General features: G+C 34.0%; 1 protein-coding gene across 3 annotated transcripts; it reads right to left on the bottom strand.

The window, feature by feature from the left end:
- Window positions 1-38,733: 38,733 nt before the first annotated feature.
- On the bottom strand, window positions 38,734-48,815 carry LOC133036712 (uncharacterized). Of its 3 annotated transcripts, none has more exons than XM_061113415.1 (12): window positions 48,631-48,815; window positions 48,451-48,550; window positions 48,260-48,347; window positions 47,935-48,084; window positions 47,547-47,678; window positions 46,929-47,067; window positions 46,803-46,841; window positions 46,654-46,728; window positions 42,435-42,494; window positions 40,345-40,409; window positions 39,460-39,550; window positions 38,734-39,141 (listed from the first exon to the last, which is right to left on the bottom strand). In XM_061113415.1, exons 1-12 carry the CDS (start codon window positions 48,706-48,708, stop codon window positions 39,091-39,093), a joined length of 1,068 nt encoding a protein of 355 aa, XP_060969398.1. In that variant the 5' UTR covers window positions 48,709-48,815; the 3' UTR covers window positions 38,734-39,090. The 3 variants fall into 3 exon arrangements, with proteins under 3 accessions (XP_060969398.1, XP_060969397.1, XP_060969399.1); XM_061113414.1 differs by having other exon boundaries at window positions 48,451-48,553; window positions 48,631-48,796; XM_061113416.1 differs by lacking the exon at window positions 48,631-48,815 and having other exon boundaries at window positions 47,935-48,037.
- Window positions 48,816-72,089: the final 23,274 nt, after the last annotated feature.

Raw genomic sequence — 72,089 nt, 5'->3', positions numbered from 1 at the left:
TTTAGCTTACTTTCGAAATATTCCAGATCAGTTACTTGTTATGGTTTGTATTGTTTGATTATATTATTATGTATTCAAATTTTTTTTCAAACTTATTATTTATTTGATCTAAATTGCTATGATTAACTTGTTGACAGATCCAATGATCTCATTTTAATCATAGTCCAATTGTCAATAGATCTTATAAATAATTTGTAACAGGTAATTTTTGCTATTTCTTTCATCTGTGTAAACCTAGTAACATGATAGGGCCCATCCAAATCATTTCACCTATGCGAGTCTGTTGGGTTTTATGCCCTAAATAAAACTCATTTCAATATAATCAGATTTACTTATTAATATAGATCAGAAATAACATTTAATGTTGCATGGTTCACATGATTTATTTCATGATTACATGTACATAATGTATGAATTCTATTTAAGTCCAGAACATATCAATTTGTTAATGATTATAATGTTGTCAACACATTGAAATGTAATCTTAATTATATGTTCGAAAGTTTATTCCCTGATTTGTTAGAACACTGGATTTAGACTGACATGGTATAATCAGCGATAGGTATTCTTACACCTTGGATAAGTGTTATGTCCTTTCCAGGACATTGGCAAAGTTTACCAGCATCGGATGTATGGAGTATACATCGGAAGGGACCGATATTGAACTTTGATTAGATATATTAGAATTTACCGTGATATCTATTCAATTCAATATCACCTATTGATCCTAGATCAAATGATCTTAATCCAGATATGATTAGGGTCAATCTTAAGAGTGTTATTCGTGTTCTTTGATTTGTTAGTTAAGCCTACTTTTAGGTCAGGGTGATACGTACATTTTGGGAACATGGTAGTGCAATTGAGAGGGAGCGCTAACATAAATATGAAATCTATAGCTTCTATCTGGTGAATAGAAAGTAAAGGATGATTTCCTTCGAGCTTAACCAAACGAAAATAAATGGTGGAGATCTCATTTCACTTAGCTGAAATATCATTTATACAGGGTTAAGTGTTTTAAGGATAAAATACATTGTAGTTGTTGGAAATTATTTTACCAAGATCTTAGATCTACTCACAAGTATGTTGATTAACACCCTAAATATGAACTTTCTAAAACGATGAAATAAACACATATAAAGTTTAGTAAACCTTACATTGGGTGCAGCGGAATTAAATGTCACCTTTCGTTCAGATATCTAGCCCTTGATTCCTTTCTGTAGGAGAGCAATATCAATATCTGAACCTGGATCTCTTTCTCTGATTCTTTAGTGCTGAAACTCCTTCTTGTTGAATGTCTTCACGATCTTCCTCACTGTGATTGAGGTATCACTTGCTGTGTGTGGGCACTACTCTAATCAGTAAGAGGTTCGAAATTTCAAGGAAGAAGAAAGAGAAGAAGGTTGGCGGCTAGGTATAGAGAGAGAAGGCTCAGGTTTTTCTCTGAAGGAAAAAGTAGAAAGTTAAGTGTAAATTTCCTGAAGCCTTCACTATCTATTTATAGCATTCCACTAGGGTTAGGTTTGAATTATTTGGCATTAAAATAATGAAATCATCAGAGGTAAAACCCTACAAAAGTGGCCGGCCCTATACAGTATGGATTTGGGCCTCACTTTTTGCAATTTTGCAGTTTTATCTTTTATGCATATGATTTTCTCAAAAACGCCAATTTTCTAATTCAACCATTTAAATGCCAATTCTAACTATTTAATAACTATAAATAATTATTAAATAATATTGTCATTTATCATATTTATTAATTGAACCATACAAAGTATCATAATTAACAAATATGCCCTTAAAACTCTTTTCTTTACAATTTCGCCCTTACTTAGTGAAAAAATTCACAAATAGACATAGTCTAATTTGAGACTTATAATTGATTAATCAAAACCAATTATATGAGTCTTACAAGAAATATTATCTCAACTAGTGGGGAGACCATGAGTCTATATAACCGAGCTTCCAATAAGCAGATCAAGAATTTATTACCTAAATTCACTGACTTATTAATTCTTCGTTGAATCCACGCATAGAACTTAGAATTGCACTCTCAGTATATAGAATGTTCTATATGTTCCACCATATAGACACATCATTAGTTATCCATTGTTATAATCCTAATTTGATCAATGATCCTCTATATGAATGATCTACACTGTAAAGGGATTAGATTACCGTTACACCCTACAATGTATTTAATCCTTAAAACACTTAACCTCGAATAAGTGATATTTCAGCTTATATGTGAAATGAGTACTCCACCATTTATTTTTGTTTGGTCAAGCTCGAAGGAGATCATCCTTTACTTACTATTCGCCAGATAGAAGCTATAGATTCCATGTTTATGTTAGCGCTCCCACTCAGTTGCACTACCGTGTTCCCAAAATGTACGTATCACCCTAACCCAAAAGTAGGCTTAACTAACAAATCAAAGAACACGAATAGCCTCTTGAGATTGAACCTAATCATAGCAGGATTAAGATCATTTGATCTAGGATCAACTAGGCGATATTAACTTGAATAGATATTACGGTAAGTTTAATAAATCTAAGTCAAAGTTCAATATCGGTCCCTTCCGATGCATACTCCATGCATCCAACCTGAGCTTTACTTTAACCAATGCTCTGGAAAGAACATAGCATTTCTCCAAATGCAAGTAAACTCTGTTGTAGATTATCATATCAGTAAAACCCTGTGTCTGATAAATCTAAGAAACTTTATTCACATAGTCATGTTTACTTTCCAAAGTGTTGACAACACAATAAACAGGATCAAGTATGGAAAAGGGTTTCAGATGAATTCATACATTATGTACATATAATCATGAAATAAATCATGTGAACCATGCAACATTAAATGTTATTTCTGATCTATATTAATAAGTAAATCTGATTATATTGAAATGAGTTTTATTTAGGGCATAAAACCCAACAAACTCCCACTTGCACTAATATAAAACAAAAAGTGCATTTCAAATAATCTCAACACCTTGATATACAAATCAAGTGTAGTAGTAGTAAACTCCTCGTAATAGGATATGAAAGGTTGAATTAAACACAACCTTTTCTCCACCATTACTCTTCCTTTAATCACAAAATAATTGATAATGTTAAATTCCTCTCTATATGTCTACTCTTTTTGGGATACTGGATTTTATAGCTTTTGCAACTACTTTTGGTTAATCAGGAAATAACACTAGTAGTTTAGGCAATTTGGAATAGTGCCAAAAATGTATAGGACTTTCCTTAGACTGAATAAGTACCTTTCCTGCAACTTTAACATTCAGTCCTTTTCTGGTAGACCTAGAGACTTCAGATAGGTTTTTACACTTCTCCAAAATCACTATTCTACCCCCAGAGTAATCACCATCTTATCAGAAAAATTTTCTAGCACAAAGGAAAATTTTGAAATCTGATAAGGTGTGGTCTAAGAGTTTTAAATACACCCTTATTGACTAACATATAGTTCCTCTTCTTAATCTTAAGATTTACTTGATTGTCTTCCAATGTTCTTTTCCTGGATTAATCTGATACCTACTCATTACTCCTACTCAACAGCAGGTGTCTGGTCTAAGGCATAAAAAAGCATATCTAAGACCTCTCACTTTTAATTTAAGAAATTCTTTCATGGCTTTATCTTTTCTGGAATAGTTGAGACTTTTCCTTAGATAAATAAAATCTATGCCTAGAAGTCGAGAAGCTTCTATAGATTGCCATTAGAAAGAAAATGCTTCAGCATCTTACTAAAGTAAGTTGATTGCATTAGAGTAAGTAATTTCCAGGTATACCTCAAGCCATAGGTTTAGATAAACTGAAACCTATAATACTAGGAACAGGAAGTTTTGTTAAGTCCATTGAATAGACTTATTAACAAAAATTTCCTTTTATGTCCTTGTAATAGAAAACTTTAGGTTACTCCATGTGAATGGATTAAACCATAGTTCTATTGGCTTTTCTTCTTAGTTTCTTATCTTGACAATCCATTACTTGTTTAAACTCACAATGGATTTTCATCACTAGTGTCTTCCAAGTCATAAGAAGGTGAGTTCCTAGAAACTCTCCCACTACGACAAGGTACCGTGAATTATGTCTAAGAAAACTAAATGGTATTGACCTCTTCGGATGTGACAAGACAACAGAAGCAGTGGGATGATCATATGTCAAATAAGATGATAGAACACTTTTGGAATCAAGAAATAAATATCTCCTTTATTTGCTACTTTATTTTTCAGACTTAGTCATTTTCTTAGAAAGTAGTATTTGTTTAAACAAACACTTTCTTATCTATTGACTATGGGATGGTCCACCCCCAATCACTTAGAATAGCTAACAAACATGCAAACCATGGTTAACAGTTCTAGATTTTCTTAAGATTTTGATTAGGTCATCCATGAATGTAGTAATGATTTACATTAAGTATACAACCATTACATCATTCTGAAATTATATTACCATTGAAGGATTTAGGCAACGACGAGTAACTAATCATCAATATGCAAATCGAAATTTCTGGGGAGGTAAGTTTGGATATAATTCAAAAATCAATTTAATGATCTTTGAACTGCATATCTACTAACTATTTCTCCACCCCTATCAGTTCGCAAGATCTTTAACCACTTACCTTAATGGTTTTAACCATTGCTAGAAATTTATGAAATTTTTCAAACATTTCAAATTTCTTTGCATAAGGTATAATCTAGAGTTATCGTTTTAAGAATACAACGAAAAACTCATATCCACCCCTGAATGTACATCCATCTGCGAATGAGATGAACTTACTTTCAGTGGATATAGGCATATTAACTCTTTGCAGAGGTTTATCTTGTCAATACCACTATGATCAAGATACAAATGCCATAGAAAAAAAATGTGGTTGTGTCTTTTTGATGACTTCGGTGTAGTTACATCAAAGAGTTCTTAGAATAGTGCAAGTGGATCCTGGTCACAGAATACTAAACTCATATTCCATACTTTAATATACAGTTTTGAATCCATTAATAGAAGATGGATATTAAAACACTTATGAAAGTGTAACTGTATTGTATTCTGGAATTAGAAATATAAGAAAATTTCTATTTGGATTCTAAAATTAAAGACTTAATTTATACCAAATAAAATGAGTAATTCTTTCTTGGACCACCACTACTAATTTAAACTCTAAGTCAGATTTGCCATACAAATAGGAGATTTCTAAGATTGAGGACTTATATAATTGTGGAATAGAATTTCGAGTTATAATCATATGTCATTTAATTTTTTTAAGAGAAAATAGAATGACATGAAATGATTTATAGACCATTCATCCAATGATATTGTAAAGACCGCTTAGTTTAATTTGGAAATTAGCAGTTAATCATGTTTAATTATGAAATTATTCATAGCTATTTAAATTATTATTTATACTGTTATTGTTGAATTCTGAAATGCATTTTATGTCATTTAGTAGTTTTCATAATTTTGCATTTCCGGTGCCCGGTAACATGGAACTGGGTGTTTGGCTAAGTAAAATCACAACTTAGTATGTTAGTAGTTTGGGACAGTTTATTAGACATTGGGAATGTCGGGAATGGCCGAGAATTAGAATTTCTCAAAAATACCCCTTTAGTGTAATTTATGTGATTTTAGTGTGAAGGGGCAAAATGGTCATTTTGCCCCATTGTTAGTTTGTTTTTTTGTGGCTTAATAATTGAAAAATATATGTTTATTTAGTTATTATTTTGGCTGAAGTAAAATGAGTTAAGTAGCATTTAAATTTCTTTTTTTTTTCTTTAAAAACTTAGAAAAAAATAGAAAAAATTTCAAAACTCTCTCTCTTTTCCTCTCTCTTTTTCGGCCATTTGAGGCAGCAAGAAAAGTGGATTTTCCTCTTCAATTTCAAGTGATTTTCAGCAAGTTAGAGTGATTCTAGTTGAGGTAATTCTTGTCTAGCTTCTTTACTTTTGTCTTCTTGAAAAATGATGAAAAAAATGAGTAATGCATGGATGATTTTGATGATGTTGCTGCTGCTAGTTGTTGTTGTTGTTTCTATGTTTAAAATGTTGAATTAAATATGTTTAGTTAGGTTGAAATGCATGCTAGTTGTTCTTGCTTTAGTTGGATAATTTTCTTGTTAAAAAGCTATGGTATTCAAAGTGAAAATTGAGGTTTTGGTGGCTGTAGTTATTGCCTGAATTAGGGTTTGTTTTCTGCAGTGTTTTTATGCTTGATTATGTAGTTTTAAGCTAGTTTTGAGGCTTGTAAGTGAGCTTTAGCCAAGTTTGAGTTTGAACTCAAAGCTTGGAGCTCACATGGTGATTTTCAATTCTGTGCTTTCTGGGCTGTGTTGATGCTTTAGAATTGTTCTATAGGATGTTTAGAACAGGTCTGGAAGTTTTGGGATTGTTTGGATTTGATTTGGTTGAGTTATGAATTTTTGAATTTCTGCCTGCGAGGAACCGGAATTCCGGTTGTGCATCCGGAATTCTGGATGGGTTTTGAAAATTCCCAAAACCGAAATTCCGGTTGGACAACCGGTCTGCCGGTTGGGTGATTTTCTGAAACCCTAGTTTTCCTCGTTTTTATGTTATTTGGGGTATTGCCATGCTTTTTATCGATAGGGAAACTTTTAGTTCCTAGTTTAAGTCCTCGGGAAGTGATTTAGCGTATCACTTATAGTGTTGTAATTTTTATGGTTTAGGAGCCTGTAATCCGCCGCGCAGATAGCTCTAGTCAGGTTGACCGGCACACCTGAATTCGGAATTGAGGTAAGATTAGTATAACAGTAAGCATATGTAGATTACATGTTTAGCGTGCATGTTAGGAAGCCTGTTAGATTACATTGGATATGTATGTTGGCTTCGAACCATCTGACTATGTCACATCGGTATAGGCTAGAGTATGACTAGCAACTGGAGTATGACCAGTATGACCGAGTATAGGCTGACACTGTATCACATCGGCACAGGCTAGAGTATGACTAGCAGCTGGAGTATGACCAATGTGTCGAGTATAGGCTGATACTTAGATTGGTGGTTCCGTACTATTTGACGTATCACATCGGTACAGGCTAGAGTATGACTAGCAGCTGGAGTATGACCACTTCGACCGAGTATAGGCTGATACTGTAGCACATCGGTACAGGCTAGAGTATGACCAGCAGCTGGAGTATGACCAGTTCGACCGAGTATAGACTGTTACTTGTCAATAGTACCGTCCCTATGAACGTTGAGGACTCAGTATCATGTTGGACACGGCAGTTAGGGTTATGGTCAGGGATATGGGCGTCTGATCATGACCGGGATTTATATATGATTATTATTATGCTTTTCTTACTAAGTCTGTCGACTCACAGTGCTATGTTTATGTGTAGGTAAGGGCAAGGCTAGGGCTGATGGACCGTGAGCGAGCCGGTGAAGATTGTACATGTCGGGGCGGTTAGGCCTGGAGCGTACGATCATCGGGACAGCAAGGCTTTTTTTGTAATTAGTCGCTAGACGACAAGTATTTTGTATAGACAGTAAACTTTTGTAAATGGTTTTGTAATCGGGATCCCGAGTATTTTGTATAAATATTTTACAAGTTTAATTAAACAACAAAAATTTTAATTAATCACATTTTCCATAAACCTCGTTGATTAGCAACGAGCTGCACAGTATGTTTAAAAATCACGTAATACGCCTATGCTAGTTAGGGTGTTACAATTTGGTATCAGAGCCGCCAGGTTGTCTTCCGAAGATCGTCACGACATGTACAATCATCATCAGCAGTTAGCTCGTTCTACGGTTCAGTAAGCTTTTATTGCTTTAGTAGTTTATTTAATTTTTATGAATTAAGAAAAGCCTGATAGGAAGCATGTTAGTAGCCTGATAGTAGAATAGGCGCATATTTCGTTTTTAATTTCCAAATTAAGCGGCATTAGTAAGCTCTCCTTGAACACGACCTGATATGCCAACTCTCAGGCAGTTCCGACTAGATGGACACCAGGCGGACTACCAGGAGCCAGGGCAATTCAGTAGGGTCGAATTAGGGACAGGGAGCTCAGTTTCCCCCGCCAGCTAGGGGCCGAGGTAGAGGTTCCAGGGGCAGAGCTCGTGGTCGGGGTGATGAGAACCCGCCACAGGCTGCCCAGGCTGCCCAAGCCAATCAGGGAGCCCAGAATTGGGAAGTTAGGTTTGCTGAAATGCAAGCCAGAATAGAGGAACAAGACTTAGAGATTTAGAGATTGAGGCAGCAGGGGGCTCCTGCAGTGCCTGTGCCAGTAATTCCAGTGGCACCCGCCCCTGCTGCTCAGACCGAATTGGTAGTAGCGGCTAAAAGAATGGAACCTTTGTATGAAAGGTTTCGGAAGCAAGCACGTCCGATTTTTCTGGGAGGTCCAGATGTGATGAAGGTCGAACAGTGGCTAACGGTGATCACCAAAATTCTGAACTTTATGGGTGTCACCGATAATGACAGGGTGGTGTGTGCCACCTTCCAGTTCCAGGAAGACGCTCTTGTCTGGTGGGACATGGTGTCTCAGATTCACGACGTCACAACCATGACTTGGGAAAGGTTCCAGGAACTCTTCAACGCCAAGTATTATAACGAGGCGGTCAGAAGCACCAAAAGGAAAGAGTTCACTCACCTGACCCAGCGGGAAAATATGAGCGTGACAGAGTATACTACTCAGTTTGACCGGTTGGCGAGGTTAGCCTCGGGAATAGTGCCAACCGATTTCAGCAAGAAGGAGAAGTACCTGGACGGGTTAAACGTGAAGATCAAACACGACTTGATGATCACCACTGACGACAAGACCACCTATGCTGAGATGGTGGAGAAGGAACTGCGAGCTGAGGGCGCAATTGGATGCATGTCGGAGTCTGCTAGTACTCCAGCGAGTGGCGGGGCTCCTACCCCTCCTGCATCAGGCTTTAGCAGGGGGAGTAGTGGTTCGGTCATGGACCAGAGGAGGAGAACATCCACTGCATCCGGTGGCTCGAGTCAGAACAAGAGGTTCTGGGGGAACCAGAGTAGAGGCAACCGTCAGGGTGGTGCAGAGACCCAGTTTTCTTATCCTGAGTGCCCCAGCTGCAAGAGGCACCATCGGGGTGAATGCAAAGGTCAGGGATGCTTTCACTGTGGCATGCTTGGACACTTCAAGAGGGACTGTCCCCAGCTCCGATCAGAGGCACCGAGGGCTCCGGCGATACCCACTCCAGCTAGGGTGTTCACCATCGCTCAGGCTGATGCAGATGCCAGCCCTTCAGTTGTAACAGGTCAGCTTTCAGTTAACAACTCGTATTACTCAGTGTTGTTTGATTCTGGGGATACACATTCTTATGTGGCAGCCAGAGTCTTTAGTAAATTTGATAGACCGTATAATAGATATGAATCAGGGTTTGGAACCCTATTACCTGGCGGAGAGTTAGTTATCTCCAAAAGGTGGATTAGGTCTATGCCGATCAGAATAGATGGTAGAGAGTTAAGTGCTGACTTGATAGAGATGAGCTTAGTAGAGTTCGATATTATTTTAGGAATGGATTTCCTATCGAAATATTCGGCTAGTATTGATTGCAAGAGGAAGATGGTGATCTTCCAACCGGAAAGTGAAGAACCATTTGTGTTTGTTGGTTCAGTCCGGGGATCTCGAATCCTGCTGATTTTGGCCATGTCAGCTAGGGAATTATTGCATGGTGGATGCTTAGGGTTTCTGGCCGTGGTGATGGACACCACTCGGCCAGATACCATTCGGCCAGAGGACATCAAGGTGGTTCGGAAATTTTTAGATGTTTTTCCCGAAGAACTTCCAGGGTTACCACCTTAGCGGGAGATTGACTTCGTGATAGATTTTGCACCAGGGGTGGAACCGGTTTCCAAAGCCCCATATAGAATGGCTCCAGCTGAACTTAAGGAATTAAAGATTCAGCTCCAGGGGTGGCTAACGGTGATCACCTGAATTTAGAACTTTATTGGTGTCACCGGTAATGACAGGGTGGTGTGTGCCACCTTCCAGTTCCAGGAAGACGCTCTTGTCTGGTGGGACATGGTGTCTCAGATTCACGACGTCACCACCATGACCTGGGAAAGGTTCTAGGAACTCTTCAACGCCAAGTATTATAACGAGGCGGTCAGAAGCGCCAAAAGGAAAGAGTTCACTCACCTGACCCAGCGGGAAAATATGAGCGTGACAGAGTACACTACTCAGTTTGACCGGTTGGCGAGGTTAGCCTCGGGAATAGTGCCAATCGATTTGAGCAAGAAGGAGAAGTACCTGGACGGGTTAAACGTGAAGATCAAACACGACTTGATGATCACCACTGACGACAAGACCACCTATGCTGAGATGGTGGAGAAGGCACTGCGAGCTGAGGGCGCAGTTGGATGCATGTCGGAGTCTGCTAGTACTCCAGCGAGTGGCGGGGCTCCTACCCCTCCTGCATCAGGCTTTAGCAGGGGGAGTAGTGGTTCGGTCATGGACCAGAGGAGGAGAACATCCACTGCATCCGGTGGCTCGAGTCAGAACAAGAGGTTCCGGGGGAACCAGAGTAGAGGCAACCGTCAGGGTGGTGCAGAGATCCGGTTTTCTTATCCTGAGTGCCCCAGCTGTAAGAGGCACCATCGGGGTGAATGCAAAGGTCAGGGATGCTTTCACTGTGGCATGCTTGGACACTTCAAGAGGGACTGTCCCCTGCTCCGATCAGAGGCACCGAGGGCTCCGGCGATACCCACTCCAGCTAGGGTGTTCGCCATCACTCAGGCTGATGCAGATGCCAGCCCTTCATTTGTAACAGGTCAGCTTTCAGTTAACAACTCGTATTACTCAGTGCTGTTTGATTCTGGGGCTACACATTCTTATGTGGCAGCCAGAGTCTTTAGTAAATTGGATAGACCGTATGATAGATATGAATCAGGGTTTGGAACCCTATTACCTGGCGGAGAGTTAATTATCTCCAAAAGGTGGATTAGGTCTATGCCGATAAGAATAGATGGTAGAGAGTTAAGTGCTGACTTGATAGAGATGAGCTTAGTAGAGTTCGATATTATATTAGGAATGGATTTCCTATCGAAATATTCGGCTAGTATTGATTGCAAGAGGAAGATGGTGATCTTCCAACCGGAAAGTGAAGAACCATTTGTGTTTGTTGGTTCAGTCCGGGGATCTCGAATCCCGGTGATTTTGGCCATGTCAGCTAGGGAATTATTGCATGGTGGATGCTTAGGGTTTCTGGCCGTGGTGATGGACACCACTCGGCCAGATACCATTCGGCCAGAGGACATCAAGGTTGTTCAGGAATTTTTAGATGTTTTTCCCGAAGAACTTCCAGGGTTACCACCTCAGCAGGAGATTGACTTCGTGATAGATTTGGCACCAGGGGCGGAACCGGTTTCCAAAGCCCCATATAGAATGGCTCCAGCTGAACTTAAGGAATTAAAGATTCAGCTCCGGGGGTTGCTTGACATAGGGTTTATCCGGCCTAGTGTGTCACCCTGGGGAGCCCCGATTTTATTCGTCAAGAAGAAGGATGGAACTATGAGGATGTGCATCGATTACAAAGAATTGAACAAGTTAACAGTGAAGAATAAATATCCATTACCTAGGATCGATGATCTGTTCGATCAACTTCAGGGGAAGACGGTCTTTTCCAAGATTGATCTCTGCTCGGGTTATCATCAGTTGAAAATCCGAGAGGAGGACATTCCGAAGACGGCTTTCCGTACTAGGTATGGACATTATAAATTTCTGGTTATGTCGTTTGGACTAACCAATGCTCGTGCAACATTCATGGATTTGATTAATAGAGTATTCAAGGATTTCCTCGATATCTGTGTCATTGTGTTTATCGACGACATCATTGTGTACTCTCAGTCAGAAGAGGAGCATGAATTACATCTTCAAATGGTATTGCAAAGGCTTCGGGAACACAAGCTTTATGCCAAGTTCAAGAAATGTGAATTTTGGCTATCTCAGGTGTCCTTCTTAGGGCACATTGTCAGTAAAGATGGGATCAAGGTGGATCCCGAGAAGATAGAATCCGTCAGAGATTGGCTGAGACCGAAGACAGTGACAGAGATTAGAAGCTTCTTGGGTTTAGCTGGGTACTATCGTAGGTTCGTGGAAGGGTTTTCAAAAATTTCAACACCCTTAACCGAACTTACAAAGAAGAATCAGCGGTTTGTCTGGTCAGACAAGTGCGAAGCTAGTTTTCAGGAGCTGAAGCAAAGGTTGATTACCGCTCTAGTGCTAGCTTTGCCTTTAGACAACGAGAAATTCGTAGTTTACTGCGATGCATCCAGACAGGGTCTGGGGTGCGTGCTGATGCAAGCCGATCGGGTCATCGCTTATGCCTACCGTCAGTTAAAGGATTATGAACAGCGATACCCGACTCATAATCTAGAGTTGGCCGCGGTGGTTTTTGCATTGAAGATTTGGCGGCATTACCTTTATCGAGAAAGGTGTGAAATCTATACCGACCATAAAAGTCTCAAGTATTTCTTTACTCAGGAAGATTTGAACATGAGACAGAGACGTTGGTTGGAATTAGTCAAAGATTACGACTGTGAGATTCTCTATCACCCTGGGAAGGCCAATGTAGTGACCGATGCCCTGAGCAGTTAGGGTCCCGGGCAGGTAGCTAGCATGGTTCAGATCTCACCTCAGCTAGCAGAGGACATGGTTAGATCCAGCATTGAGTTTGTGGTAGGTCAGCTTCACAACTTAACGCTGCAATCTGATCTGTTGGAAAGAGTTAAAGCCGCTCAGATGACCGATCCAGAGTTAATGAAGATCAGAGATGAGGTTTTGGCTGGTCAAGCCAGGGATTTCTCAGTGTCAGACAACGGGATGCTTCTGTATAAAGCTAGGGTTTGTGTTCCGAATAGTGTGGAACTCAGGAACGAGATCTTCGAGGAGGCTCATTCTACCCCTTATTCTCTGCATCCCAGCACCACTAAGATGTACCAAGACCTTAAACCGTACTTCTGATGGAGCGGTATGAAGAAGAATTTGGTAGAATTCGTATCGAGATGCCTCACTTGTCAGCAGATTAAGGCTGAACACCAGAGACCAGCAGGGTTGTTGCAGCCTCTAACCCTACCTGAATGGAAGTGGGAAAATATCACGATGGATTTTGTAGTTGGGTTACCTAGAACCACGGGTTTGTTTGATTCCATCTGGGTAGTGGTGGATCGATTCACGAAATCTGCTCATTTTCTGCCTGTTAGAACAACATTTACAGTGGATCAGTTGGCAGAATTGTATGTTAGAGAGATTGTAAGACTTCACGGGGTACCGAAGTCTATAGTTTCGGATAGGGATCCGTAGTTCACCTCCAAGTTTTGGCAGAGTTTGCAACGAGCAATGGGTACAAAATTGAAATTTAGTACAGCATTCCATCCTCAGACAGATGGTCAGTCCGAAAGGACAATTCAGATATTGGAGGACATGTTACGAGCATGTGTTATGGATTTTGAAGGCTCTTGGAATAAATATCTACCGTTGATAGAATTTTCTTATAACAACAGTTATCAGAGTACGATAGGGATGGCTCCCTATGAACTATTATACGGTAGGAAATGTAGATCTCCCATCCACTGGGATGAGATAGGGGAGAGGAAGTACTTAGGTCCGGAGTCAGTGCAGCGGACTAATGAGGCAATAGAAAAGATAAAAGCTAGAATGCTTGCCTAACAAAGTAGACAGAAAAGTTACGCAGATCCGAAACGCAGAGATGTTGAGTTCCAAGTAGGGGACCATGTGTTTTTGTGAGTGTCTCCAATGAAGGGGATCAAACGTTTCGGGAAAAGAGGCAAGTTATGCCCTAGATTTACAGGACCTTTTGAGATTCTCGAGAAGATAGGTCAAGTGGCATACCCGTTAGCATTGCCTCCAGCTTTATCAGAAGTTCACAACGTATTCCATGTCTCGATTTTGAGAAAATACGTTTCAGATCCCTCTCATATACTCAGCTATGAGAGCTTAGAACTACAGCCAGATATGACTTACGAAGAACAGCCAGTGTAGATCCTGGATAGAAAGGATAAAGTCCTTCGGAATAAGACCATAGCATTGGTCAAAGTTCTCTGGAGAAACAGCAAGGTGGAGGAAGCCACCTGGGAATTAGAGTTAGATATGACAGCTCAATATCCAGAGTTATTCAGGTTAGATTTCGGGGACGAAATCCTTTGAAGGGGGGAATAGTTGTAAAGACCGCATAGTTTAATTTGGAAATTAGCAGTTAATCATGTTTAATTATGAAATTATTTATAGCTATTTAAATAATTATTTATACTGTTACTGTTGAATTCTGAAATGCATTTTATGTCATTTAGTAGTTTTTATAATTTTGCATTTCCGGTGCCCGGTAACATGGAACTCAGTGTTTGGCTCAGTAAAATCACAACTTAGTATGTTAGTAGTTTGGGACGATTTATTAGACATTGGGAATATCCGGAATAGCCGGGAATTTAGAATTTCCCAAAAATACCCCTTTAGTGTAATTTATGTGATTTCAGTGTGAAGGGGCAAAATGACCATTTTGCCCCATTGTTAGTTTGTTTTTTTGTGGCTTAATAATTGAAAAATATATGTTTATTTAGTTATTATTTTGGGTGAAGTAAAATGAGTTAAGTAGCATTTAAATTTCTTTTTTTTTCTTTTCAAACTTAGAAAAAAATAGAAAAAATTTAAAAACTCTCTCTCTTTTCCTCTCTCTTTTTCGGCCATTTGAGGCAGCAAGAAAAGTGGATTTTCCTCTTCAATTTCAAGTGATTTTCAGCAAGTTAGAGTGATTCTAGTTGAGGTAATTCTTGTCTAGCTTCTTTACTTTTGTCTTCTTGAAAAATGATGAAAAAAATGAGTAATGCATGGATGATTTTGATGATGTTGCTGCTGCTAGTTGTTGTTGTTGTTTCTATGTTTAAAATGTTGAATTAAATATGTTTAGTTAGGTTGAAATGCATGCTAGTTGTTCTTGCTTTAGTTGGATAATTTTCTTGTTAAAAAGCTATGGTTTTCAAAGTAAAAATTGAGGTTTTGGTGGCTGTAGTTATTGCATGAATTAGGGTTTGTTTTCTGCAGTGTTTTTATGCTTGATTATGTAGTTTTAAGCTAGTTTTGAGGCTTGTAAGTGAGCTTTAGCCAAGTTTGAGTTTGAACTCAAAGCTTGGAGCTCACATGGTGATTTTCAATTCTGTGCTTTCTGGGCTGTGTTGATGCTTTAGAATTGTTCTATAGGATGTTTAGAACAGGTCTGGAAGTTTTGGGATTGTTTGGATTTGATTTGGTTGAGTTATGAATTTTTGAATTTCTGCCTGCGAGGAACCAAAATTCCGGTTGTGCATCCGGAATTCCGGATGGGTTTTGAAAATTCCCAGAACCGGAATTCCGGTTGGACAACCGGTCTGCCGGTTGGGTGATTTTCTGAAACCCTAGTTTTCCTCGTTTTTATGTTATTTGGGGTATTGACATGATTTTTATCGATAGGGAAACTTTTAGTTCCTAGTTTAAGTCCCCGGGAAGTGATTTAGCGTATCACTTATAGTGTTGTGATTTTTATGGTTTGGGAGCCTGTAATCCGCCGCGCATATAGTTCCAGTCAGGTTGACCAGCACACCTGAATTCGGAATTGAGGTAAGATTAGTATAACAGTATGCATATGTAGATTACATGTTTAGCGTGCATGTTAGGAAGCCTGTTAGATTACATTAGATGTGTATGTTGGCTTCGAACCATCCGACTGTGTCACATCGGTATAGGCTAGAGTATGACTAGCAGCTGGAGTATGACCAGTATGACCGAGTATAGGCTGACACTGTATCACATCGGCACAGGCTAGAGTTTGACTAGCAGCTGGAGTATGACCAGTGTGCCGAGTATAGGCTGATACTTAGGTTGGTGGTTCCGTACTATTTGACGTACCACATCTGTACAGGCTAGAGTATGACCAGCAGCTAGAGTATGACCAGTTCGACCGAGTATAGGCTGTTACTTGTCAATAGTACCGTCCCTATGAACGTTCAAGACTCAATATCATGTTGGACACGGCAGTTAGGGTTATGGTCAGGGGTATGGGCGTCTGATCATGACCGGGATTTATATATGATTATTATTATGCTTTTCTTACTGAGTCTGTCGACTCACAGTGCTATGTTTATGTGTAGGTAAGGGCAAGGCTGGGGCTGATGGACCGTGAGCGAGCCGGTGAAGATTGTACATGTCGGGGCGATTAGGCCTGGAGCGTACGATCATCGGGACAGCAAGGCTTTTTTTGTAATTAGTCCCTAGGCGACAAGTATTTTGTATAGACAGTAAACTTTTGTAAATGGTTTTGTAATCGGGATCCCGAGTATTTTGTATAAATATTTTTCAAGTTTAATTAAAAAGCAAAAAATTTAATTAATCACGTTTTCCATAAACCTCGTTGATTAGAAACGAGCTGCACAGTATGTTTAAAAATCACGTAAACGCCTATGCTAGTTAGGGTGTTACAGATATGTTATTGAGCTAATTCGAAATGAATAGGCTAGGAGGAATTAGGATAATTTCGTTTATAAATAAAAATCCAACGATGCTTCGATTAGCGACAGTCAAAGTAATCTTATTTATACAATCTTCTTGTTTCATATTGTAAAAATACTAGTCTAAGGTGTCATCAATTGATGAACAGCTAGATGTTGCATATACAATATTTATCTTTCGAGATCTAACACTATTATGTATGTCTAATGGTGAAAATCCACTAGGGATTTATCTCATTAGATAAACAAACCAAGTTAGACCAACAATGAAGATTCGAAATTAAACTACAACTTAATAACAGAAAATAATATGGTTCAATATAAATTCATGCACAGTTCAGAAATTATTAAACATATAGCAAGTAGGAATGACAAGTGAAAATACTAAAACATACAATCCTAAATAATTTCCAAGGTTTTCAACAAACTGATATCAGTGTCCCGTTTAGGCGAGATTCAAAGCTACCATCCATTGAATAGAGTTGTCAGCTCATCTAAAATGTTAAATATTCTAGCAACCTTTTATTCGATCAAGATTTGAATTCAGCGTTGTCCCATTTAGGCGAGAGTCAAGGCAATTCTATCTTATGAGCTTCCACTATTGTTTCATAATTTGCAAGTCAAATATGGTCGCCACCATTAGGGTGATCCATACCATATAAAACACTTACAAACTACTTATCTTTCGAGATTAAACGGTGCGAAATTGCTAATGAACGTTCCTCCATTAGGGAGGATTACTCACTAAAACAAACGCGATGTAAAACCAACAATGGAGATCGAATATCTTAATAATAAAGCTCATTATTTAAATTGTATTTTCATTATTATTTATAATAAAATATATTCATTAAATATCGAATTTAGAATTAAAATTCTAAATTAAAATTTAATTTAATATTTATAAAATTATACTTAGATGGTAAAAAAAATTGAATTATTTCCATCTCACTAGTAATTTTGATATATAAATATTAAGAAAATTATTTAAGTTGTATTAATTTAAATTAATTTGCAACTCAAAATAAATTTTTATGCGAATATATATTTATTGTATTTTGAAAGAGAAAGTATAAAAACTTTATATTTTCGAAATACTTAAATAATAATTACTTAGAAAAATACTTCAAGCAAAAATATCACCTATCTAGATTTTCCTTTCACTAATTAATTCAATTTCTAATAATATACTTTAACTCATTTATTTTAAATTAATCAATAAATGAAAAAATTATTGATTAAAGTTGGTCCAAGAATTAATTAAAATAAATAATTAATTTACAACTTAATCAATTTTTCAAGATAAATTCAAAATCATCTTCCATTATGAAATGCAATTTCGAAAATTGATTAATAAAATAAAAAATATATATATATTTTGAAAATTATTTAAATTTAGTTGAAAAAATAAATTTCAACTAAAAATAACTTTCTATTTAATTAAGTGTCATGAAAAAGAAATATTTAAGTATCATAATGAAAATCAACTTAGATATTTAATTTTCAATTTAATTAAATGTATTAAATTCAAGAAATAAATAATTAAGTGTAAAGAAGGCTTCATTATTAATCTCTAGTTTAATACTAGGAAAAAATATACTTAAAATAAATTGCACCAAAATTAATTATTTAAATAATTAATTTCACAATGTATAATATTTTCCTATTTAAAATTAGAAATAATAAGTAGTCTAGAAATAACTATCTAGAAAATATCTTATTTGACTAAGTATTTTTTCCACAAAATTTGAAAAAATATCTAATTTAAGTTGTATTAGAAAAAATCTAGAACTTAAATATTTTCAAATTTAAATTTAATTAAATATCAAAAAATTAAGTTGTAACCACTTAATTTGAAGATATTCCATTTTAAGTTAATATTTGAAAAAATTAACTTAAAAAAATATCTAAAGAATCTTAATAACCAATTCCTAAAATTCCTCAACTTAATTTTGAAATTTGAAATTCAAAAGATATTCAGATTTAAGTTGATTAGTTAGAGAAAACTAATTTTTAACTTAAATAGGAATATTTAATGAAAAATTCAAATTAAGCTTGAGAAAGAATCTAGATGGTTATAATTCTATATTTAATTAAATACAAGAAAATACATATAGTTTAGCTTAGTATAAAATTCTTTAAACTATGGTTTTCTTAAATTAATTTCAAAATAAATAAAATTAATTATGTTGCTAATCAATTTTATTAGATTAAACTAATTTAATTAACCTAGTACAGTTATTCAAATCAGGCAAATGGGCCTTCACAATTGGGGTGGTTCATGTGAGGGGGTGTTGGGTTCAGTATGTCGTACCCACTTCTATGGCTCCCAACTCTCACACAAGGCCCAAAAGAGAGGAATTTAACCTTAAAATGAACAACTGTTATTAATTGAATAGGCCCAAAGCTAAATGGGCCTAAATAAAATCTATCAAAAAACTATGATATTTTATTTAGCAACAACAACCTATATGCATCTACAACAAAAATTAAACATATAGGCTCACACAGACACACAATTTGGATGGATCCTATCATGTTGCTAGGTCATACACAGATGAAAGAAGAATGTGAAAATTACCTGTTACAAATTATTTACTTGACCATGGGAGCCATGAGTTAAATTCAGATCATTGGATCTGTCAACAAGTTAACCATGGCTATTTGCAATCAAGCAATAATAGGTTTTAAAAACATACAAACAAGCTAAAATACATACTTCTGCAACAAGGTTAGCTGGATAGTTGGATATAGGATTTATTTAATTTTAAATAACTAAATTTCGAAAAAATAATTAAATAAAAAAATATTTATTTTCGAAAAAAAATAATAATATAATATAATTTAAATATTTTCGAAATTAATAAAATAAATTTAAAATTAAACCTACAATTTTGAAAAATTAGGTTTCAACTAACCTAAATATCATTTCAAAATTTGCTAACTACCTTTTAAAAATTTAATGTTATTTTATAAATTAAATATTCAATAAAAATAAAAAAGATAAATAAATATCTTTTTCAGATTTTATGATTTAATTTAAATAAATAAAATAAAAAAATTTAAAAGTTAGCAAAATATCTTACATCTATTTAAAATATCATGATTATAGTTATCTTATTTTAAATTTAAATAAGGTCAAATTATTTAAAAAAATATTTAATTTAAAAAATTTAATATATGACCTTAAATTTAAAAATAAGATAAGATATAATCAAATTTAAAAATAAGATAGATAATTAAGCAAAAAAGATAGATATTTACTATTTTCAAATTCAAATTACACTAATATCATGGATTAAATTAAAAAAAATATTAATTAATTTAATTATGATATTTAGAATTGAATTAGGAATAGTATATGTTTAAATACAAAACTATACAAAAAATCGGAACTTAAATCCATGAAATAGCATGAAAAATCGAAGAAAAACGAAAAAAATGCGAGTTGTACGGACGCTCTAAGGGTTGCATGGGTGAGAAAACACGGCGTAAGGGGAGGCTGCATGATTTCCGCACGCGCGTGGTGCAGTGACACCACCCTAATATTTTCGAAACTTCAAAAAATCATAACTAATTCAAATTAAATCGAAATTGAGTTCTGTAAAAAAGTAAATTGCTTAATTTTTTTCATACTATCCCATAAAAATAATTCCAGAAACAGATATTCAATTATTTTTCACGAAAATTTACAAACATCAATCAATCATCATATAACACTCAATACAACATGATACCATCCAAAACATCAAACAATCGTTTTAAGTCCAAAATTTCTTGCAAGAAAATCAATTAACCTGGCTCTGACGCCAGTTGTTAGAAATTATTTTGCCATGATCTTACATCTACTCACAAGTATGTTGATTAACACCCTAAATATGAACTTTCTAAAACGATGAAATAAACACATATAAAGTTTAGTAAACCTTACATTGGGTGCAGCGGAATTAAATGTCTCTTTCCGTTCAGATTCCTTTCTGTAGCAGAGCATTATCAATATCTCAACTTGGATCTCTTTCTCTGATTCTTTAGTGCTGAAACTCCTTCTTGTTGAATGTCTTTCTTCACGATCTTCCTCACTATGATTGAGGTATCACTTGCTGTGTGTGGGCACTACTCTAATCACTAAGAGGTTCGAAATTTCAAGGAAGAAGAAAGAGAAGAAGGTGGCGGCTAGGTATAGAGAGAGAAGGCTCACTTGCTGTGTGTGGGCACTACTCTAATCACTAAGAGGTTCGAAATTTCAAGGAAGAAGAAAGAGAAGAAGGTGGCGGCTAGGTATAGAGAGAGAAGGCTCAGGTTTTTCTCTGAAGGAAAAAGTAGAAAGTTAAGTGTAAATTTCCTGAAGCCTTCACTATCTATTTATAGCATTCCACTAGGGTTAGGTTTGAATTATTTGGCATTAAAATAATGAAAATATCAGAGGTAAAACCCTACAAAAGTAGTCGGCCCTATACAGTATTGATTTGGGCCTCACTTTTTTCTATTTTGCAGTTTTATCTTTTCTGATTTTGATTTTCTCAAAAACGTCAATTTTCTAATTCAACCATTTAAATGCCAATTCTAACTATTTAATAACTATAAATAATTATTAAATAATATTATCATTTATAATATTTATTAATTGAACCATACAAAGTATCATAATTAACAAATATGCCCCTAAAAGTCTTTTCTTTACAATTTCGCCCTTGCTTAGTGAAAATTCACAAAGTAGACATAGTCTAACTTTAGAATTATAATTGATTAATCAAAATCAATTTCTATGCGTGGATTCAACGAAGAATTAATAAGTCAGTGAATTTAAGATATAAATTCTTGATCTATTTATTGGAAGCTCGGATATATATAGACCCATGGTCCCCATACTAGTTGAGACCATACTGCTTGTAAGACTCAGTTAATTGATTTTGATTAATCAATTATAATTCTAAAGTTAAACTATGTCTACTTTGTGAATTTTCACTAAGCAAGGGCGAAATTGTAAAGAAAAGAGATTCTAGGTTTATTTATTAATTAAGAGACTTTATATGTCTAGAAACCCTCCCACTACGACAAGGTACCGTGAATTATATCTAAGAAAACTAAATGGTATTAACCTCTTCGGTTGTGTCAAGACAACAGAGGCAATGGGATCATCATATGTAGAATAAGATGATTGAACACTTTTGGAATCAAGAAAAAAAATATCTCCTTTATTTGCTACTTTATTTTCAGACTTAGTCATTTTCTTAGAAAAATGGTATTTGTTTAAACAAACACTTTCTTATCTATTGACTATGGGATGTAGACATAGTCTCTTAGACATATAAAGTCTCTTAATTAATAAATAAACCTAGAATCTCTTTCTTTACAATTTCGCCCTTACTTAGTGAAAAAATTCACAAATAGACATAGTCTAATTTGAGAATTATAATTGATTAATCAAAACCAATTATATGAGTCTTACAAGCAATATTATCTAAACTAGTGGGGGGACCATGGGTCTATATAACCGAGCTTCCAATAAGCAGATCAAGAATTTGTATCCTAAATTCACTGACTTATTAATTCTTCGTTGAATCCACGCATAGAACTTAGAATTGCACTCTCAGTATATAGAATGCTCTATATGTTCCACGATATAGACACATCATTAGTTATCGATTGTTATAACCCTAATGTAATCAATGATCCTCTATATAGATGATTTACACTGTAAAGGAATTAAATTACTGTAACACGCTACAATGTATTTTATCCTTAAAACACTTAACCCTGTATAAATGATATTTCAGCTAAGTGAAATGTGATCTCCACCATTTATTTTCGTTTGGTTAAGCTCGAAGGAAATCATCCTTTACTTTTTATTCGCCAGATAGAAGCTATAGATTCCATATTTATGTTAGCGCTCCCACTCAATTGCACTACCGTGTTCCCAAAATGTACGTATCACCCTGACCCAAAAGTAGGCTTAACTAACAAATCAAAGAACACGAATAACACATTTGAGATTGAACCTAATCATATCAAGATTAAGATCATTTGATCTAGGATCAACTAGGCGATATTGACTTGAATAGATATTACGGTAAGTTTAATAAATCTAAGTCAAAGTTCAATATCGGTCCCTTCCGATGTATACTCCATACATCCGATGCTGGTAAACTTTGCCAATGTCCTGGAAAGGACATAACACTTATTCAAGGTGTAAGAATACCTACCGCTGATTATACCATGTCAGTCTAAATCCAGTGTTCTGACAAATCAGGGAATAAACTTTCTAACATATAATTAAGATTATATTCCACTGTGTTGACAACACTATAATCATTAACAAACTGATATGTTCTGGACTTAAATAGAATTCATACATTATGTACATATAATCATGAAATAAATCATGTGAACCATGCAACATTAAATGTTATTTCTGATCTATATTAATAAGTAAATCTGATTATATTGAAATGAGTTTTATTAGGGCATAAAACCCAACAAACTCCCACTTGCACTAATATAAAACAAAATGTGCATTTCAAATAATCTCAACACCTTGATATACAAATCAAGTGTAGTAGTAGTAAACTCCTCGTAATAGGATCTGAAAGGTTGAATTAAACACAACCTTTTCTCCACCATTACTCTTCCTTAATCACAAAATTATTGATAATGTGAAATTCCTTTCTATATGTCTACTCTTTTGGGATACTGGATTCTATACCTTTGGCAACTACTTTTGGTAATCAGGAAATTAACACTAGTAGTTAAGGCTGGTTGGAACTGTGCCACAATTGTATTGAACTTTCCTTAGACTGAATAAGTACCGTTCCTGCAACTTTAACATTCAGTCTCTTTCTGGTAGACCTAGAGACTTCAGATAGGTTTTTACACTTCTCCAAAATCACTATTCCACCCCCAGAGTAATCACCATCTTATCAGCAGACTTTCTAACACAAAGGCAAGTCTTGAAATCTGATGTGGTGTAGTCTAAGAGTTTTAAACACACCCTTATCGACTAACATATAGTTCCTCTTCTTAATCTTAAGATTTACTTGATTGTCTTCCAATGTTCTTCTCCTGGATTAATCTGATACCTACTCATTACTACCACTCAACAACAGGTGTCTGGTCTAAGGCATACAAAAGCATATCTAAGACCTCTCACTGTTGATTTAAGAAATTCTTTCATGGCTTTATCTTTTCTGGAATAGTTGAGACTTTTCCTTAGATAAATAAAATCTATGCCTAGAAGTCGAGAAGCTTCTATAGATTGCCATTAGAAAGAGAATGCTTCAGCATCTTACTAAAGTAAGTTGCTTGCACTAGAGTAAGTAATTACCAAGTATACCACAAGCCATAGGTTTAGATAAACTCAAACCTATAATACTAGGAACAGGAAGTTTTGTTAAGTCCATTGAATAGACTTACTAACGAAAATTTCCTTTTATGTCCTTGTAATAGAAAACTTTAGGTTACTCCATGTGAATGGATTAAACCATAGGTCTATTGGCTTTTCTTCTTAGTTTCTTATCTTGACAATCCATTACTTGTTTAAACTCACAATGGATTTTAATCACTAGTGTCTTCCAAGTCATAAGAAGGTGAGTTCCTAGAAACTCTCCCACTACGTCAAGGTACCGTGAATTATGTCTAAGAAAACTAAATGGTATGGACCTCTTCGGTTATGACAAGACAACAGAGGTAGTGGGATCATTATATGTCAAATACGATGATAGAACACTTATGGAATCAAGAAAAAGATATCTCCTTTCTTTGCTACTTTTCGGACTTAGGCATTTTCTTAGAAAAGTTGTATTTGTTTAAACAAACACTTTCTTATCTATTGACTATGGGATGGTCCACCGCTAATTACTTAGAATAGCTAACAAACCATGGTTAACAGTTCTAGCTCTTCTTAAGATTTTGATTAGGTCATCCATGAATCTAGTAATGATTTACATTAAGTATACAACCATTACATCATTCTGAAATTGTATTACCATAGAAGGATTTAGGCAACAACTAGTAACTAATCATCAATATGCAAATCGAAATTTTTGGGGAGGTAAGTTTGGATATAATTCAAAAATCAATTTAATGATCTTTGAACTGCATATCTACTAACTATTTCTCCACCCCTATCAGTTCGCAAGATCTTTAACCACTTACCTTAATGGTTTTCACCATTGCTAGAAATTCAAAATTTTTCAAACATTTCAAATTTATTTGCATAAGGTATAATCTAGAGTTATCGTTTTAAGAATACAACAAAAAACTCATATCCACCCCTGAATGTACATCCATCTCGGAATGAGATGAACTTACTTTCAGTGGATATAGCATATTAACTCTTCGGTTGTGTCTTTTTGATGACTTAGGTTTAGTTACATCAAAGAGTTCTTAGAATAGTGCAAGTGGATCCTGTCACAGAATACTAAACTCATATTCCATACAGTTTGAATCCATTGATAGAAAATTATTTTTAAACACTTGTGAAAGTGTAACTGTATTGTATTCTGGAATTTGAAATATAAGAAAATTTCTGTTTGGATTCTAAAATTAAAGTCAAAGACTTAAATTTATACCAAATATAATGAGTAATTCTTTCTTGGACCACCGCTACTAATTTAAATTCTAAGGCATATTTGCCCATACAAGTAGGAGATTTCTAAGATTGAGGATTTATATCATTTTGGAATAGAATTTCGGGATTATAATCATATGCGTCATTTAATTTCTGAAGAGAAAAAATAGAATGACACGAAATGATTTAAAGATTATTCATCCAATGATATGTTATTGAGTTAATTCGAAATGAATAAGCTAAGAGGAATTAGGATAATTTCGTTTATAAATAAGAATCCAACGATGCTTCGATTAGCGAGAGTCAAAGTAATCTTATTTATACAATCTTCTTGTTTCATATTGTAAAAATACTAGTCTAAGGTGTCATCAATTGATGAACAGCTAGATGTTGCATATACAATATTTATCTTTCGAGATCTAACACTATTATGTATGTCTAATGGTGAAAATCCATTAGGGATTTATCTCATTACAAAAACCAACCAAGTTAGACCAACAATGAAGATTCGAAATTAAACTACAATTTAATAACAGAAAATAACATGGTTCAATATAAATTCATACACAATTCAGAAATTATTAAACATATAGCAAGTAGGAATGACAGGTGAAAATACTAAAACATGCAATCCTAAATAATTTTCAAGGTCTTCAACAAACTGATATCAGTGTCCCGTTTAGGCGAGAGTCAAAGCTACCATCCATTGAATAGAGTTGTCAGCTCATCTAAAATGTTAAACATTCTAGCAACCTTTTATTCGATCAAGATTGGAATCCAGCGTTGTCCCGTTTAGGCGAGAGTCAAGGCTATTTTATCTTATGAGCTTCCACCATTGTTTCATATTTTGTAAGTCAAATACAGTCGCCACCATTAGGGTGATCCATACCATATAAAACACTTACAAAGCTACTTATCTTTCGAGATTAAACGGTGCTAACTTGCTAATGAACGTTCCTCCATTAGGGAGGATTACTCACTAAAACAAAAGCTATGTAAAACAAACAATAGAGATCGAATGTCCTAATAATAAAGCTCATTATTTAAAGTGTATTTTCTTCTAATATTTATTTTAATCTATTTATTTTAAATATATATTTATTTAATTAAAATTTCCAATTTAGAATGAAAAATTCTAAATATAAATTTTAATTTAATATTTATAAATTTTACTTAGATGGATATGAAAATAACATGAATTATTTCCATCTTAGTAATAATTTCCAATAAATTTTTAGAAAAATATTCAATTTAAGTTGTTACAAAATTAATTTAAATTAATTTACAACTTAAATTTAATTTTCTATAAATATACATTGCATTTCGAAAAATTGAAGTATTTAATAATACAATTTTCGAAATTGCTTGTTAAAATAAAATAAAATTAAATTCTGGAAAAATTATTCTAATTTAATGTTGGCCCAAAATTAATTAATAAAATTAATTTACAACAAAAAATATAGTTTTCCTATTTAATTAAATATATAAGAAAAATTTCAAATATTTAAGTATGATGATGAAAATCAACTTAAATATTAATTTTCTATTTAATTAAATACACTAGAAAAATACTTCAAGCAAAACAGATAGTATCTATCTAGATTTTCATTGACTAGTTAATTCATTTTCTAATTAAATATATTTTACTTCATTTATTTTAATTAATCATTAACTGAAAAAATCATTGATTTAAGTTGGTCCAAAATTAAAATAAATAATTTACAACTTTAATCTATTTTTCAAATAAAATTCGAAATTAATGCATTTAAGAAATGCAATTTCGAAATTGTGGAAAAAGATTAATAAAATAAAATATAAAATATATTTTGAAAATTATTCAAATTTAAGTTATATGAAATAAGATTTCAAACTTAAAATAATTTTCAATTTATATTAAATAACATGAAAATAATTAATTTAAGTATCATGATGAAAATCAACTTAAATATTTAAATTTTCAATTTAATTAAATGTATTAAATTCAAGAAATAAATAATTAAGTATAGAGGAGACTTAATTATTAATTCTATTTTAATACTAGGAAAAATATACTTAACTTAGATTGTACCAAAATTAATTATTAAACAATTAATTTTACAATCTATGATATTTTCCTAATTAAATATTAGAAAAAATAACTAGTTCTAGAAATAACTATCTAGAATAATTTCATTTACTAAGTGTTTTTTTAAAATTAACTTTAAAATATTAAATGAAAAATTAAATTTCATATATTTTAAAAGTTAATTATGTTGCTAATTCAATTTTAATTAGGTTAGACTAATATAATTAACCTAATACAATTATTTAAATAAGGCCAATGGGCCTTCACAATTGGGGTAGTTCATGTGAGGGGGAGTTGGGTTCAGTATGTCGTACCCACTTCTATTGGCCCCCAACTCTCACACAAGGCCCAAAAGAGAGGAATTTAACCTTTAAATAAACAATTGTTATTCATTGAATAAGCCCAAATCTAATTGGGCCTAAATAAATTTACTTATGTCAAAATTTATTTTAGCAACCTAGTCCATTTACTTAGTAAAACTTAAATGGGCTTCCTACATGCATCTAAGCCCAATAGCAAACATATAGGCTCACACAGGTCAAAAGATTTGGATGGGCCCTATCATGTTATTAGGTTTACACAGATGAAAGAAATGGCAAAATTTACCTGATACAAATTATTTATAAGATCTATTGACAATTGGACTATGATTAAAATCAGATCATTGGATCTGTCAACAAGTTAATCATAGCAATTGTGATCAAATAAATAATAGGTTTGTAAAAAAAAAATTGAATACATAATAATATAATCAAATAATACAAACAATAACTGATCTGGAATATCTGGAAAGTAAGCTAAAATATCTCAATTTTAAAATTTAAAATAAAATTAAATTTTAAAATAAATATCTTAACTAGAATTCAAATTTAGGTTGTTAGAGAATATTTGAAAAAATTCAAAATTCAACAAACTCCTAAATTTCTTAAATTCTAACAAAAAATCAAAAAAATATCTAACCAATTTTTCAAATATCAAGTTTATTCAAAATTTAAATTTATTTAAAATTTCTAATAAGATAATATAATATAATATCTTGAATTTTAAATTTAGATATTTTATTATATTCTGAGTCTTATAATTTAATAAATTTAAATATTACATAAATAAACTAATTGAAAAATAAGATATTTTATATAGTTAGAATATTTAAAAAAATAATAAAATAATAAGTTTGAAAAATATATGGTTTGAAACCCTAAAATATCTATTCAAACTAAACTAACCAATTTTTCAAATCTTCATGTTATTTTTGCCAACATATAATTTTATTAAGAAAATATTTAATAAGATAAAATGTTAAACCTAACATATTCCTAATCTTATAATTTTAATTAATAAAATATTTTTTGAAAATATTAAATTTGAAAAAGATATGATATGGTTAGGAAATTTTGAAATTTGAACAAGATTATTTTTAAAAGATAATATTTTAATATCAAAGTAAGATCATTTAAAATTTAATTAAAATAATATCTAATCTTATAATTAAAATAAATAAAATAATCTAAAATTTCAAAAATAACCATAAGGCTCCTTTGTGAGAAATCAAATTTTCAAAATTCAAAGCCTACTAATATCAGAAACTAATTTTAATTAATTAAAAAATTAATAAAAATTATTTTTATTCTGAAAATTAGATTTTTAATTGAAAATTCAGATTCTACACAAAATTCTACCAAAATTTGGCTTTTTCAATGAAAAACGATTTTTGAATCAAAAGTTATGACGAAAACAAGTTTGAGGCACATGGGTATGCATTGCATACCCTGCGCGCGCGGATGCAAGGAAAACGCCCAGAAAAGAGGCTGCAAGCAGCCTCATTTGACCGAGCATCTTGGGCGCGAGCTGCCCTTCAGACAAGATGTTGTCCGAGCGTCCGCGCGCGCATGTGCGCATTCAAATCCTGATATTTTCGTACAACTTCAAAAAATCATAACTAATTCATAAAAAATCCAAATTAGGTTCTGTAAAATCCTAAATTTATTAATTTTTCGTCTACTTCCCAAAAAAAAATAATTCCAGATCGAAATAAAAAATATTTCAGTAACATATATTGCGATTTCTAAACTATCATCAAATAAGCACATAAACCACATTAAGCCATCCATATCAACTTATAACATCATTTTAATTCATATTTCATGAAAGTAAATCATTACCATGGCTCTGAGGCCAGTTGTTGGATATTATTTTACCAGGATCTAGATTTACTACCATGTATGTTTCATTAACATCCTAATATGAATTCTAAAATAATGGAATAAACACATATAAAGTTTAGTAAACCTTACATTGGGTGCAGCGGAATATAATGACTCCTTCCGTTTAGATATCTAGCCCTTGATTCCTTTCTGTAGCAGAGCATTATCAATATCTGAACCTGGATCTCTTTCTCTCCTTCCTTTGATGCTGATTCTCCTTCTTGTTGGATGGTTTTCCACAGTCTTAGACACTATGATTGAGATACCACTTGATGTGTGTGGGCACTCACTCATTCACTCAAGGAATTCGAAATTTTGAAGAAGAAAAGAGAAGAAGAAGTGGCGGCTAGAAATTTTTCTGTGAAAGAATGATATGTCTCATCTTTTCCTGAAGCCATCACTACCTATTTATAGGTAACCATCTAGGTTTAGGTTAGAATTATTTGGCATTAAAATAATAAAAAAATAAATGATAAAACCCTATAAGTGTGGCCGGTCATGGGCGTTGGATAATGGGCCTCACTTATGCAAGTTTGCTTTTTTATCATTCCTGCATTTGATTTTCTCAAAAACGCCAATTTTCAAATTCAACCATTTAAATGCCAATTCTAATTATTTAATAACTAAAATTAATTATTAAATAATATTGTCATTTAATATATTTATTAATTAGACATATAAAGTCTCTTAATTAATAAATAAACCTAGAATCTCTTTTCTTTACAATTCCGCCATTGCTTGGTGAAAATTCACAAAGTAGACATAGTCTAACTTTAGAATTATAATTGATTAATCAAAATCAATTAACTGAGTCTTACAAGCAGTATGGTCTCAACTAGTATGGGGACCATGGGTCTATATATCTGAGCTTCCAATAAGCAGATCAAGAATTTGTATCTTAAATTCACTGACTTATTAATTCTTCGTTGAATCCACGCATGGAACTTAGAATTGCACTCTCAGTATATAGAACGCTCTATATGTTCCACGATATAGACACGTCATTAGTTATCCATTGTTATAACCCTAATGTGATCAATGATCCTCTATATAGATGATTTACACTATAAAGGGATTAAATTACCGTAACACCCTACAATGTATTTTATCCTAAAAACACTTAACCCTGTATAAATGATATTTCAGCTAAGTGAAATGAGATCTCCACCATTTATTTTCTTTTGGTTAAGCTCGAAGGAAATCATCCTTTACTTTCTATTCGCCAGATAGAAGCTATAGAGTCCATATTTATGTTAGCGATCCCACTCAATTGCACTACCGTGTTCCCAAAATGTACGTATCACCCTGATCCCAAAAGTAGGCTTAACTAACAAATCAAAGAACACGAATAACACTCTTGAGATTGAACCTAATCATATCAAGATTAAGATCATTTGATCTAGGATCAACTTGTGATATTGAATTGAATAGATATTACGGTAAATTCTAATATATCTAATCAAAGTTCAATATCGGTCCCTTCCGATGTATACTCCATACATCCGATGCTGGTAAACTTTGCCAATGTCCTGGAAAGGACATAACACTTATCCAAGGTGTAAGAATACCTATCGCTGATTATACCATGTCAGTCTAAATCCAGTGTTCTGACAAATCAGGGAATAAACTTTCGAACATATAATTAAGATTATATTCCACTGTGTTGACAACACTATAATCATTAACAAATTGATATGTTCTGGACTTAAATAGAATTCATACATTATGTACATATAATCATGAAATAAATCATGTGAACCATGCAACATTAAATGTTATTTTTGATCTATATTAATAAGGAAATCTGATTATATTGAAATGAGTTTTATTTAGGGCATAAAAGCCAACAATCAAGTGGTATCTCAATCATAGTGTGTAAGACTGTAGGAGAATTCCAAACAACAAGAAGGAGAATCAGCATCAAAGGAATGAGAGAAAGAGATCCAGGTTCAGATCTTGGTGATGCTCTGCTACAGAAAGGAATCAAGGGCTAGAGATCTGAACGGAAGGAGTCATTATATTCCGCTACACCCAATGTAAGGTTTTCTTAAACCCTTATGTGTTTATTTTATTGTTTTAGAATTCATGTTAGGATGTTAATGAAACATACTTGTTAGTAAATCTAGATCCTGGTAAAATAATTTCCAACATTGTTTTGGTATTTTATTGACTTATTAAATCTATCTATTCGGTGATTACATAATTGTGGGGATATTATTGTTCTTTTATATTGATGAGTGGTCCTGATTTTGTTACTAATATTTACTTATTAATATAGGAGTTAATCCATTACTTTCAAATTAGTATTTTGTGATATAAATTAAAGGATCATTTATAAGCTTTATCTTCCTACAAGGGTCAAAGTGTGACCTTTCCACCCTGGTTATGGATATTACTTATCTGCCACGTTTTAGGGCTCAGGTCGTGACAGAAAAATGGTATTAGAGCACCAGGTTTATTTACCACATAGTGTGTCACTAAATAGTTTAGATTTATTTTAAATAATAATAGTAATAAGTATCTTGGTATTTATATGTATAAGACATATTTATATTATTAGCATCCCATCCTCACTAATTGATTAGCTTTTGGTTCTCAAACCTAAGAAAATGCCTCCAAAAGGAAGGAAGACAAGGAGAATGGTTGGAGAAGACGCCCCTCAAGCTAATGTCCAACCTCCACAAGTTGAATTCCCTATGAATGCCCTTCTCGAAGTGTTAAGAGCAGTTCCCACTCAACAGATGGATGATGCTACTCGACAGAGTTATCATTTTCAAATCTTTCATCGGATCCAAGTGCCTGAGTTTGAGGGAGGACAAGATCCCATGGTAGCTGAAAGGTGGTTAAGGCAGATAAAAAAAAATTCAACACAATAGGAACACCTGAGGAATATCAAGTTACTTTTGCTATGTCCAAGTTAGAGGGCGGTGCACCTGATTGGTGGGAGACCTTGTCCAAGACAATGAAAACTGATGGGATGACTTGGCAAGATTTTGAGAAAGTTTTTAGGGAGCAATATTTTAGTCCATCTCACAGGAGGGTTCTGATAGGAGTATTCGATGGTTTAAGACAAGGGGGTACGATTGTGAATGAGTTTTACATGAAGTTTGTAGAGCTATCCTCTTATGCATATCCTGGTGTTGTTGACCAACCATTGGTGATTGAACAGTTCATGGGTCGTTTGAGGCCTGCAATACGTAGCCCAATAGCCCCTTTGACCTTTCACAACCTGACTAAGTGTGTGACAATAGCCTTGCGAACTGAGGCTCGTGTAGAAGGGAATGAGAAGAAGAACACAAGCAGAGGAAAAGGAAATGATCGAAAGATGACCAAGAAGAATCAAGGACACTGGTCCCGAGGACAACAATTTAGTGGGGGTAGCACTAGTAGTGGTTCATCTGGAAAGACTCGTAGCAGACTATACGGGTGCTTCAGTTGTGGTCAACAAGGTCATAAGAAGAAAGATTGTCCACAACGACAACAAAGATTTCAAGCATCTCACGGAGGACCCATAGGGAGCTATGTAGAGTTTACTCCTTTTCATGGACAGCCTAGGACAAACCAGTCTCAGTCTTCATCCTATGGTTTTACACCCCAATCGGGCCAGCAGTCTCAATATCAACATCAGTTTAGGCCACAAGTTTCAGGGTTCAGCATGGGGTACTCAAAAGGTTTCCAAACTCTTGCTCCTAGTGGGAGTCAAAGAGGGTACAATCAAGGTGGAGGGTCTAGTGCAAGTATAAGCCATCCAAATCAAGGAAGGAGAAAAGCAAAAATAAAGTCGTATGCTCAAGCCTACGCTCTTGGGGATGATGATGTATAAGGCGCTGCTAACTAGGGAGTCGTTGATGGTATGGTTCTTATCTCACACTCTTGGGCTCATGTGTTATTTGATATTGGTGCATCGCATTCCTTTATATCATTGATGTTTGCTAGTATGTTGGGTTTGAGTTGGAAAACTTTTAGTCTTGCATCATATTTGAGTGTACCGATGGGGGACACAGTGAGGTATCCACCATATGTAGGTCAGTTTGTATTGTGATGGAGGGACACAAGTTGTCTAGAAACTTAATAGTGTTGCCTATGGATCAGTTTAATGTAATTCTTGGTATGATTGGTTTTCTAAATACCAAGCAATTATGGATTGTTCACACAAAAGAGTGACTCTTTTAACCCCTAGTGGTGATTTCATTATTTATCGAGCCAACATCAGCGCAGTGAGACAAAATCATATCTTAAGGGCATGCTTAGGTGGAAAGAGAAACTTAGAGTGTTATGGGAATCTATTTGCGATCGAGGATGATTCTATGGATTTAGACCAGTTCCCTTGGATATCAGTAGTTAGTGGTTTTCCGGATATGTTTCCAGAGGATTTACCAGGGTTACCACCTGATAGGGAGATCGAGTTTTGCATTAATTTGATTCCCGGAGCTCAACCAGTTTCTATTGCGCCTTACCGCATGGCACCTGCAGAGTTGGCTGAATTGAAAAAAACAATTATGGGAGTTAATGGATAAGGGCTACATTAGAAATAGTACTTCTCCATGGGGAGCTCCAGTCTTGTTTGCCAAGAAAGCTGATGGGACTTTGTGACTTTGTGTCAACTATCAAAAGCTGAATCAGATGACAATTAAAACCAAGTATCTTTTACCGAGGATTGATGAATTATTTGATCAACTTGGTGGTTCAAAGTTCTTTTCAAGTATTGATTTGAGGTCAGGCTACCATCAATGGAGGATTAGGGAAGAAGATATCCTTAAGACTGCTTTTAGGACACGTTATGGACACTTTGAGTTTTTGGTAATGCCATTTGGCTTAACAAATGCATCTCTTGCATTTATGGATCTTATGAATAGAGTCGTTAGACCTCTCTTGGATAAGTTTAAGGTGGTATTCATTGATGATATCTTGGTGTATTCTAAGACACGTGAGGATCATGCTGAACACTTGATAATAGTATTACAAACATTGAGAGATCATCGATTATATGCTAAGAAAGAGAAGTGTGAATTTTGGATGACTGAAGTCAAATTCTTGGGCCATATAATTTCTCAAGATGGTATCACTGTTGATCCTGCAAAGATAGACTCTATTCTACAGTGGGAAAGACCAAAGAATGTCACTGAAGTTCAAAGTTTTGTTAGCAGGCTACTATCGTCGCTTTGTAGAGAATTTCTCTCAAATTGTTATGCCTTTGACAAAGTTAACAAGAAAAGAAAGTTAATGTGGGATGATAGTTGTGAAGAAGCTTTCAAAGAATTGAAGGAAAGATTAACTTCGGCGCCTGTTCTCACTGTTCCTAATAGCGAGGAACCGTATGTGGTATTTACTGATACTTCAAGTACTGGTTTAGGGGGTGTCTTGATGCAAAATTGCAAGGTGGTTGCCTATGCTTCTCGACAATTGAAACCACATGAGATGAATTACCCTACGCATGACTTAGAACTTGACGCGGTAATCTTTGTCTTGAAAATTTAGAGATGTTATTTTTATGGTGTAAAGTTTGAGTTATACTCAGATCATAAGACCTTGAAGAATCTTTTTACTCAAAGGGACTTGAACTTGAGGCAAGGAAGATGGGTTGAGTATATAGAAGACTATGATTTCACTTTTCAGTATCACCTCGGGAAAGCTAATGTAGTAGCTGATGCACTAAGTAGAAAGCCTCATGGTACTTTGGCATTATTGGCTCTTGAGGACTGGAAAAGAACAATCACAATGGGTGATTATAACTTGTAATACTATGAAGGGGAAGAAGTAGCCTGTATCTCTAACATAGTGGCTACACCAGTGCTACTTCAACAAGTTAAGCAACGTCAGTGGCAAGATGAAAAGCTAAGACTTATTTAGAACCGAATCCAGGATGGTGAGCAACTAGATGGGCGGACAGTTAATAGTGAAGGATACCTATACCATACGGGAAGGCTAGTTGTTACATATATCCTTGATCTTAAGGAGTCCATTTTGATTGAGGCCAATAGATCCAAATTTGATGTACATCCTGAAAGTACTAGAATGTATGTGAATGTGAATGCAATAATGTATTATATATGTTGATATAAAGAGTTATGTGGTTAAGGCATAACTAGATTAGACTCGGTATTCAAAACAGAGGTAAACAATTCTAAAGCCTTATTGTAAATAGACGTGAGAACGTAACACGTAGGTCTATGTCAAATGAACTATAGATGCAGTGGCGTCAATACTTAAGTGATTATAATTATTGGATATACTATTTTGCTGGGCATTGGCTCACGGGTGCTCTATTGTGTAGGAAAGGGTAAGTCGGTAGTTGAGTAGCCATGAGATTGAGGGCTTTTGCTGTACATTGTACATGTTCAAGCTAAGCTAGATCACGAGGGTTGGGTCTGCCAGGGGGAATTGTTGTAATCTCTACTTTTGCCGCTTAGGTCGGCGTATACTAATGACTTGTAATATCTTGCAAATGTTTTACGGGATCCCCGCATCAAATATACTCTTTTTGGATTTATCTTAAAGTTTAATTATTACAAGTTATTATTTTATCATGTATTTTAATGTTTAATTTTTCGCTCCTGGCTCTATTATATCCCAAATTAGCAGGATTAGTTTATGTTTAGTCTCATTACGTGACGTTCCTTATGTTAGGACGTTACAATTCGGTATTAGAGCGCCAAGGTTTTTACACTTCATGTAGACCGACCGAACATGTACAATCATCGCCGAAGACAAGCTCGACTCGTGGTGCAGTAAGTATTGAGAGTAAATGCTTAACTGCTTCTGTGATTAAATGTTTACTGCTTTTTGTCATAGGCAGCATACAAGCATCTAGAAGATATAATGTTATAAGAAAAGCATAATTATTAATCATGTGTATAATTGTTTATAAAAAAAATAGTATGTATGAGTTAGGGTTAAGACAATAAGTGTGTAAGTGTGGATTTGGTGCCTGACTCATCGCAGTTGTTGATTTTAAGGCTATTTGAGAGAAAATGGACCCTGATCAATCAACCAGACCACATGGTGGTAGTGTAAGTAAGGGGACCAACGGTGGCAACCCAGATCAAAAGCAAAAGGCTAAAGCTTCCAAAATACTGGGAAATAATAAGAAGTTTTGTGGAAATAGAGGTAATCGTCAAGGTCACGGGTCTTCATTTAAGACTTACCAGGAGTGTCCTAAATGTAAAAAGTACCATCAGGGTGAGTGCCGAGCCAAAACATGTTTTTAGTGTGGTATGGTGGGTCAGGATCCAAGAAAGAAGAACCAAAGAAGAACAACAACCCAAATCCAGGACGCTTGTGCACCAAGACTCAGGCTGACGCTGATACTAGTCCATCAATGGTGACAAGTTAGTTGTCTATTAACGATTGTTTTTATTCAGTATTATTTGATTTGAGAACTACTCATTCCTATGTATCAAGTAGAGTAATAGATAATTTTCATAAACCACTCAACATGTATGCTTTGGGGTTTGGGGCCCTATTACCCTCAGGACACCTAATCATATCTACTCAGTGGATTAGGTCTTTGTCTTTTTGGATTGACAATTGTGAGTTAACCGCCAACCTGATTGAGTTACAACTATGTGACTTTGACATAATCCTGGGTATGGATTTCTTATATAAGTACAGAGAAAATGATAGACTGTAGACGGAAAATAGTAGTTTTTAAGGCAGAAAGTGCCAACTCGACTGTGTTTGTGGGTTTAGTACAAGGATCTCGAGTGCCCAGAATTTCAGCTTTGAAAGCTGAAGATTTATTAGGAAAGGTTGTTTACGGTTTCTTGTAACAGTTGAAGAAACCGAAAGGGATACAGTTGTTGGACCTGATAATACAAACTCGTTTGTGATTTTTTGGATGTGTTTCCAGAGAATTTGTCTGGATTACCACCTTCTCGAGAGATTATATTTGTTATAGAATTAGTTCTGGGAGCAAAACTAGTATCAAAAGCACCTTATCGAATGGCTCCAGCGGAGTTAAGGGAATTAAAGATTCAACTTCAAGAATTAGTTAACTTGGGATTATCATATTGAGTTTTTCTCCTTGGGGTGCTCTAGTGTTATTTGTGAAAAAGAAAGATGAGTCGCTTCGCATGTGCATAGATTATTGGGAATTGAACAAGCTTACCATTAAGAACAAGTATCCCTTACCTAGAATTGATGACATGTTCGATCAATTGAAGGGTAAGACTATCTTCTCGAAGATTGACCTACAATTGGGATATCATCAGCTGAAAATCTGAGAAGAGGACATTTCGAAAACTACTTTTCAAACAAGATATGGGCACTATGAATTTCTAGTGATGTCTTTTGGACTCACTAATGCTTCGGCGACATTTATGGACTTGATGAATTGGGTATTCAAGGACTATATGGATATGTTTGTTATTGCATTCATTGATGACATTTTGGTGTACTCAGAATCAAAAGCCAAGCTTGACCTACATCTCCAATTTGTACTTTAGTGGCTACGGGATCACAAGCTCTATGATAAATTCAAGAAGTGTGAGTTATGGCTATCGCATGTTTCTTTCTTAGGGCACATAGTGGACAAGGATGGGATCATGGTTGATCCAGCCAAAATTGAAGTTGTTCGGGATTGGCCAACATCAAAATCGGCAACGGAGGTTAGGAGCTTTTTGGGTTTAGCTGGTTATTATTGTCGGTTTGTTGAAGGTTTCTCAAAGATTGCGACACCTTTAATAAAATTGACTCAAAAGAATTTGAATTTTAATTGGACGAATCGGTGCGAGAAAAGTTTCTAAGAGTTAAAGCAGCATTTAATTACTGCTCCAATATTAACTCTTCCTTCTGACAAGGAAAGTTTTGTTACCTATTGTAATGCCTCAAGACAAGGTCTATAGCCTGTGTACTTATGCAAGCTGGAAAGGTAGTAGCTTATACTTCTCGACAATTAAAAGAGTACGAGCAGAGATACTCTACTCACGATCTAGAACTTGCAACAGTAAAATTTACGCTAAAAATTTAGCGACATTACTTATATGGTGAAAAATGTAAAATTTACACCAACCACAAAAGTCTAAAATACTTCTTCACCCAAAAAAACCTAGTCACTAGCTTCATGCAAAAGAGAAGCTATAGTAATATTTTGACACTAATATTCTAATATATTTTAAAATAAGAATAAAGAAAAAGATAAAATATGAAAAATTAGTTTTTTATTTACAAAAGTATGGGATGTGAAAAACCTACAAAAAAGTAAATAAAACACAAAAGCCATAAACTAAAAACATTATTTTATTATGCCATTAATAAGTCAACAACAAAAAAAAATACCATATTTCATGTCATTTCTACAATGAGCTTCTATAATTAGGCCTAAACACATTTACAACTAGAATGAACTCTCTATACTACGACACTAGTTGCTGAATCTTCGCTTATCTCACATATATATTGACTAACATTGAGAGTTTTTATATGTAATTTCTCTGGTCGAAAATGAAATCAATCACTTATCGAAATTGTCTAAATCCTTAAACATATACATGGCGATGATAATAAACTTTTTAAGTACAATTTAGCAAATTAAATACATAGCGGAACCTAAAGCAAAACATAGATACGTTAAAAGGAACAAAGTGAGAAATATTTACAGTAGAAATCCTCAAAAAGAATATCTACAAAAGAGTACAAATCTAAGCTTCGGACACTGAATACAAAATTCATCCACGTGTATCTTCATTGTTAATGCTGCCTGGAGGAACGGAAGCAACAGCAGCTCTAGATCTACTGTTAAGATATCAAACCTGAAGTCTTCCAAAATCCAAATGCTAAAAATGTTCATTCATCCTCAGATCCAGATGATAAATTGTATGTGCGCGTAATACGAATCTGGAAAATAGATTAGATAAGATTGCTGGATAAACCAGATTGCATTATTTTGTTGATCTTTATTTTGATTTTTATTGTACTTTCCGTCTGCATGTTAATGTTCAAAAAGTTATCAGATTCAATCATGACCCATGACATGATTATTCTAGCTTTGTAAGTGCCTATAACATAGATATGTAAAATTCATGTATGAAACGAACAAAAACATGACAGCAACTCCATCCTAATGAATAAGGAGTCTCCTGGTAAAGGCAGACAAATGTGTAACAATGATGAGTGAAAAAATTAAAGTTACAAAGCATGAAATGATGTAAATACCTGGGCAAACGCATAAATTGCTCGTATGATTCTAGCATAATCCGTTCCCAGCATTTGAATGACAACATCGGCGAGAAATGTTCCCCAAAGCCTGCAAGCATCCAGACATAAGTAAAATCAAATGGCCAGGTAGTCAAACATTTAAAAACAACAAGTGAAACACAGAAGACCAATTTCAGTAAGTAACTGCCTGAAGCATAACATATATTTGAGGACGAAAAAAATTAAAGCAGCAAACCAGCATTCAGACTTTGAAGATGCAGTCTAACAAAATAGCCTAGTTTTGACATAAAAATCCCTTTTTATGAAGAGAGAAAAAGGGACTGTAAAATAAGCAAAGATACTGGAGAAAAATATCTTGCAAGCCACTTTTGCTTAAAGCGAACCAAAATATCCAGCAACAAAATAAGATAGATTTCTAAGCAAGAACAAACGTAGTAATAATAATGTTGAGATGATTTAGAACTCTATAATTTCATATCTTTATCATTCCACATCCTATACATGAATATGTAACATGATCAACATATACCACCTCTCTAAGAATTCTAAAGGTAGTATGAAGTACCTAGTTGAATAGTCTAAATCAAAACACAAAATTAATTGTGATTCTATCTAAATTCAGATGCAAACAAGTAGAATTTCTAATGAAGTAAAAATCACAATTTTTCAGAGTTCCACTACTAAAAGGCATTTCTCAAATTAAATATTTGAAAATAACAATAATAATTACTCTACACAAACATAAATCTACTATGTTGTCCAAGAGAGCATCTTCAAGGATGTCTATTACTCTTAGATAATTTTCCCAATGATATCAACCATCAACGAACAAGACAAGAACATTTGGAAAATTCAGAAGATGCAGAACAGAAGAGTCAATACATTGGGCCAAGTAAAGTCATCATGCTTCTGAGACCTACGTATCTTGATGCAGCACCTGCAAAACCCTGTCAAAAAACTACCCACTCTGAGAAATTGTCTCTGAAATTTTTCCATAAGACGATGTTAACATGTTTGTGCTAATTCATGATAATAAATTTACTTGATATATTTTATTGTAAAGCATTGGACACTTGAAGCTTGACAATTCAAAATTATAGTGTAAATATAAAATGCTGGATAACTATATAAATAAAAAGCGCAGATGTTATAAGGTAAATAAATATTTATATACATTCTCAACAATAAAAAATTATATACATTAACAAAGAAAAGAGAAGAAATAATGAAATAGAATCCAACCGCAGAGAAATAAAAGAAAAAAACATTTCCAACCCAACATGACTCCATTGGTACTAGTACAGCTTCCTTTCTCCATTAGCAGTTTATTTTGGTTCTCAAGTTGCTTGGACATATACATGGGAAGCTACTTCTTGTTCTTGTCAAACAGGTTTCTGCCATGAAAACTCAGCTTTCAGACCTGCTGATGGGACAATTATGGGACTCTAATTTACTTCCTAAAGTTGCTTGTATTTCTAGCTCAAAGGTTGGGCAGATGGGTATGTGTAAGTGATATGTATTCAGGCCCCCAATAAAAGAAAAAAGAAAAAGGCAGAAAAGAATTAGCTTGAATTTTTTCATGTTAGATGTCGGGGTAATTGCACAGTAGATGGAAGTTTTTGAGTCAAAGCTTCCCATGGACACCAAAAAGAGGGCTTCAGTTTGTATCTCAATATATAAGCGCCTACAAAGCAAAAGGTTGTCTACAGTGGCTCTGATAGGAATTTCCTATCAAATAACTAAGAACAGCAAGAACAGTAGACAGAAATAGGAAAAACATAGAAAAATATTGTATTGGATGCCCTGGAATTCAAGAACCAGGTTCTCTCCTCAAAGAGTTACAACTCTACCAATTTCTTCACACCTTACACACACTACTCTCCCTCTATTTATTCTAATTTCCTACTGCTGGTGTATTACATAACCTACACCTTACTACACTCAAAACCCTCCCATTTACTAACCTGCTGACTGGGCATATATATACCTTTCAGGCTTCTTTTGGTACAGAATGGAACTTCCTTAAATCTAACAATGAGTGTCCCAGGAAAAAAGGGTTTCTATCGTTATTGTTGTTGTCAAAATAAGTGATCTTTAGTTCAAATTATCTATGATTGGAGTTAAATTTTTCCTTTTTAAAATAAAAAAATAAAATAAAATAAAAAACAGGAAAGGACCACTTGTCTTAGACTGGCCCCCAACCAAATATATAAAAAACCCTCACTTTTAGAGGAGGAAAACCGTGGGTACACAAGCTTTGGCACAAAACAAAATTTAGAGAAAAACATATAAAATGCAGTTACATCAGTGTTTTCCACTCCCTAATCAGATCTAAGAATGATTGGATTTAATTGGTAATGCCTATGTTGGTAAATGGTAATTAACCTTCTTGTGATTTGGAAGGGCAGATTTACTAAACATCAATCAGTATTCAAAGACTAACCATAAGATGTTGGAGACTCTATCACTACATGCTGCATTTTAAATTGTTTATCTTTCTCTTATGAATCTACATTTACTTGGGTGTCTCAAGACTTGTCTCTTATAATCAGTGCCCACCGGGTCACAGTTTACTTTTCACATCCATATAGAAAGGGGAAGATGTAGAAAACTCAAAACAACGTAAGATATAAAAAATGTGCAAAATTTGGCAGTACGAGTAAATATTATATTTAGCACAATTTTTTTTATCATGCTCCAATGGACAAGAACAAATTAAGATGCAAATTTACATAAAAAGTAATTATCATTAATAATAATAAATAGATTAAATATTTTTAAAAAAAGTAATGACGATATTGTAATTGAAAATGCGTATTAAGTCACTTGGCAAAATCAACTTTTAGCATGTGTTAAATTTTGCACAACTTTTAGCAAACTATTGGAGATATTTTATACAAAAAGGCTAAAATATGACATCGCATCACATATTTTGCATTTCATTTGCGACACTCTAATACATGTATAAATACCTGTTTTGCAGCAAGCATAGCTGCTCGAGACTCTAAATTAATCGCTGCTAGCTGTCCACCCTGAAAATCAAGGAAATCTGATAAAAATCCAGTATCCCAAGCCATTTCAATTGCAAGTATAACTAGATCTATAAAAGCATGAAATAAGGAGTTGATAGAACTACATGTTAAACGACAGAATGCATACATTTTTCTAAAAGCATAATAAATAAATAACCTCTTCAACAAATACTTACGATATTCTTTGATAAAAAAAAAACCCCAATCCCTGTAAAGAGCCAGAAAATAAAGGACCACTAAAAGTTGTCATTTAGCCTCTTCCACAACTTAATCATATTCCAGTTCCCTATAAAATCATCTTCGATATCTTTAAGCATATGAGCATTCTTTCCAATCAACTTTCCCAACACCTAACATTCTAAATTAACATGCTTTACTTATTAGTGAGCAGATATATGCCAAAATAAATTCCTAGTTCTTTCAAAAGTTAGCTCTAAAACCTGTTTACACAAGAAGAATGTGTTAAAAGATACTACACTGATTCACCCTTATTTATGAAAAAACAAACTAGGAGACAATCCATAATGTAATATCTGAATTTTCACCATTAAATAACCACTCAATAAACATTAAATAACCATTCATCTGAATTTCCAACATAAATCAACCTACAAAAGGCTGATTGCTCAAGCGAAGCCATCGATGTTCAGAGTTTTCCTATTTCTCACTACCCCTTGATGATTGTAATGGCCATGTTCTTCAGCAAAAGAATTAAATGTTTATTTTTTTCCCAACAACAGAAAAGGCATGTAGTCCTTTCTTTTAATATTTCAATGTAACTCTTCTTCTCACCTGCATGCACAACCTTTCCATTTTAACCAGATTTTGGTTGAAACCTGATTTTTTTGTTTTTTTTTCTTTTTGAAAAAGAGAAAGAGGCCACTTGTCTTAGGCTGGCTCCCTGCCATTATGTATTGATAATCCTTACTTGTGGCAGAGGAAGACCGTGGTTACATAAAAGAGCTTAGCAAAAGAGAAAAAAGATTACCACAAAGGAGATTCTACAACTAATTACATCAAAATTCTCCATTCCCTAGTCTTGAACATTCAACCCCTACAAAAATTCTGTTATTTCTTTCCAACCAAACTGCCCAGAGAATAGCCATAACTGTAGTTCTCCATAACCAAAATCCTTGACTTTAGAAGGACCTCTACCTTTCCATAAGATCTTAGTCCAGCACAACTCTCTAAGATTCTGATTCGCAAGGAACCAATAGAATGTTGATTTGCAGGAGAAAACCCTACTCAAATCTGGTTTCCACACTCTACTATCATCAAACACATTAAGTAGTCTAACGTATTCCAATTGATGTAGCAGATCTAAAAGACTAGGTACTTCCCTATCCATCAAATTTCTTCTGAATTTGAAATTCCAGCTTGCCACCCTATCGTCCACCTCACCTTTAATGGGAACAAGGTCTTTAATACTCGTGTTCTTGGCTTTGGAAATCACAGCTAGATCCGAGACATGATCCTTGAAGGACTCTCCACTCCATACATCTTCCCAAAAGCGTATACTAACACCATTTCCCACTTGAAATGTACCAGCTCCAAGTATTCTTCATAAAACTCTGGAATTTCCCTCTAAGGGCCCCAAGCAAACAATCTTCCTCCGCTTTTACTCACTTTGTGCGAAAGTGAATTAGGTTCTGAAGGATATCTCCAAAGCCATTTCATAAGCAGGCCCTTGTTCCTCAGATCCAAACTTCCAATGGCAAGACCCCTCTCATTCCTTGGTCTACACACCTCCTTCCATGAAACAAAGTGGTCACCGCCCATTAAGTCTCCACCTTCCCGAAAATAGTCTTTGATCATCATTTCCAAGGATTGAATGACCAATTTTGGAGCTTTGAAGAGAGAGAGAGAGAGAGAGAGAGAGAGAGAGAGATTGGAAGGGAAGATAGGACAGACTGAATAAGAGTAAGTCTGCCCCCTCTAGATTAGAAGGAACATTTCCAACCATCAAGTGTCTTGGCACATTTGTCCATAACCGAAACCCAAAAACTCCTCTTCCTAGTCGAACCACCTAGAGGCATGCCAAGATATGTTATAGGCTAACTGCGTACTTCGCACCCAATTTGAGTAGCACATTGCCCCACCACATTTTTGTTCAAGCATAGACCCAATAGTTGGCTCCTACAAGTTTCAACAATTCTATCAAACTCTTGAAATGATTCCTCATCATTTCAAAAAATAGAATGTCATCCACTAATTGTAAATGACTGATTTGCATCTTATCTTTGCCGACATTAAACACCGAAAAAAGTGCCTGATTCCACCGCTTTATCCACCATTCTCCCATGAACATTAGCCACCAATGTAAGAAGGAAAGGAGATAGTGGTTCTCTTTGTCTAAGTCCCCTAGACCCTTTGAAGCTTCCGCTTGTTCTCCCATTGATGAAAATAGACAATGATGTTATTGAGATACATTCTCTAATCCATTTCCTCCATTTTTCCACAAATCCCTTTTTCAACAAAACCATTCCACTCTGTCATATGCTTTCTTGAAATCAATCTTGAAAACAAAGCCATTCTTGCCTCGCCATCTATAATCTTCGACGGCCTCATTGGTTACTAGGACCGAGTCCAGTATTTGTCTACCTTCCACAAAAGCAAACTGAGTTCCTGATATCGTATCTTCCAAAACTCTTCTTAGTCCTGTAGCAAGAACTTTAGCGATAATCTTGTATACGCTAGTAATGAGGCTGGTCAGTCTGAAGTCTTTTACCTTACAACTATTAAGTCTTTTGGGAATAAGACAAATGAAAGTTTCATTGATACTGCCTTCTATTCTTCCCTCTCTTTCATAAGCATTTAACACTTCCATGAGCTCATCTTTGATAGTCTCCCAATTTGAACACTTCCAGGTTGAAACCTGATATTTTAATTAGATTTTCACCTAGTTTTGTGAGCCCCTTTTCTCAAAGGCAATCAACTTTGATATGTATTGAGCTGATCTAAGCAATGTTTAAAATTGCGAATTTAAGTCTCGTGGTGTTTTTTTTTCTGTTAGGCGAGGCGTAAGCCTCAATGTGCCCTCAAGGCACATTGAAGCGTAAATTGAGGCGTAAGCCTCAATTATTGAATAAAAATAATATTTTTAGAGTAACTAAAAATAAGGAGGAAGCATCAGCAACAGTTTCTCTTTTTTTTACTCTCTCTCTTCTTTGGATGTGCGATTGAGAAGATGAAGGAGGGGGTCTCATGGCTACTAACCCTAAGAAATATATTTGATCTTTTAATATAAATTGTGTAGGTTTAGTTTTTAGTTGGGCTTTTTTTTATCTATCTGTTTGAGTTTTATTGTGTTTTATTGGGCCCTTTTCTTAAGTTAAGTGTTATTGGGCTTTCTTTTAAGTTGAATGAAAATAGGCTAAAAAAACCCTAAAATCTTGTTTTTTTTAGGCGTGCGCCTCACTCTTTTTTATGCCTCAGACCATTTTCCACTGCCTCACACGTTTGAAGCGTACGCCTCTCTTCCAAATATTGAGGCGCACGCAATAGTGCATTTTTTTTCACCTCAAAATGAGGTGCACCTTGAAGCGCGCAATAAAAACACAATTTTAAACATTGGATCTAAGTAATTGTACTCTACAAACTGTACAAACAAACATGTTTTGTGAAACCATCATGATACACTAGTGTTCCATTCCAATATTGAAGGAATTAGAAAACAGAAATCTTATTGATATCAAAATAAGTATTACAAATCTTTCCAAGCTTTTCGATACTTCGATATCTCCCAAAGTAAATTTTACTCTAACCAATACAAATTAATTCCTATCTCTTACAATTAATCAGCCCCACTATTTATACTAACTCATCCCCAACTGTTTATTTAACGAACCCTTTAGGATTATTAACATAGCTCACTTAAGATATTCCATCTCAGCCATTAAGAGTTTGACAAGTCAGCTTCTATAATCCTAATCACTTTGATTGATTAAACTAATATTAACGCGTAACACATCAATACATCAACACACCCATAAGTACTTTACTGGAAAAATAATAGATAGCAAGGAATTTCAATTTTTCACATTAAGTTGCTTACATTTGGAAATTTGGATTGCTTTTTAAGCTTTGAACAATGAAGAAGGGTAAGCATAAAAATTCTTACTGCAGAAATTGATAAGATTAGACCATAACAAACATGTACCTTTCTTATAACTTCCCTTTTAATTTGATAATTAGCAGCTTCTGCAAACACCTTTCCCGATAATCTCTTTGACACCTACCACAAATGAAATGGTAAATTGGAGACAAATATGAAGGAAAATGCAACAAAACAACAAAACATTATCCTACCACTTGAAAAATCTTTGCCAAAGTGATTATACCACCACCCTATAAAAGGGAAAAAATCAAATCAGTTAAAGTACAAATTGGAGAAACTTGCAGCCTATTTTATTCTTATAAAAAAATTAAGAATACCTTCAAAACCACCGACCGGACATCTTTCAAAGCTGAAAGAGCCTGTACTTTCCATCGACTGAGTCCAAATTCTAAACCACCTTCTGCATTGGATGCTCCAGAGAATTCTAATAACCCTGGAAAAGCTTCAAGTTCTTCACTACATGAAGACAAGTACATACTGAAAGTCAGCAGAATAGTTTATAAGAAGGAAAGGCTTATTGACTTATTGAAGACATAACATGCCATGATATGCAGTAATAATTTACAAGTCAAATGTCATTCAGCAAATAGAAATAGAGAATTCATTTTCTTAACAAGAGCACTCAGAGGGTAATTGCCTCATGGCTGAAGTCACCATAAAGGTATCCCATAATGATAGCAAAAACATCCCCATTGTGGTCATTTTGTCAAATTTTATTGCTAACATGAGTAATATATCTTCAGTATTGACTGCAAAGTGAACAGAAAGGTAATGTTTTGGCTAAAGAAACACCATCCTAATTCTGGAAATGAAAAGGAAATGGTTTATTTACTATTATAGCGCCCTGATTATAAAAGGAACTAAGAATTCGATTTGTTCAACTACATGAAATTTAGACATGCTGCTAAATTGTATCAGGAAGCTGAGAAACATGCCTTGTGCAATCATGCAACAAATGAAGAAAGATCTCTGCTTCGAGGTCTTCGGTCGACAACTTGTTTGAGCACTGAATTTTCAACTCCTTTCTTACAGCAAGTAAAACACTCCTATACGATGGCCTCCAACCCCTAAAAAGGCAATAAACAAACTCCAATCATCAAAATCATTGTTTGAAACAAACTTTCAAGTATATATTAAAAAAATACCAACTGCTTTAAATAACCTATGAATTGATTCTTTCAAATTTAAAAGAAACATTACTATGAATACAGTTACATGTGAAAAATAAAATCATAAAGTACAACTTAGAGAAACTATCATTAAGCTAACATATGAAATCTTTGACTGCACATTTACTTTGACAATATAAAGCATAATAATAACCTTAAGGTTGAGCGAGCATCAGCTGCAAGGAATAAGAATCGAGACTCAAGTGCTTCTATGAAGTGCTCTCTTTCTTGAAGATCCTCTTCGATCATGGCGTAATCTACATCAGTTCTCGTCGTTATCGATTTGAGTAAAGGGCTAAAGTAACTGAAGATTAACAATGACATCAAGGTCAATCATATTGGGTTTTCAAAGAACTAAAATCTTAATTAATAATGCACATGCTTATGAAGAAAAACAAAGCCATATTATTGAATCAAATTGATTGATAGTTTACTATTTGAGTATTTCTTTACACAAGCTTGTGAAAACAGATATTCACCTTTGACCAAAAAGGATATTCTCAAGCTCATATAACTCAGAGTCTGTAGCAAGTTCAAGCACTAACCGAAGTTCAGGATCAAAAGCAGCTGTGAACTCAAACCAAAAACAACATTTTCAAAAATCGAAACTTGAAGTGAGAAGTACAGTCAAGAAACCACAAATTAAAAGGTTCACGAGGCAAAAGGGAACCTTGCCCAGTTCTTGAGATAGAAGCGCGAGCGCATTGCACCAACCTCATACGGCTTTTATGTTTCGGTGAGCCCAAAAATTGAAGCCAAATTCTGTTTGGCTGCTGAGAAACTAGGTAAGAAATATAAAAAAGGAAAGAGAAAGGGAAAAAGAGGGAATGCAGGAAAAGAAGAAGCATACAGAATAGGCGTGTTTGGCGAAGGAGAAGGTTGCAGAGCTTATGATCGGAGAAGCGATGCCGACTTTGGCAGCACTCATCTTCTTCTTCTTCTTACACCAACTGTAGCAAGTTCATTCATAGCAGGATTACAATAGATAGATATGCTTTCACGGTGCGTGTCACTTGCACGTGAGTTAACACACACAGTAATTTATTCATTAAAATAGTGTTACGTTGAGTGCCAATTTCTAACATTTTTCTTTTCGCTAATTAGTAATTTTTTTACTCGAATTTTTACATATATCAAATGGTGTTTTCTAAATTTTTTTTACCGTTAAAAATTCTCTCCGAACTATTGAGATAGTTAAATTTAAGAACTTTTATCTAATTTCATTCAATTTTACTGTTTCAGTGATTGTTTATGTATTAAACCATGCTCCCAGACTTTGATATTTACTAAATTATGTCCTTCAAACTTTGATATGTACTAAATCATATCTCTTAACTTTCAATTATGTTAGAATTTTTTTACTAAAATTAGACAAAAGTCTTTAAATCTAACAATCTCAATAGTTCATGAGAAATTTTTAACGGCCAAAAAAAATTCAAGGAGCATAATTTGGTACATGTCAAAATTCCAGAGAAAAAATTACTAATTAGCCTTTTCTTTTCTTTCTTTTGTTTGGGTTAACACAAACCTGATTCTTTTCTTTAAAAAAAAAAAACAAAAAGCAAATATATATCTAAACAATCTAACAAAACAGCATCATTGCAATTTATTTTTTTAATTAATCATTGTAATAAGTGTGAAACAAAATGTTCTCTTACCCTCAATAGATAATATATTCAAAATCAAAAATAATTTTTTAATTTATTTGATATTTTGTTAACAAATATATATATTTTTATAAGACAAAACATTAAATAAGATACTAATTGATTTATAATATCGCATGTATATTTTTAAGAAAATTTACATGATATATTGAATTTTTCTATTTTATTACATTAAATACTTTTAGGCGGTAATTTTTTTATTTTTACTGTATATATTATTTGAGTTTTATATTGCCTTTTTTAAACCTTTTTATGTATAAATTTTTTATAGTAACATGAGCTGTCACTTTTAATGTACTTTAATTTTTTTAAAATTTTTTTTAATATTATTTATTTATTTTTAATTTTTTTACTTAACCTTAATAATGATAAAAGATGAAAATATATATAAAGTTTTGATTTGATTGATATTGTTGACAAATTTTTTTATTTTTTCACTTAAACTTAATGATGATAAAAATGAGACCCAAAATGTGTTCTCATTTCACTTTTTGATCATATTTCCTTTTCTTTCTCTCTCCATGTTCATCTTCTTCTTCTTCTTCTTCATGGGTTTCTTTCATTTTTTTTTTTCAAAATCCATACACTTATTTAATAACTTTTAAGGAACATTGCTAACCAATTATAACGTAACATCTATAAAAAGTGCTGGATACCACTAGTGCCTAATAACAATACTTTTCTAACTTTATATACCTTCCAACTTGTTGTTGGTTGAATGTCCCTCCAACTTTGTCTTTGATTCAGATCCTACTTGGACTATTCTAAAAACTCTATGTTATAACTAGAACTAAGTCATCATAAGAACACGGCCTCATAATATATATATATATATGGCATTTTGCATTTTTTCATTATGGTTTTGACAAGATCACTCTCTGCAAAGGGAAAACATATCAATATCCACTTGAAAGTAAGATCATCTATATTCAAAAATATAGATGTACATTCAGGAGTAGATATGAGTTATCGTTAAATTCTTAGACGGCCGCTCTAGATCTTACCTTATGCAAAGCAATTTAAAATGTTTGAGAAATTTTAGGAATTTCTAGCAATGTTAAACACATTAAGGTAAGTGGCTAAAGATCTTGCGAACTGGTAGTGGTGGAGAAATATTTGGTTATGCAGTTCAAAGATCATTCAGGTAAATTTTGAATTGTATTCAAACTTACCTTCCTAGAAATTCAGTTTGCATATTGATGAAAGTATAAGATCTATGCTTAGTTACAAGCAGTTGCCTAAGTCCTTCTACGGAAATACCCTAGTGATAGGAAAACTTCAGAATGATGAAATGGTTGTATACTTAGTGTATGTCATGATCATGAACTTAAGAAAAGCTAGAGCTGTTAACTAGGGTTTGCATGTTTGATAGCTATTTTAAAGTGAATAGGGGTGGACTATCCTATGGTCATTAAGATAAGAAAGTGTTTGTTACAACAAATACTACTTTTCTAAGAATATGAATAAATTTGAAAACAAAGTAGCAAAGTAGAGGAAATGCATTCCAAAGTGTTATATAATCTTATTCTATATAAGATGGTCCCGCTGCCTCTGTTGTATTGACACAACCGATGAGGACAATACCATTAGTGTTCCTAGACAAAAAATCACAGTACCTTGTCAAAGTGGGAGGATTTCAAGGAATCCACCCTACTATGACTTGGAAGACACTCGTGAAAAAAATCCATTGTTAGTTTAAACAAGTAATGGATAGTCAGAATAAGGAACTAAGAAGCAAAACCAAGAGAACTACGGTTAAAAACATTCATATGGAGTACCTTAAAGTTTTCTATTACAAGGACAAGAAGGGAAATTTTGATAATGAGTCTATTCAAAGGACTTAACAAAACTTCCTGATCCTAGTATAGTAGGTTTAAGATTATATAAACCTTTGGCTTGTCGTATACCTGGTAATTCACTTACTCTAGTGCAAGCAACTTACTTTAGTAAGATGCTAGAGCATCTTTTCTAAAGGCTACCTCTATAGGGTAGTATTTTAATACTCTCAGACTACACCAAATCAGACTTTTAGACTTGCATTAATGTAGAGCAATGATTTTGAAGAAGTGTAAAAACCAATTTGGAGTCTCTAATTCTACCAGTGAGACTGAATGTTAAAGTTGTATGAAGGATACTTATTCAGCCTATGGAAAGTTCTATACAATTTTTGGTGTTGTACCAATAATGAATTAACTACTAGTGTTACTTCTTGACTAACACAGAAGTAGTTGCCAAAAAGTAAAGAATCCAGTATCCTAAGAGGAGTAGACATATAGAGAGAAATTTAACAATATCAAGGATTTTGTGACTAAGGATATTTAATGGTGGAGAAAGATTGTATTGAATACAACCTATGAGATCCTATTACAAAGATAATACTACATACTGCACTTAATCTGGATATCAAGGTGTTGAGATTTATTGAAATACACTTTAGTTTTATATTAGTGCAAGTGGGAGTTTGTTGGGTTTTGTACCCTAAATAAAACTCATTTCAATATAATCAGATTTACTAATTAATAAATATCATAAATTATTTTATGTTGCATAGTTCACAAGATTTATTTCATGATTATATCTTTAATGTATGAATTCTATTAAGTCCAGAACATATATTTATTCATGATTATAGTGTTTTTAACACAGTGGAATATAATCATGATTATATGGTTCAAAAGTTTAAGTCCCATGTTTTGTCAGTACACAGGATTAGACTGACATGATAATCGACTATAAGGTATACTTACATCTTGGATAAGTGTTATGTTCTTTCCAGGGCATTAGCAAAGTATGCTCGTATCAGATGTATGGAGTATACATTGGATTGGACCGATATTGAACTTAGGTAAGATATCATAAACTTACTGTTATATCTTTATAAGTCAATATCACTGGTTGATCTTAGGTCTATAGATCTTAATCTTGAGATTGTTAGGTTCGATCTTAATTTTATTATTTATGTTCTTAGAGTTGTTCGTTGAAGCTCGTACGACTGAACACATACATCTTGGGAACATGGTAGTTCAATTGAGTGGGAGCGCTAATCATAGATATAGAATTTATAGCTTCTATAAGTATTTAGAAGTGAAACGATGATTTCCTTCGAGCTTGGCTTAATAGTGATAAATGATTGAGGCCTCATTTCAGTAATTATATTAGTTTACTGAAATATAATTTATAGGTAGCTAAGTGTTTTAAGGGTAAAATACATTGAAGGGTAGAACGGTAAATTTTTCCCTATTCGATGTAGATCATCTATAGAGGATCTTTGACTATTTGGATTGTTACAAAGGATAATTTATAACTTATATATATCTTGGTACATATATAGCATTCTATATAATTAAGAGTGCAATTTTGAATCTAGTAGTGCAAGGAGGAATTAACAAGTTAGAGAATTTACTTACTAAATTCTAGATCTGCTTATTGGAAGCTTGATTATATAGGCACATGGTGTTGGATATTATTTTACCAGGATTTTAGATCTACTCACAAGTATGTTGATTAACACCCTAAATATGAACTTTCTAAAACGATGAAATAAACACATATAAAGTTTGAGAAACCTTACATTGGATGCAGCGGAATATAATGACTCCTTCCGTTCAGATATCTAGCCCTTGATTCCTTTCTGTAGCAGAGCATTATCAATATCTGAACCTGGATCTCTTTCTCTGATTCTTTAGTGCTGAAACTCCTTCTTGTTGAAAGTCTTTCTTCACGATCTTCCTCACTATGGTTGAGGTATCACTTGCTGTGTGTGGGCACTACTCTTACACTAAGTATTTCGAAATCTCAAGGAGGAAGAGAGAGAGAGTGGGGTCGGCCAAAGATAGGGAGAGAGAAAGGCTCAGTTTTTTCTGAATGAAAGGTCAGAAGAAAAGTGTAGAAATTTAAGTGTTAATTTCCTGAAGCCTTCACTATCTATTTATAGCATTCCACTAGGGTTAGGTTTGAATTATTTGGCATTAAAATAATGAAAATATCAGTTTAAATTCCCTACAAAAGTGGCCGGCCATACAAAGTGGATTTGGGCCTCACTTTTTGCAATTTTGCAGTTTTATCTTTTCTGCATCTGATTTTCTCAAAAATGCCAATTTTCAAATTCAACCATTTAAATGCCAATTCTAACTATTTAATAACTATAAATAATTATTAAATAATATTGTCATTTATCATATTTATTAATTGAACCATACAAATTATCATAATTAACAAATATGCCCCTAAAACTCTTTCTTTACAATTTCGCCCTGACTTAGTGAAAAATTCACAAATAGACATAGTCTAATTTGAGAATTATAATTGATTAATCAAAACCAATTATATGAGTCTTACAAGCAATATTATCTCAACTAGTGCGGGGACCATGGGTCTATATAACCGAGCTTCCAATAAGTAGATCAAGAATTTATTACTAAAATTCACTAACTTATTAATTCTTCGTTGAATCCACGCATAGAACTTAGAATTGCACTCTCAGTATATAGAATGCTCTATATGTTCCACCATATAGACACATCATTAGTTATCCATTGTTATAATCCTAATTTGATCAATGATCCTCTATATGAATGATCTACACTGTAAAGGGATTAGATTACCGTTACACCCTACAATGTATTTAATCCTTAAAACACTTAACCCCGTATAAATGATATTTCAGCTTATGTGAAATGAGATATCCACCATTTATTTTCGTTTGGTCAAGCTCGAAGGAGATCATCCTTTACTTACTATTCGCCAGATAAAAGCTATAGATTCCATGTTTATGTTAGCGCTCCCACTCAATTGCACTACCGTGTTCCCAAAATGTACGTATCACCCTGACCTAAAAGTAGGTTTAACTAACAAATCAAAGAACACGAATAGCCTCTTGAGATTGAGACTAATCATAACAGGATTAAGATCATTTGATCTAGGATCAACTAGGCGATATTGACTTGAATAGATATTACGGTAAGTTTAATAAATCTAAGTCAAAGTGCAATATCGGTCCCTTCCGATGCATACTCAATGCATCCAACCTGAACTTTACTTTAACCAATGCTCTGGAAAGAACATAGCACTTCTCCAAATGCAAGTAAATTCTGTTGTAGATTATCATATCTATAAAACCCTATGTCTGATAAATCAAGGAAACTTTATTCACATAGTCATGTTTACTTTCTAATGTGTTGACAGCGCAATAAACAGGATCAAGTATGTGAAAAGGGTTTCAGATGAATTCATACATTATGTACATATAATCATGAAATAAATCATGTGAACCATGCAGCATTAAATGTTATTTCTGATCTATATTAATAAGTAAATCTGATTATATTGAAATGAGTTTTATTTAGGGCATAAAACCCAACACATGGTCCCCACACTAGTTGAGATAATACTACTTACAGACTCAGTTAATTGGTTTTGATTAATAAATTATATTCTAAAATTAGACTATGTCTTATTTATGAATTTTCACTAAGCAAGGCTTTATTGTGAAGAAAAGAGGTTTTGGGGTTTCTTTGTTAATTAAAAAGACTTGTTAAGTCTAATTAATAAATAAAATAAATGGCAATTTTATTTGATAATTAATTGTAATTGTTAAATAAATAGTTTTGACATTTATAGGATTCAAATTTGAAAATATGGTTTTATTGAAAGAAGGATAAATGGTTGAAATAAAGTGGCAAAATTATAATTGTTGACCTCTACTTTGCCCAAAATAGGTGGACAGTGTAACACTGACACGTGGAGCTGAGAGCCTCAACTCTTAAAGAAATCGACTAAGTCTTCGGCAACAGCAGTGTCGATGAGAAGATAACTCCCGGAGAAGATGTGAGAAGGATCCACGTACTCCCGGAGGCCAGGGCCATGCTAAGGCACCTCCGGGAGGTACTAGACTCTATTTGAGCACTCACCTCGCATTTAATGCCGCATGGGAGAAAACGTATTGTAATTGCCATAAGTAATATGTCTGACAGCGTAACCCCTCTTTTGCAGCTATTACCCTGTGATTAATAAAGCTAGTGACGGCTACTTTATGAGGGATCACATCAATCAAGAAGGGATAAAAGATTATATCCACCTAACTCATAAGATACCTACGGTATAGGTCATGTATTTCCTATTTCGTATCTGCTAGGAATATGTGCCCCTATTGAACCTACACAGAAAGACAAGTGATTCAGTTCTAGGGATCCCCCCAGAAAACACTATAAATACCCCCCAAACACACTGAGATAGGGGTCGAGAATTCTGGGTTCGTATGAATTAAAGAAAGTAAATAGGAGTGATATCCACCAAGAACATTCTCTGTAATAAATTCTCTCATAAATAACAAAGACTCGTGGACTAAGGCTCGTTAATGCCCCAACCACGTAAAAATCCCATGCATTAAACTTTCTACAGCTCTCTTATATATTATTAAATTGGTTGTCGAAAACCTCGCTCAACTGTAACTACTGAGGCCCACATAATGGCCAACCACTTAGTGTGATTTTTGGCCATTAATTTATTCTTTTTTAATCCATATAATTAAATCCTAAACCCTAGTTGAAGTACTATAAAAGGAACATGATGCTCTCATTCTCATCCAACCTACTTCAACCAAACTAAACCTAGTTTTCATTCTCTGTCAACTAGTAGAGGAGATACTCTTTCTATAGTGATTTCACACCTTATCTATTATTCTTCACCAATTGAGCAATAGTGATAAGTACCATGCCCACACATAGCAAGTCAAGTACTCAATCATAGTGCAGAAGACGATGGTAACCAAACCCGAAGAAGAGAAAGAGATCCAGACTTAGATCTTGTTATTACTCTGCGATAGAAAGGAACAAGGGTTAGAGATCTGAGCATAAGGAGTCATATTATTCTGCTACCATCAATGTAAGGTTTTCTAAACTCTTATGTGTTTAATTTCATCGTATTAGAAAATTCATATTTAGGGTGTTAATGAAACATACATGTATGAAAATCTAGATCATGGTAAAATAAATTCCAACAGGACAGACCTTGTGTCAAAGGTCTAACGACGATAATAGCCAAATCCTGGCAACCAGCGACATGGGGGCATTCCAGGGATCTCAGGCTCAACAGCACCCCTTCTATCCATCCCATGGCCCACCAATCAATAGCAGGAGTCCCCATGGTTGGCCAGACTCCTCCAGCAGTCCTTATGGTCGGCCAGACTCCTCTAGCAGTCCCCATGGCCGGCCAGAGAAGAGCACTCCCTCTTCAAGGGGAACGAGTCACTTAAAAATCAATTTTCAACCGACGAGGACTGAGAGCAGGTGGAAATACCCAAAATAACAATTTGAGAGGTGAAGTTAATCACTTCAGACAGTTAGATCCACCAAACTCCAATAATTGGTGCGATCAACTCCATGTCAACGCACAAACTCCACCAGCCAAGCAGAGAAGTATGGGCAGCCAGGCCCTACCCAGCTTAGGGCTGGCCGACCATGTACAAGCACGAGACTTAGGGTTGGCCGACCTTGAGTATACCCTCTCCCAGAGTATGGCCGACCAGGCTTTGACCAATCCAAGGTTACAACTCAGTTAGAGAAGGCCAATCAACTAGGCCCCTATAGTAACAAATTCTTTTGTGCAAGCATAGTTGGATCAAATACGAGACATGCTCAAGGGCCTAGCTGGTCCAAAACCTTCATAACTTGAGCTAGACAGGGCTAGGAGATCACCATTCTCGGCATACATCAATGCTTTTCCCTTGCCTAAATTCAAGATGCCGGCTTGGAAGATGTACAAAGGAAAAGAAGACCCTCTAGACACCTAAAGTACTTTGAGATCCAAACATTTCTCCTACAAGTATCTAGAGACGTGCGATGCTAATTCTTTCTGGTAATAGCTAAAATAACCTAATAATGGTATTTTAGGCTGGCCCTAGGAAGATTTAATTCTTGAGAAGAGCTCTCCTAAGAGTTTTATATTCAGTTCTCTACTTCAAGACAAACACCTGGCCGACTGGAGGATCTTGTCAAAATATAGCGAAGACAAGATGAATCCTTGAAGGACTACATTCAACGGTTCATGACTGAGACCACAGAGGTCACATGCTTGATAGAAGAAGGCTGATATGCGACCATACTCAGAGGCATCCTACCGTTGAGTGACTTCTGGAAAGATGTCAGGAGGATCTTAACAAACAACATGGAGGAGTTCCTTGAGCGAGCTGGTGGCTTCATAAAGTTGAAAGAAGATGTCTGGCAAGCCCAAACAAGAGGGCAAGGCAATGGCAAACAAACATAGGGCCCCATTGCACCCTAAGCACTCTTCAACATGTGGACCAGTGCAAAAGATCTCTATCAATTCTCAAACAACGAGAATAGTGGAGGCAAGCGCAACAACGATGGCTCTGACCAACATAATGGTAAAAGAGGGAAATTCAACGATTCCTTTATGCCATGAAGTCCAAGGAAGAAGGAGGAGAAGTGTGTATTTCTCATTCTTCTATCAAATCTCCCAAAGCACAACATGTCTAGACATATAAGTAGGGCAAGTCAGCAACAGCCAATCTGAAGGCTGACCTCCATCTCTGAAGTTTAGCCTCTGCCTTGAAGGTTGGTCTCCATCTTCGAAGTCTGGCGTCTGCCTCTAAAGGTTGGCCTTCATCTCCGAGGACTGGCCTCCATCTTTGAGGGCTGGCCTCCATCTCCGAGGACTGGCCTCCATATCCGAGGGTTGGCCTCCATCATCGAAGGTTGGTCTCCATCTTTGGCCAAGTGTACAGGAAGCTACCACCAACCCTGCTAAAACCTCTAATGGTAGGACACTCAAGGGTCGTCATTGACGGACCCCATATTGCAGGTGAGACCAACAAAGCCAGAGAGCGCTATGCTCGGACACTTCGTCACGAGCTCAAAAGTGACTTCCTGGCAGGCGAAGAATGAGGCTCTAAGCAACCAAAGCTTGGAGAGCCCACGATCTCTTTCTCAAAAAGGAGATCCTATCCAAGACAGTTTCCTGCATAACAACACCCTTGTCGTTACCACATAAATCGGGAATATAACTGAAGCAAGATACATGGTGGACAATGGAGCCTCACTCAACATTCTTTTCAAAATCAACACATGAAAAGATGAGGCTCCAATTCGCTGACTTGGTGCCCTGCAATCAAGTGATATATGGCCTCTCCTGCCGAAGCATCATGCATATCGGGTATATCAGATTACCCCTATCTGTTGGAGAAAATCCAACCACCAGAACTCTAATGGCACAGTTCATCGTAATTGACGTTGCCTCGGCTTTCAATGCCATGATAGACTGACCAGACCTGTGCATCCTAAAGGCAATAACATCCATCTATGACATTCGCTTGAAATTCCCAGCAAGGCATGAGGTAGGATGTCGAGAGGAGATTAGCAATTTGCCTATCACTATTACAACTTGGCCTTATCCAAAGCCAAGAAATAGAAGATGCATCCATCAGATCAAGAGCACACAAGCTTCATGATGTTCAATGATCCTATTAGCCGCAACATGAAGGTATGCATGGACGATGTGCTCATCAAGTCCAAAAAGGCTAGGGGCATTTGGAGGACCTAGAGAAAAAATTTCAAAATCCTCCACATCTACAACATGAAGAAGCTCAAATCCAGACAAGATCCAAGCCCTTTTGAACATGAGGTCGCCCACAACAATCAAGGAGATAAAAAGCCAAATAGGATGCATTGCTGCACTAAGCAGACTTGTGTCCAAGTATACAAACAAATGTGTACCCTTCTTCAACATGAAGCATAAGCAACAACAAATTCGAGTAGACAAAGGAATGTGAAATCGCATTCCGGGAGCTGAAGAAATAGATTGGCTCAGCCACCTGTGTTGCCTAAATTCCAAGACAAAGAAGAGCTAGGGGTGAACCTAGCAGTCACAGAACATGCTGTGAGTGTTGCCCTTATAAGAGAAGAAGATGTGTACAACACCCTGTATACTACACCAGCAAGAGACTGATTGACACTAAAAGTCAGTTTCCACTCATAAAGAAGTTAACCCACAACTTTCCCTTGCCTTCCAAAAATCTAAGGCTATACTTCCAAATACACCCCCATAAAATGTGTACACCGATCAACAGTTGCGACAGGTTCTTCAAAAACCTGGAGCATCAGGCCAACTACTCAAGTGAACTATTGAGACTCAACCAACATAAAATCACCTCACAATAAAGCACGGCCACCACATGCCAAGCTCTCATCAGCTTCATGGCTAATCATAAAAGCATGTCTCCCCAAACCTCTCAGAGTTTGAGAGAAAAGTAGGAGCTAGAAGAAGCGAGAATAAGAACCCAAGAGGTGCATTGACCACCTGCTCATTACAAGAATGGCCCCCAAGGCACATGGGGGCAACTGATGCACGAGGTAACAAGGTAAATTTCAAAGCTTCTAAGAAGGAGGCTGAACATGAAGCTCTGAATACTGGCCCCAGGCTAGCACACGAAGTGCGGGCTAACCACCTAGACATGCACCACGACTCTCAAATAGTCGTGGGTTATGTCGTAGGTGAATATACAACTCAATACAAGAAGATGATGGCCTACTGAAGCTGTTAAGACAGCTCAAAGGCTATACTAGAAGGCAAGCCCCCAAAGACGGCACAATAGCCGACGCATTCGCTCAACTAGCCAGCTGCGCCTTGACAACAAAGGCAAACTTGGTACCTGCGCAGTTCTTCAATGAACTAAGTCATTCTGTTTCAAAAGTAACATACATGGTAGACAGCCAACATGAATACACCTACATCAATATACCTCCAAATAAAGACCTTGCCAAAGAGTAGGGACTAGGAGGACGGCTACAAGGTGTCCAATCCTACACAGCATGAAACACAGTAGTGGTATCCCAACACCACCAAGGAGCATTTTCAAGAAAAAAGTGTTGGAAATATTTTACCAGGATCTAGATTTACTACCAAGTATGTTTTATTAACATCCTAATATGAATTCTAAAACAATGAAATAAACACATATAAAGTTTAGTAAACCTTACATTGGGTGCAGCGGAATATAATGACTCCTTCAATTCAGATCTCTTGCCTTTGATTCGTTTCTGTAGCAGAGCATTATGAAGATCTGAATCTGGATCTCTTTCTCTCCTTCCTTTGATGCGTATTCTCCTTCTTGTTGTTTGGATTCTCCACAGTCTTACACACTATGATTGAGATACCACTTGATGTGTGTGGGCACTACTCTATCACTCAAGGAATTTTGAAATTTGAAGAGAAGAAAAGAGAGAGAGGGGCGGCTATGGCTTTGTCTGAAAGAAACAATGTGCAAGTCATGAGTTTCCTGAAGCCAACACTTTCTATTTATAGAATGCCCTCTAGGTTTAGGTTAGAATTGTATGGCATTAAAATAATGGAAAAATAAAATGGTAAAAGCTTGCATAGTGGCCGACCATATAAGGAAATTGGGCCTCGCTTTGCAACTTTTCCATTTTGTTATTTTTCATTCCCATTTTCTCAAAAATGTCAATTTTCCAATTTAACCATTTAAATACCAATTCTAATTATTTAATAACTTAAAAAATAATTATTAAATAATATTATCATTTAATGTATTTATTAATTAGACATATAAAGTATCTTAATTAATAAATAAACCTAGAATCTCTTTTCTTTACAATTTCGCCCTTGCTTAGTGAAAATTCATAAACTAGACATAGTCTAACTTTAGAATCATAATTGATTAAACAAAATCAATTAACTGAGTCTTACAAGCAGTATGGTCTCAACTAGTATGGGGACCATGGGTCTATATAACCGAGCTTCCAATAAGTCGAACCAAATTTACCAAGTAAATTCCCTAACTTATTAATTCCTTATTGAATCCACACTTAGAACTTGGAATTGCACTCTCAGTCATATAGAACGCTCTATATGTTCCACGATATAGATACGTCATTAGTTATCCATTGTTATAATCCTAATTTGATTAATGACCCTTTAATAGATGTTCTACATTGAATAGGCACTAAGTTACCGTTACACCTTCAATGCATTTTATCCTTAAAACACTTAGCTACGTATAAATGATATTTCAGCGAAGTGAAATGAGATCTCCACCATTTATCTCTGTTTAGCCAAGCTCGAAGGATATCATCGTTTCACTTCTAAATTCTTATAGAAGTTATAGACTCAATATTTATGTTAACGCTCCCACACAATTATACTATCATGTTCCCAAAATGTACGAATCACCCTGACCCAAAAGTAGGCTTAACTAACAAATCAAAGAACTGTTGGGTTTTATGCCCTAAATAAAACTCATTTCAATATAATCAGATTTACATATTAATATAGATCGGAAATAACATTTAATGTTGCATGGTTCACATGATTTATTTCATGATTATATGTACATAATGTATAAATTCATCTGAAACCCTTTTCACATACTTGATCTTATTTATTGTGCCGTCAACACATTGGAAAGTAAACATGACTATGTGAATAAAGTTTCCTAGATTTATCAGACATAGGATTTTACTGATATGATAATCTACAACAGAGTTTACTTGCATTTGGAGAAGTGCTATGTTCTTTCCACAGCATTGGTTAAAGTAAAGCTCAGGTTGGATGCATGGAGTATGCATCGGAAGGGACCGATATTGAACTTTGACTTAGATTTATAATACTTACCGTAATATCTATTCAAGTCAATATCGCCTAGTTGATCATAGATCAAATGTTCTTAATCCTGTTATGATTAGGCTCAATCTTGAAAGGCTATTCGTGTTCTTTGATTTATTAGTTAAGCCTACTTTTAGGTCAGGGTGATACGTACATTTTGGGAACACGGTAGTGCAATTGAGTGGGAGCGCTAGCATAAACATGGAATCTATAGCTTCTATCTGGCGAATAGTAAGTAAAGGATGATCTCCTTCGAGCTTGACCAAACGAACATAAATGGTGGAATACTCATTTCACATAAGCTGAAATATCATTTATACGGGGTCAAGTGTTTTAAGGATAAAATACATTGTAGGGTGTAACAGTAATCTAATCCCTTTACAGTGTAGATAATTCATATAGAGGATCATTGATCACATTAGGATTATAACAATGGATAACTAATGATGCGTCTATATGGTGGAACATATAGAGCATTCTATATACTGAGAGTGCAATTCTAAGTTCTATGCGTGGATTCAACGAAGAATTAATAAGTTAGTGAATTTTAGTGTTAAATTCTTGATCTACTTATTGGAAGCTCGGTTATATAGACCCATGGTCCCCGCACTAGTTGAGATAATATTGCTTGTAAGACTCATATAATTGGTTTTTATTAATCAATTATAATTCTCAAATTAGACTATGTCTATTTGTGAATTTTTCACTAAGTAAGGGCAAAATTGTAAAGAAAGAGTTTAAGGGGCATATTTGTTAATTATGATACTTTGTATGGTTCAATTAATAAATATGATAAATGACAATATTATTTAATAATTATTTATAGTTATTAAATAGTTAGAATATGCATTTAAATGGTTGAATTTGAAAATTGGCGTTTTTGAGAAAATCAGATGCAGAAAAGATAAAACTGCAAAATTGCAAAAAGTGAGGCCCAAATCCACTTGTATAGGGCCGGCCACTTTTGTAGGAAATTTAAACTAATATTTTCATTATTTTAATGCCAAATAATTCAAACCTAACCCTAGTGGAATGCTATAAATAGATAGTGAAGGCTTCAGGAAATTTACACTTAAATTTCAAACTTCTGATTCAGAAAAAACTGAGCCTTCTCTCTCCCTATCTGGCCGACCACTCCCTCTCTCTTTCTTCCCTCTTAAATTTCGAAATTCGTAGTGTATGAGTAGTGCCCACACACAGCAAGTGATACCTCAACCATAGTGAGGAAGATCGTGAAGAAAGACTTTCAGCAAGAAGGAGTTTCAGCACCAAAGATTCAGAGAAAGAGATCCAGGTTCAGATATTGATAATGCTCTGCTACAGAAAGGAATCAAGGGCTAGATATCTGAACGGAAGGAGTCATATTATTCCGCTGCACCCAATGTAAGGTTTCCTAAACTTTATATGTGTTTAATGCATCGTTTTAGAAAGTTCATATTTAGGGTGTTAATTAACATACTTGTGAGTAGATCTAAGATCCTGGTAAAATTATTTCCAATAACTGGCCTCAGAGCCATGGTAATTGATTTACTTGCAAGAAATTTGGACTTTAAAACGATTGTTTGTTTTGTTTTTGGATGGTATCATGTTGTGTTGAGTGTTATTTGATGATTGATTGGTGTTTGTGAATTTTTCGTGAAAAATAATTGAATATATGTTTTTGGAATTATTTTTATTGGATAGTATGAAAAAAATTAAGCAAGTTACTTTTTTTTACAGAACTCAATTTCGATTTAATTTGAATTAGTTATGATTTTTTGAAGTTTCGAAAAAAATCGGGTTGTGTCGCTGCACCACCTACGCGCGCGGAAATCATGCTGATTTCCCCTACCCCGAGTTTGCACGCCCAAACAGCCCCAGCACGCGCGCGGACTGGTATGCACAACATCCCGTCCGTACAGCTTGCAATTTTTTCGTTTTTCTTCGTTTTTTCATGGAATTAACTTCCGATTTTTTGTGTAGTTCTGTATTTATACTATTACTATTTCTAATTCAACTCTAATTATCATAATGAATTAATTTAATATTTTTTAAATTTAATTCATGATATTAGTGTAATTTTTAATTTAAAAATAGTTAGTATCTATCTTTTTTTGCTTAATAATCTATCTTATTTTTAAATTTGATTATATCTTATCTTATTTTTAAATTTAAGGTCAGATTTTAATATTTTAAATTAATTTTTTTTTAAATAATTTAACCTTATTTAAATTTAAAATAAGATAACAATAATCATGTAATTTTAAATAGATGTAAGATATTTTGCTAACTTTTAAATTTTGTTATTTTATTTATTTAAATTAAATTTAAAATCTGAAAAAGATATTCATTTATCTTTTTTAATTTTTTATTTAATTTTTATTTATAAAATAACATTTAAATTTTAAAATTAGTTAGCAAATTTTGAAATGATATTTAGGTTGGTTGAAACCTAATTTTTCAAAATTGTAGGTTTAATTTTAAATTTAAATTATTTTTAAATTTTCGAATTTTTCAAATATTTTTTTAAATTTTCGAAAATTATTTTTAATTAATTATTTTCGAAATTAATTATTTAATTTAAAATTAAATAAATCCTACATCCAACTATCCAGCTAACCTTGTTGCAGGAGTATGTGTTTTAGCTTGTGTGTAAGTTTTCAAAACCTATTATTACTTGATTGCAAATAGCCATGGTTACTTTTTGCCAGATCTAATGATTTGATGGCTCCCTTGGTCAAGTTAATAATTTGTAACAGGTATATTTACAATCTTCTTTCATCTGTGTATGACCTAGAAACATGATAGAACCCATCCAAAGTGTGCCTGTGTGAGCCTATGTGTTTAATTTCATTATAGATGCATATAGGTTAATGTTGCTAAATAACATATCACAGTTCTTGATAGATTTTATTTAGGCCCATTTAGTTTTTGGGCCTATTCAATTAATAACAGTTGTTCATTTTAAGGTTAAATTCCTCTCTTTTGGGCCTTGTGTGAGAGTTGGGAGCCATAGTAGTGGGTACGACATACTGAACCCAGCACCCCCTCACATGAACCACCCCAATTGTGAAGGCCCATTTGCCTGATTTGAATAACTGTACTAGGTTAATTAAACTAGTTTAACCTAATAAAATTGATTAGCAACATAATTAATTTCATTTATTTTGAAATTAATTTAAGAAAATCATAGTTTAAAGAATTTTATTCTAAGCTAAACTATGTGTATTTTCTTGTATTTAATTAAATATAAAATTATAACCATCTAGATTCTTTCTGAAGCTTAATTTAAATTTTTCATTAAATATTCATATTTAAGTTGATATTTAGTTATCTCTAACTAATCAACTTAAATCTGAATATCTTTTGGATTTAAAATTTCAAAATTAAGTTGATGAATTTTAGGCATTGGTTATTAAGATTCTTTAGATATTTTTTAAGTTAATATCTTTTCGAATATTAACTTAAAATGGAATATTTTAGATATTATTTAAGTTAATATCTTTTCAAATATTAACTTAAAATGGAATATTTTAGATATATTTTTTTTTAAGTTAATATCTTTTCGAATAGTAACTTAAAATGGAATATTTTTTAAATTAAGTGGTTACAACTTAATTTGTGATATTTAATTAAATTTAAATTTGAAAACATTTAAGTTCTAGATTTTTTTTTCTAACACAACTTAAATTAGATATTTTTTCAAATTTTGAGGAAAAGATACTTAGTCAAATAAGATATTTTCTAGATAGTTATTTTCTAGACTACTTATTATTTCTAATATTAAATAGGAAAATATTATACATTGTGAAATTAATTATTTATATAATTAATTTTAGTACAATTTATTTTAAGTATATTTTTCCTAGTATTAAACTAGAGATTAATAATTAAGCCTTCTCTACACTTAATTATTTATTTCTTGAATTTAATACATTTAATTAATTTGAAAATTAAATATCTAAGTTGATTTTCATCATGATACTTAAATATTTCTTTTTCAAGAAATTTAATTAAATAGAAAATTATTTTAAGTTGAAATTTATTTTTTAAACTTAAATTTAAATAATTTTCAAAATATATTTTTTTTCTTTATTTTATTAATCAAATTTCGAAATTGCATTTCTTAAATGCTGGAATTTCGAAGTTTATTTGAAAAATAGATTAAAGTTGTAAATTATTTATTTTAATTTTGTACCAACTTAAATCAATGATTTTTTCATTTAATGATCAATTAAAATAAATGAAGTAAAATATATTTAATTAGAAATTGAATTAATTAGTCAAAGGAATATCTAGATAGATATTATCTGTTTTTGCTTGAAGTATTTTTCTAGTGTATTTAATTAAATAGAAAATTAATATTTAAGTTGATTTTCATCATCATACTTAAATATTTGAAATTTTTCTTATATATTTAATTAAATAGGGAAATTATGTTTTTTGTTGTAAATTAATTTTGGGCCAACATTAAATTAGAATAATTTTTCCAGGATTAATTTTTTTTTTTACTTCAACATGCATTTTCGAAAATTGTATTCTTAAATACTTTAATTTTTCGAAATGCAATATATATTTATAGAAAATTAAATTTGAGTTGTAAATTAATTTAAATTAATTTTGTAACGACTTAAATTGAATATTTTTCTAAATATTTATTGGAAATTATTACTAAGATGGAAATAATTCATGTTATTTTCATATCCATCTAAGTAAAATTTATAAATATTAAATTAAGATTTATATTTAGAATTTTTCATTCTAAATTGGAAATTTTAATTAAATAAAGAGAATCAAAGAAAATACAACTCTCTTTAAATAATGAGCTTTATTATTAAGATATTCGATCTCCATTGTTGGTTTTACATCGCGTTTGTTTTAGTGAGTAATCCTCCCTAATGGAGGAACGTTCATTAGCAATTTTGCACCGTTTAATCTCGAAAGATAAGTAGTTTGTAAGTGTTTTATATGGTATGGATCACCCTAATGGTGGCGACCATATTTGACTTGCGAATTGCGAAACAATGGTGGAAGCTCATAAGATAGAATTGCCTTGACTCTCGTCTAAACGAGACAACGCTGAATTCCAATCTTGATCGAATAAAAGGTTGTTAGAATGTTTAAAATTTTAGATGAGCTGACAACTCTATTCAATGGATGATAGCTTTGACTCTCGCCTAAACGAGACACTGATATCAGTTTGTTGAAAACCTTGGAAATTATTTAGGATTGTATGTTTTAGTATTTTCACTTGTCATTCCTACTTGCTATATGTTTATAATTTCTGAATTGTGTATGAATTTATATTGAACCATGTTATTTTCTGTTATTAAGTTGTAGTTTAATTTTGAATCTTCATTGTTGGTCTAACTTGGCTTGTTTATTTAATGAGATAAATCCCTAGTGGATTTTCACCATTAGACATACATAAAAGTGTTAGATCTCGAAAGATAAATATTGTATACGCGACATCTAGCTGTTCATCAATTGATGACACCTTAGACTAGTATTTTTACGATATGAAACAAGAAGATTGTATAAATAAGATTACTTTGACATTAGCTAATCGAAGCATCGTTGGATTCTTATTTATAAACGAAATTATCCTAATTCCTCTTAGCTTATTCATTTCGAATTAGCTTCAAAACATATCATTGGATGAATGGTCTATAAATCATTTCATGTCATTCTATATTTTCTCTTAAGAAATTAAATGACGCATATGATTATAATCCTGAAATTCTATTCCCAATTGATATAAATCCTCAATCTTAGAAATCTCCTACTTGTATGGGCAAATCAGACTTAGAGTTAAATTAGTAGTGGTGGTCCAAGATAGAATTACTCATAATATTTGGTATAAATTTAAGTCTTTGACTTTAATTTTAGAATCCAAACAGAAATTTTCTTATATTTCTATTTCCAGGAAGCAATACAGTTACACTTTCCAAGTGTTTAATATACATCTTCTATTAATGGATTCAAACTGTATGGAATATGAGTTAGGTATTCTGTGACCAGGATCCACTTGCACTATTCTAAGAATTCTTTGATGTAACTAAACCTAAGTCATCAAAAGACACAACCACATTGTTTTTAATCTATGGCATTTGTATCTTGTTCATAGTGGATTTGACAAGATCAATCTCTGCAAAGAGTTAATATGCCTATATCCACTGAAAGTAGTTCATCTCATTCGCTGATGGATGTACATTCAGGGGTGGATATGAGTTTTTCGTTGTATTCTTAAAACGATAACTCTAGATTATACCTTTTAGCAAGAATTTTGAAATGTTTGAAAAATTTCATTAATTTCTAGCAATGGTTAAAACCATTAAGGTAAGTGGTTAAAGATCTTGCAAACTGATAGGGGTGGAGAAATAGTTAGTAGATATGCAGTTCAAAGATCATTAAATTGATTTTTGAATTATATCCAAACTTACCTCCCCAGAAATTTCGAGTTTCATGTTGATGATTAGTTACTAGTCGTTGCCTAATTCCTTTTATGGTAATATAATTTTAGAATGATGTAATGGCTGTATACTTAATGTAAATCATTACTAGATTTATGGATGACCTAATCGAATTCTTAAGAAAAGCTAGAACTATTAACCATGGTTTGTTAGCCATTCTAAGTGATTAGGTGTGGACAATCCCATAGTCAATAGATAAGAAAGTGTTTGCTCAAACAAATACTACTTTTCTAAGAAAATGACTAAGTCTGAAAATCAAGTAGCAAATAAAGGAGATATTTATTTCTTGATTCCAAAAGTGTTCTATCATCTTATTTGACATATGATGATCCCACTGCTCTGTTGTCTTGTCACAACCGAAGAGATCAATACCATTTAGTTTTCTTAGACATAATCCACGGTACCTTGTCGTAGTGGGAGAGTTTCTAGGAACTCACTTTCTTATGACTTGGGAGACACTAGTGATTAAAATCCATTGTAAGTTTAAACAAGTAATGGATTGTCAAGATAAGAAACTAAGAAGAAAAGCCAATAGAACTATGGTTTAATTCATTCACATGGAATAACTTAAAGTTTTCTATTACAAGGACATAAAAGGAAATTTTCGTTTATAAGTCTATTCAATGGACTTAACAAAACTTCTTGTTCCTAGTATTATAGGTTTGAGTTTATCTAAACCTATGGCTTATGGTATACCTGGTAATTACTTACTCTAATGCAAGCAACTTACTTTAGTAAGATGCTGAAGTATTTTCTTTCTAATGGCAATCTATAGAAGCTTCTCGACTTCTAGGCATAGATTTTATTTATCTAAGGAAAAGTCTCAACTATTCCAGAAAAGATAAAGCCATGAAAGAATTTCTTATATCAACAGTGAGATGTCTCAGATATGCTTTTGTATGCCTTAGACCAGACACCTGCTGTTGAGTGGGAGTAATGAGTAGGTATCAGATTAATCCAGGAGAAGAACATTGGAAGATAATCAAGTAAATCTTAAGATTAAGAAGAGGAACTATATGTTAGTCTGTAAGGGTGTGTTTAAAACTCTTAGACTACACCACATCAGATTTCGAAATTTTCCTTTGTGCTAGAAAATCTTTCTGATAAGATGGTGGTTACTCTGCGGGTGGAATAGTGATTTTGGAGAAGTGTAAAAACCTATCTGAAGTCTCTAGGTCTACGAGGAAGGGACTGAATGTTAAAGTTGCAGGAAAGGTATTTATTCAGTCTAAAGGAAAGTTCTATACATTCTTGGCACCATTCCAAATTGCCTAAACTACTAGTGTTAATTTCCTTATTGACCAAAAGTAGTTGCCAAAGGTATGTATAGAATCCAGTATCCCGAGAGAGTAAACATATAGAGAGGAATTTCACATTATCAATGATTTTGTGATTAAGGAAGAGTAATGGTGGAGAAAAGGTTGTGTTTAATTCAACTTTTCAGATCCTATTACGAGGAGTTTACTACTGCTACACTTGATTTGTATATCAAGGTGTTGAGAATATTTGAAACACACTTTTTGTTTAATATTAGTGCAAGTGGGAGTTTGTTGGGTTTTACGCCCTAAATAAAACTCATTTCAATATAATCAGATTTACTTATTAATATAGATCAGAAATAACATTTAATGTTGCATGGTTCACATGATTTATTTCATGATTATATGTACATAATGTATAAATTCATCTGAAACCCTTTTCACATACTTGATCCTGTTTATTGTGCCGTCAACACATTGGAAAGTAAACATGACTATGTGAATAAAGTTTCCTAGATTTATCAGACATAGGGTTTTACTAATATGATAATCTACAACAGAGTTTACTTGCATTTGGAGAAGTGCTATGTTCTTTCCACAACATTGGTTAAAGTAAAGCTCAGGTTGGATGCATGGAGTATGCATCGGAAGGGACCGATATTGAACTTTGACTTAGATTTATTAAACTTACCATAATATCTATTCAAGTCAATATCGCCTAGTTGATCCTAGATCAAATGTTCTTAATCCTGTTATGATTAGGCTCAAACTTGAAAGGCTATTCGTGTTCTTTGATTTGTTAGTTAAGCCTACTTTTAGGTCAGGGTGATACGTACATTTTGGGAACACGATAGTGAAATTGAGTGGGAGCGCTAGCATAAACATGGAATCTATAGCTTCTATCTGGCGAATAGTAAGCAAAGAATGATCTCCTTCGAGCTTGACCAAACGAACATAAATGGTGGAATACTCATTTCACATAAGCTGAAATATCATTTATACGGGGTCAAGTGTTTTAAGGATAAAATACATTGTAGGGTGTAACGGTAATCTAATCCCTTTACAGTGTAGATCATTCATATAGAGGATCATTGCTCACATTAGGAGTATAACAATGGATAACTAATGATGCGTCTATATGGTGGAACATATAGAGCATTCTATATACAGAGAGTGCAATTCTAAGTTCTATGCGTGGATTCAACGAAGAATTAATAAGTTAGTGAATTTTAGTGTTAAATTCTTGATCTACTTATTGGAAGCTCGGTTATATAGACCCATGGTCCCCGCACTAGTTGAGACAATATTTCTTGTAAGACTCATATAATTGGTTTTGATTAATCAATTATAATTCTCAAATTAGACTATGTCTATTTTTGAATTTTTTACTAAGTAAGGGCGAAATTGTAAAGAAAGAGTTTTAGGGGCATATTTGTTAATTATGATACTTTGTATGGTTCAATTAATAAATATGATAAATGACAATATTATTTAATAATTATTTATAGTTATTAAATAGTTGGCATTTAAATGGTTGAATTTGAAAATTGGCGTTTTTGAGAAAATCAGATGCAGAAAAGATAAAACTGCAAAATTACAAAAAGTGAGGCCCAAATCCACTTGTATAGGGCCGGCCACTTTTGTAGGAAATTTGAACTGATATTTTCATTATTTTAATGCCAAATAATTCAAACCTAACCCTAGTGGAATGCTATAAATAGATAGTGAAGGCTTCAGGAAATTTACACTTAAATTTCACACTTCTGATTCAGAAAAACCTGAGCCTTCTCTCTCCCTATCTGGCAACCACTCCCTCTCTCTTTCTTCCCTCTTAAATTTCGAAATTCTTAGTGTATGAGTAGTGCCCACACACAGCAAGTGATACCTCAACCATAGTGAGGAAGATCGTGAAGAAAGACTTTCAGCAAGAAGGAGTTTCAGCACCAAAGATTCAGAGAAAGAGATCCAGGTTCAGATATTGATAATGCTCTGCTACAGAAAGGAATCAAGGGCTAGATATCTGAACGGAAGGAGTCATATTATTCCGCTGCACCCAATGTAAGGTTTCCAAAACTTTATATGTGTTTATTTCATCGTTTTAGAAAGTTCATATTTAGGGTGTTAATCAACATACTTGTGAGTAGATCTAAGATCCTGGTAAAATTATTTCCAATAAGAACATGTATAATACTCTTGAGATCGAACCTAATCATATCAGGATTAAGATCATTTGATCTAGGATCAATAGGTGATATTGAATTGAATAGATATTACGGTAAATTTTAATATATGTAG

Source organism: Cannabis sativa, chromosome 4 (assembly GCF_029168945.1).
Source record: "Cannabis sativa cultivar Pink pepper isolate KNU-18-1 chromosome 4, ASM2916894v1, whole genome shotgun sequence".
NCBI lineage: Eukaryota > Viridiplantae > Streptophyta > Magnoliopsida > Rosales > Cannabaceae > Cannabis > Cannabis sativa.
The sequence above is the reverse complement of the archived record's forward strand: the minus strand, read 5'-3'. Positions and strand labels throughout refer to the sequence as shown.

Bases quoted from the DNA above. Each gene is read 5' to 3' on its own strand.
- LOC133036712 (XM_061113414.1), bottom strand. From the start codon at position 48,708: ATGAGTGCTGCCAAAGTCGGCATCGCTTCTCCGATCATAAGCTCTGCA. The intron at 42,495-46,653 runs GTACATGTTTGT...CTTGATTTTCAG, and splicing joins AAAGGGAAGTTATAAGAAAG to GGTGGACAGCTAGCAGCGAT. The intron at 39,551-40,344 runs GTATTGACTCTT...GGATGCTTGCAG, and splicing joins ATGACTTTACTTGGCCCAAT to GCTTTGGGGAACATTTCTCG.